Raw genomic sequence first — 72,089 nt, forward strand, 5'->3', positions numbered from 1 at the left:
TGCTCGTCTCATCCCTTATTAATTAAAAAAAAAAAGAGGTAAGATTTACGCTATAGAGAGGCAAGTTCTAGAATGTAGGTGAATGAGCAAGAGTCCCAATGTCTTTCAATGATTTTGTGGAGTGAATGTTCTGTACCTGCTCTATTATGACGTATTCTTTGGTATAGAGAGGGTCTTTGCATTTTATAATCTTAAAATTTGTTCTTATAACTTAAGAAATTAATAAAATCCAACTATTACACTATACAATATATGACAATACAATATTGTATATTTGATTAAAATGACCGCAAAAAAATGCTGAGAGAGTTTCTTGCGCCGCATCTTCACTCTTAGAGCGCCATTTGTTTCCGAAGCGGTAGTAGTGTCTAGTATATTAGAAATGACTTCAAAAATAATTGGAAAGGAATCAATTTTGAGAAAATAAATGCCATTTATGCCTTTTATGACTAGAAACTATTCTCATCGACAAATTCTACGTGAATAAAGTATTGACAGTGGGCGACGCGGACGGTCAGCTTGCGAAATTCGTTAAAACAAAGTTCGTGCTCGCGATTGTAGTTTCTCGTAAGCGTGACGATACGTTTACGATACGAAAGTACTTTAAAATCATTCGTGCTAGCATTTGTACTGTTCTTTTTGCACGATAAAAATGGGGCACTGTCACAAGCCTCATACAATTTGGATTCGAAAACAACAAGTTTTAAAATAAAAAATAATTTATCTGTGATTGAATAAAAATGATATAATGATATTTAATTACACTCTATTTAACTAAATTATGCGGTATAATAATATTTTGTTTGGTTGTATCTAACACCTTATTCATTACAAAATTGTTTTTTCTACAAATGAAAAAATGCACGAGGAATAAATTCAATTAAGGATTTTTGTTTTATTACGCCAAAGAAGAATAGCTTCTTCCGTGGTTACAATGGAAGCAATTCAAGTATTCCCTTTAAAACAAAAAAAAAAAACTACTAAAATCGGTTCAGTATACCTAGAAACGTCAAAAACTACCACTCTTTCTCATATATATATATTCTCTACATAATATTTTTGATTTGGCTTATCTACAATCTGCTTGATTTCGAAGCATGGTTTTTTTACAGATTTAAGGGATTGGAAACACAAGATAGAACTCCACACCATCCTGTGAAAAAGTTCAGTTGATTTGATTGAGAGATACACGGAGATATGAGTTAGTTAACAATCATAAAAAAATTTCGTGGGAGGCTCCTTTGCACAGGAAGCCCGCTAGAGTATGGATACCACAACGGCGCCTATTTCTGCCATGAAGCAGTAATGTGTAAACATTACTGTGTTTCGGTTTGAAGGGCGCCGTAGCTAGTGAAATTACTTGGCATCTTATGTCTTAAGGTGACGAGCGCAATTGTAGTGACGCTCAGAATTATTGGGTTTTTAAAGAATCCTGAGTGGCACTGCATTGTAATGGGTAGGGCGGGCGTATCAATTACCATCAGCTGAACGTCCTGCTCGTCTCGTCCCTTATTTTCATAAAATCTTATTGGATATCTTCCCTGTTTTTAAGCCAGTTGAATGTAAAATAATTTACCTATGAAGGATTACAACAACAATTATTATGGGCTTGCATTAATATAAATGTTTTGTATATAACAATTTTTATCGACATTAATTAGCGATGTTGTCTATTCAGCTTCAGACGAAATATAGCTGTTTAAGATCTTTAAGTGATTCTTACTGGTGTCGAAATGAGGAAGAAAGTCAAATTGCTCTACAGCCAAGGTTCAAGCCCAAAGCCAGTTTTAGGTCGCAGCTGTGCGAATTGGTTGTTCACATACAACCTTTAAATTTATTTGCAGCTGTGTATACGTTTTCTGGCGATATTTTGCTTCTTTTTTATATATAACTTCTTTATCTTAAACACGTATTAACAGAATTTGGGCCAGTATCTTTCAGTAAGCAATAATTGCCCATATTAGAGGATACTGCTTTTCCTTCATTATAATTCTTAAGCAAGTTTAGATTCAGATAGTTCTTATAATATGTATGTGTTTGTGTTGTTGTTTGTTGTATCAGGAGTAGGCTCAGCTTATCCTGCTTGGAATAATATTTCGTGCAGCGTAGCTTTTAGACATCCCCATCTCCCGGAGGTGGCAAAGTAAGGAGAGAGCAAATTAATAAATAGTAACGATTACTAAAAGTGAAACTGGAGTTTTTATGGAAAAGGCGAACAAACGTGCGTAAGGGTCACCTGGTGTTAAGTGATCACCGCCACCTTCAATCTCTTGCAACACCAGAGGAATTGCAAAAGCGTTGCCGGCCTTAAAGGCAAGTGTAAGCGCTTTTTTTGAAGATACCCATGTCGTATCGTCCCGGAACCACCGCACAAGGAAGATCATTCCACAGCTTTGTGGTAATGATGAAAGTTTCTTGAAAACCGCACTGTAGAGGAACACAACACATTCAAGTGGAATTCGGCGGCAGGAATCAGGTGAAACAGCTCTTCGGAAAACTCCCGGTGATAGATGCGATAGAAGTCAAAATGAAGCAACTTCTCTACGAAACGGCAAGTGTTCACAGAGCACTAAGTCCCGACAATTCGAGCTGCTCTGCATTGCACATGGTCAAATGGGTCGTGCTGATACTGGGGTGCGCCAGACCAGAGATGACAGCAATACTTCATAATCTGGCTGGCCCTGCGCCTTGTAGAGCACTAGAATGTAGGCCGGCTTGAAGTATTGGCGTGCTCCATTTATGACGCGCAGCTTCTTCCAAGCCAATTTGGCTTTGCCCTCGAGATAACCGCGGAAATGGCAATCACTCGAGAATTCGAAATTCAGTATTTTCCGATACTAGGCGAGTCTTATAGGGAGTTGTAGACGAAGAGCAGTGATACGACAAATGGGGTATTTTAGTGGTAAACCCGCAAACTTCAAGCGCAAACGGTCAACGGCGCAAGCAGTCTTCTGGGGGTTAAATTGAACAAGGTTCACAATACCAGCGCTAGGGTTTCCAGTATAGCGCAGTGCTTCAGCTCTAGTGTAATTTATTATTATTATTTATGCTTTTATAGTTGTCCTACAGTGATTTCATAATATAAGTGAGTGAATAATCCCGGGCGGCAATTCCCATTCGATGAAGATCTGCCTGTATCATCATCAAATCATAAGAAACAAAACATAGTGACTTATAAGTATTCTCAAACGACTCGTTTCAGAATTCGGTGAGTCAGAATCTCCTGAAGATTTTTGACGTTTAGAGGCGAAACACATGTCCAATTGGTGAAAGTTATAACTTGGCAGATTGAACATTCCGAAAAATAAGGCCCAATTCAATAAACTTTCAGTTCTTATACAATTATAATACAACTATGTATTAATAACACTATTTATTTTTGGTATAATATCAGGTATTCCTGGGGTTTCATTAATTTTAATTCATATCTCAAATAGTCGTACGCAGATACACAATTTTTTAATTTTTACTAAGATTTCTGTTATCTTATGTTCCTAACTCAGTAAGTTTTGATCAAGATTAAATTCATTTAAACGACACAATTACGACTCCACAAATTTCTTGTATAAAAATACAAAGTGTACAAAAATCTTAGTGCACTCAATAACTAAATGAAATCGTAAGAGAAAATAGATTAAGCCGAAAAAATTGTGGAGAAAGCAGCGGGCGGCAACACGCTGACATCTGGGTCACTTTCATTTTCGTTCGTTTCTTATAGGATGCACCTACTGTCACACTTAGCTCGTTGTTTTGCAATACTGCTAAGTAGTTTAAATCTCTTCGAGCTCATACATAATCAGGTTACTTAAAATATGGGTAGTAAATAAAAATACATTATCATTACTTTCAAAATTATTTATGAAACTTTGAGATTGCGTTAAAATAGCTGTTTATATTCATTTTTTGTTAGTTATACAATTAGGCTAAGTTCATATGGCCGCGCGGTACCGCGCGGAACTACGAACCGCGCGGCACAAGATCAATATAAACGATAATTATCGTCTACATTACCGCGCGGTACCGCACGCCAACGCGCGGCGCGCTCTGACCCGCGCGCAAGATCTAGAACCGCGCGCTGCCGCGCGGCCCAAGTATTTCAAACCTGTATCGACCTGTTCAGTTGATCCGCGCGCCTTGAGACGGAAAGACACATAGATCGATGCAATGAGTACCGAAGATGACATTGTGCCTATCGATTTGCTTATCGACGAAATCGAAAAAAGAGATGCGATTTGGAATCTTAACTCTAAGGATTATTCAAATAAAATATTAAAAAGAAGGTCTTGGGAAGAACTAGTTTTAATTTTTTGCAAAAATGATGATTCCGAAGAAAAAAAGAAAAATTTGGGTAAGTTGTTTTTTAATTAGTTTTATTTATTTAAAATAAGTTTTATAAAATCATCACCTATTACACCATTTTATCTTGCCAATCTAATTTACCTTCAGTAACAAAATAATTTGTGAATTTAGTTCGAATATTATCTACTTCATGGATTGCTCGTCCACTGTTAGTTGGATTCACATTAGGTAATGGCGCTGGATTGATCATATCATCCTGATTTATACCATCTCTCATCCTTACCAAGTTATGTAAAACACAAATAGCTTTGACGATATCAACAGCAAAATCTATCTTCACGTCTATTGGCCGGTGTAAGATACGCCACTTGTTACACATTATGCCAAATGTACATTCGACATACCTTCGTGCTAAAGAAAGGCGGTAGTTAAATATTTTTTTTTCTTTTGACAACATTTTACCACCATAGGGTCTCATCAAATTTTTAGTCATAGCGAAAGCCTCGTCAGCTACAATTACGTATGGTAGTTTAAATGCATCGCTCTCATTATTTGTGATAGATCTAGGCTCTGGTAAGTTCAACGAATTTTCTGAGAGTTTTTTGAATAATGACGTTTCCTTGAAAACACCCGAATCACTGTCTTTTCCGTAAGCTCCAACGTCTATCCATATGAAGCAATAGTTAGCATCACATAAAGCCATTAAAACTAATGAGAAAAAGTGTTTATAATTGTAATACATTGATCCTGATTCTGGTGGCTGTATTAAACGAACGTGTTTGCCGTCCAACGCTCCAACACAATTTGGAAAATATGCTTTATTTTCAAATTGTATAGATATTTGTGTCCAGATTTCTTTTGTTGGTGGACTCATGACCAAAGTTTTTAAATTTCTCCAAAAAACTTGGCACACTTGCTTAATTATACCCGATATCGTAGACTTGCCAATTTTATAACCATATTGTAACTCTGCAAATGAAGAACCAGTTGCTAGGTACCTGTAACATAATAGTTATTTAAGATACACGTGCATAAAGTAGATCTTTACCGAATAAGTGCTACAGTGAAAACACAAGCATAGCGAGTGTTTACAGTGTGGCACGCGAGCATAAAGTGCATATGCTCACGTGCCACGATAAATATTCCATTTCTATTCCTACTCCTATTCCTCGTCAAATTCCTATTCCCATACCTATTCCTACCCCTACTTACTCCTATTCCTACTCCTATTCCTATTCCTAATTCTATGTCTATGTCTATTTCTTTTAAGGAAATCTTTACTGAATAAGTGCTACAAAGAAAACACATTCATAGCGAGTGTTTACAGTGTGGCACGTGAGCCTAAAGTGCACAAAGTACAATTTGCATAAAGTACGAGTAGGTCATAAGGACTCTTTATGCACCCGTATCGTACAACATTTTTCAATAGTTTTGCAATGAAAACTAATAATTAATTATTTACTTTCTAGGATCGATTTTGCAAAAAAAATGGAAAAATTTACGAGATGCCTATGTAAAAGAACTTAAGAAAACAAAACATTTGAAGTCTGGTTCCTCAGCATCAACACCATCTTCATTTTCGTATTTCCAAAGATTGTCATTTCTTAAACAAGTTGTCCAGAAACGAAAAACTGACAACAGCCTTGATGTTGCGGAAGTTACAGAGAATCCTGATTTGGATAGTGCAGTTAACAGCAGCGGCGTTCAAGCTTCAACAGAAAAAGTGCCCCGGAAAAAATTCAAACTTCACCCTGCCGATGAACATTTTGCAAATCTTTTACAACAAAGCATAAATACTCGAAATAATAATGCAGCAGAAAAGAAAGATGACGATGAAGATAAATTATTTTGTCTTTCATTGGTTAGGGAAATAAAAAAAGTTCCTGAAAACCGGCGTTTAAAACTGAAAATTGAAATTTATAATTTATTAGAACGATACCAAGCTACACGAGCACAGCCACTTGAAGATTTTAACTACCCGTCTACTTCATATAGCTCACAACGACCACCCAGAAACTATCATGCTTCATTTCAAAGTTCTCAATATAGCAACCCAATGCAGTACTCTGATAGAGAATCAACACAATATGGCTATACAACTAGTTCATACACTTCACCTCCCACAAGTTCATCGCAAGCAACATCACCCCCGGGTGATGTTACTTGTGACCCGTCATACGAAGATTCTCAAGAATTAGATCTGTTCAATTAAACTAAAAGTTAATTTGCCAAGAAGCCTCGCTCATAATTTCTTATTTTTTATAATTTTTACTGTGATTATGATTAATAAACAGTTAACTTACCGCAATGTTACAATGAGTTTTTCTTTTGGTGATATGCAATATCTTACAGCATTTTCACTGGATTTTAAATCATTTTCAATGAAATCGTATAAAAAATCAAAGGTTGCAACTGACATACGGAAATAATTAAAAAAAATTTCTTCATGTAACCTCAACTTAGGGTATAAGGTGACAAACAGGCTTGAAGAAAGTCTGTCACTTAATATTGGATGCACCCAGTATCGCCTTTGTCGTCTTCTGCGACGTCTCAGTCTTCTATATAAAATCCACAAGCAAATTGCCTCCTCCACGTCCATTGTATATCAATGTTAATGCCAGACTGGCGCTCGTATATACCCTGTCATGTGAACTCTCACATCGCGCGTCGGCGCGCGGTGCCGCGCGGCCATATGAACTTAGCTTTAAAGGGAATTAAATTGCGTACGGGGATGATGAAAAATGAGCCATATTTATTAAGGGACGAGATGAGCAGGACATTCAGCTAGTGGTAATTGATACGCCCTGCCCATTACAATGCAGTGCCGCTTAGGATTCTTGAAAAACACAAAAATTCTGAGCGGCACTACAATTGCGCTCGTCAACGTGAGAAATAAGATGTTAAGTATCATTTGCCTAGTAATTTAGCTAGCTACGGCGCCCTACAAAATTTTGCTTACACATTACTACTTCACGGCAGAAATAAGCGCCGTTGTGGTGCCCATAATCAAGCCGGTATCCTGTGCAAATGAGCCTCCTACTGGTAAAATGAAGTAAAAAAACTATCGTTGAGGGGTTCCAACAGGATTTCTATTAGTTAGACCCTACAGTCTTATATAACTATAACAACAAATAAAACATATAATTCCAAAATAGCTACAATTCGAATTATAATTTAATAAATATATTTCTTTTTGCGACTTTCTTGGACCTTAGAATGTAGATGCATAGGTCGCTGGGTCTGATCCGGTTCGAAGGACCAGCTATAGTAGTCAGGACTTCAAACAAACCAATGAATTACTCAAATGTTTTGCACTTTATGCTGTATATTCAATTATGGTAGGTATGTGTACGCACAACGCGTGAACGCGCCCTTCGCAGCTGCGGTTGCTTTAGGACCATTAGTACTGACCAACTTGCAATATTAACTTTATTAAGTATAACAAAACTACAACAGACACACACAGAAATAAAATATTTTATGCGTTGTTTACATGCATAGTATTAATTTTGTACTTTGGTACAGAACGATTCACACTGTTTTCTATTTCTTTATTTATTAATTAAGAAAAAAAAACAGTATTTAAAATACAGAAAATGATTAGGATGCAATGAGTACACATTATTATAAAACAATTTCCGCTACCAGAAATAGCAAACGTAAATAAAATAAACAATAAAAAAACTTAACGATTTAAGAAAGAACGAAACAGAATTTTGAAAAATACATTTGCTTTACCTTGGTATTCCCTAATTATGATCTATCATAATTAACTATTTAAATTGGAAAACAAACTTTATGCATAAAAAACCATTACTTAACAAAATTATAAAAAAAATATATTTTGGATGAATGACTTGCAAATAATTTACAACATCTTAAATTAACGCAGTCGATGTAGAAATTTAAAACAGTACAGAGCCGTACCTGCCAAAAACATATATAAAATACATTTTGAATACAATATGATAATACAATAATTGTAACAAAGCGTATGCGCTCTCGAACAACGAAAGTTTTAACTTTCTAGGCCACTCTACAGCGGAACGCTAATCACGCACTTTTCAAATGCATAAATTTCTAATCGCATTATATCCATTTCAACCTTTTTCTGATTAACATCTAAAAATTCCTATTGTAAAATAAAGTGATTATAAAATCTGATTTTTTTTAGGTCTGTAATTTACTATATTTCTAGATATATTTGTAGGTTATATCTATCTTATGACACTAGCTAGATTCAGTCCATCAAATTTTTTCAAGACAATCACCATAACTGAAGATGATATAAGTACATTTTAGAAGGTAGATTTTTTTGTATTTTTTATGGCTATGTTTTTTCCGTTTGTACTTTTCCCCCTTTTGTGTTGTATTACGATGCATTATAACTTTAAATCAACCAGCAACACGGTGTTAGGGTCAGAGGTCTCATTTTCTCCATTAGGAACGTACTTCAACGAGTTTCATATTATATTCACTTTCTTCGCATATAATGCTTGTTAGAATAAACATATGTAAACGAAGCAAAAACGTTAAAAATATTAATTGTTCGGAAAGAGAAGCTCTAGGAAGCATGAAATTATTAATTCCCACTAAATATTGTGAACTTTAATAAAATGAACAGTAATTATCATTAAAAATGAAGGCACACAAATGAAACATAACAAAATAAATGTAATTAATTAATATTAACGCCAAGCGTGGGCGTAAGTAAGACAATAGAATGATAAATCACTTTCTACTGATAGAAAGAGCGCTAGCGATCTATCTCCACATAATAGAGTGGAAAAGGTGAAATTACACGGAGCGAGAAATTGGCGGGATGCAATGTTTATTGTAACGAGTCCACGAGCGAGCGCGGGCCTCGCAAGAGAAACTGAAAGTAATGACTTTGTATACAACCTACTTTCACTAATAATATTGCAGCGCTTGTGGCGCCAAATACACCGCCAGGCGCAACACGATACCCAACTTTTTATTTATATAAAACAAAGGTGCTAAGGATACATATAGGTAATTACATCTATAGGCAGTTACAGCATGAAAATTAAGAAAAGTCGTGGAAAGGAAATTAAAATTTTATTTTAATTGTAAAAAACGAAGGTTAAATTTATATAAGTAATATAAAGTCTAAGAAATAAAAAAAGTCAAAACAAAAGTCTTCGTATGTCACCTACACTTATGCCACAAACCCTAACATGTATGTGACATCTACTGCTACACAATCAGGTGCTATATTTAATGTTTCTTTTAATTTTGTTAGAAAAATTAAATTTATACAATGAAAGGTCTAGGAAATAATAATCTACAATCTTAACATGTATGTGAGATCTACCGCTGCAGAATCAGGTGCCTTAATTAATTTATCTTTTATTTTTATTAGATTGTCGCCGAACAGATCGATAGACTTCTCTATTACACCGTAAAGTGGGAAAGGTAACAATGAAAAATTAAAATTAATATAGTTAAATACAAATTATTTTAAAAGTTTCTAAACGAAAACTTTGGAATGAACTTTCGAATTCTGAGACCATAGAGAACTTGCCTTTGTTGTGGTTCAAATAATCTAGTTTCTAGCTTACGTTGTAGTAAAAGATATGAATTGGGGTCACGAACATCGAATGAAGTATGTGTAGACAGATTTATTATTTTTACAATGTGTAACTTGGATTCTAATTCCACAGAATTCAGCCCGATTGATATATGTAGATACAATTGTGTATTATTAATAACAGCTGGATGATATGGAACAAATATGTTAAAATGTGTAAAAATAAATAAAGCAGTGGTGATATTTGAGCAAGGGTAATTAATAGGTAAAATATTATTAAATCTAATTCTGCTGCTTAAGAGATTTTATTTCAGTACAAACTGTAGAAAATGTATCAAAGATAGCCAATGAGCTTCGCGAACAAAATAAAACTATACTAAACGATACAATGAATCATGCCCGTCTACAAAGGGGCAGGTTAGTTATATCTATAAGAACCTCCATTTTATCTGGCTTCTTTTCATTACTTTCTCAAATTGTTCGTGGTATACATTACCTAAGTCGACTTTTTTCCAACACGTCCCACTACATATAACGTTCTTCTTTACACGGATAAACCATCTCATAATTTACCTTTCAGTCAGTAAATCTTCTCCAACTCCAAATCAATCACTAATTGCACTTTCTTATCTGTCCTTCAAACATACATTATTACGGAAAGCTATATTAAATTAAAATTCCGGTCTCAATCGTCATATTCACTGCACGCTACCGGGTCCCCTTTGTAGATAACGAAACAGATACGGCGCTGGTGATCGACTAGTTGCGGTATAATCACACAGTAGTGCAGAAGACATCACGAAACCACTGCAACTATCTTTCCCAGGAGAACTATCATGCAAGTTATCACACAGGCACAATAATTCATCACAACCACGACCGTTCTGTCAAGGGCGTATCGACCGAGAAGAATATAAATATAATTTATTCGATCGAGAACTTCCTGTTTTGCACATTTTCGCATGTGGTACCTAAATGCTTTCAATCAATTTGATGGTTGTTTCTAAAATACTATGGTCTGAACTGCATCAACTTATAGAACATATAGGTAAATAAGGAACTTTTTCATTGATTGATTGTTCATTAATGTTGATTGACGTTAATTAAAGTAAAAATTGTCACAAACCTCCTCAATAAAGTATAGGATGATTCTCAATAAATCTTTTACTAGGACAACAATATTTTGAAGCATTATAATTTACATTTCCTTTTATTTGAGTGTGCGTTTGTATGTGAATGTGTGTTAATGTGTATTTGTGTCAGCGACCGGTAGAATAATTTAAAGTGATTCGATTCTGTCAGAATCTGCTTAATTGAAATCTATTGGTCTGTGCATTTGAAATATCAAATTTTGCATCTGGTAACCAACCATTCCCTTGCGAGAGAAACAATTGAAGTGGCCTAGTTTGCACAACTTTTATTTTTGCTAGCAGATGTCATGTTACTCACCTCAGTATAATAGATGTCATTTTTTAGATCTGTTAAATGGTTTTGAATGGTTGTAAAATTGGTTTTGACGATTTTTTGGCTAGTTTCCGATGTTAGATTATTTATATTATAGGCGACTAATTTTTATGTATTAGCAGGAGTGATCACCTAATATTAAAAAGCACAACGCTCGTTAGGCCAATGTTCTATAAGACACTTATTTTGATAATATATTGAATATACAAATTTAATGTGAACCAAAATTTGTAGCCGGGGCGTAAAGAGAAATTCTCGCATCTTGTTTAAACACACCTCCAAAGCTCAAAGCCCAACAGATGTTACAATACTCAGCGGCACAATTAACCTTATTGATTTTTTACGATTATGGTTAAAAAAAATTGTGGCCTTACTTGTGAATGTTATTTTATAACGTAGGTATATTGAAGTAAAATGAGAGATAATATTGTTTTTAATTTTTACGTTTATTTATAAAAAAGTCTGAAAAACACTTTGACCGTAAATTAACAAATGTGATGAAATGGCTTAAAAATAAAAAATCTGCTGAATAAATGAATTCTAATAGTACGTATTTCCACCTCTAGCCCTCATGACTTCCGTCAAACGGTTTGGTATGCTGTCAATGACATCTTTGATCTGTTGTTGAGGAATGTTCTGCCACTCCTCAATCACGGATTGTTTTAATTCATCTATGGTGGTTGGAGCTAGTATGCGGCTTCGAACACGTCTTTTTAAATTGTCCCATATGTGTTCAATAGGATTTAAATCTGGGCTCTGGGATGGCCATGTTATTTTTCGAATGCCGACGGTATCCAGGTACGCGGTAACAACTCATATATATATATATATATATATTGATTTTATGGGAATTTAGGTATGTAGGGATGCCTAACATTTAATCAATCAAAACGGATTAAAACATTTTATATTTTAACCAACATGTCGAGTTTGATTTGCTGGATTTGCTAAATTAATGTAAGTGGGAATACTAAAAATTATATTAAGTATGTGTTTCTTTCTGCTTCTATTGCTAGAAGGTCTAATATTTTCTCTCTCACTTTTATTTTATCACTTGTATAATTATTTACATATTCGATTATTGGTCATTATAGATTATTATTCGTCTTGACTTAAAGGTCTTCGTTACCAGATCATAAAATCCAAAAAAAAAAAGTTTTTATTCGTCACTCGTTGAAATATTGCAACTTATTTTAGTTACAAAACATACATATTTCTATAATAATATGAATTCATACTTTTCAAATATTACCTGAACAAAACATTCATTTTCTTCTTTCGGATGAGTAGAACATTCAATGACATTCGCTTATGGTACTATCTTATTAAAAATAAGGTAATGATAACAAAAGTATTATTTTGTGCATTGGTGGTTCTTCATTATATATTTTGTCATCGAATGCTAATGTACAGATGTATAAATCCACGCGTGTTCAAATGGGTACTGGCGGCCATTTTAGTGACGTCAGGTTCAGTTAGACTTCTGTCTAATATTAAGGTTGTTGCTTACAGATTTATGGTAATTAAAGTTCAGTCTAAGGGTAACTTGGTAGAATTAAACAAGCCGGTTTAAAACGGCCTAGCCATTTGTCAGATTACAGTTTCATTATTGTACATTTACCGAATATTGGTCTAATTGCTAGCACAACACAACATTTGCTAGGTAGACTTATTTCGACTCTCGCGGAGTTAACCGGTTAGTAAGGGTTATAAAACTCAGATAACATATGAACCGGCAATTACTGTTTAGTTTTAAGCCTTGGGAAAACACTTCAAAAATAGCCAATTAAATGTACCGTTTGCATACTGACGTCACGTATACGATTATATCTCTATTTGAACGCGTGGGGGGTTAAAAACAATGTAACTGAGTTAAGAAGGATTTCAATTATCAAAATTAAATAAAGATAGATGTAGATATGTGATATTTCTAGCTACATTGTTTTATTATTTTTAGCTACATAGGCTGTCTGTCATTTTTACATAAAGTACCGATAATACATATATATAATAGGTATTTTTTCCATTTGTACCTACTTATATTAAACTAAGTACTTCGGCTTACATATTTTATACGTAAACTTCATCAATATCAGCCAAATCGAAGTTACCTAACAACACACATCACTACATACTCAAAACTTAACTTATCAAAAGAATTCCAAAGATTGACCTGTTTCTCTCGTCCACTCATGTAGTCAATGACCTTTGTTTTAAACAAAGTTATTTGGTTATTAATATGAATTCAATTGTCAACAGATTATACAACGGATGCATTGTGAAAATAAAACATTTGCAGTTTTTGCATTGCAAATATACAGATTTCTTCGTCCTGTTTCATAATTATGTAGCCTTTTGTATATTTCAATCATGTGTTTAGAAACAGGAACTAGAAATATATTATATCGTACTTACATCTTAATATATATAAATTACGTGACACGTTGTTTGTGCGATGGACTCCCTAAACTAATGAACGGATTTTAATAGGGATTACTTCATGATGTGCAGTTTAGTCCAACTTGAGAGATAGAATAGTTTTTATTTCGATATGGGACCCAACATTATTTTTATTTTCAATATTTGTTTTGTATGGACATATTTTCTATGAGAAAATTTATTGACGCACGGTTTGACAGTTCTGCCGTGAAACGATTTCATTATAACAACAGGGAGCATATTTTACGAAATAATTCTAGATGTTATGAAATATTATTGACAATTCATAAAAAGAAACAGTATTTTATTTAGTATGTACAGAACAACGTCTGTAGAGTCAGCTAGTTAAATATACTTATTTGAATGACATCTAAAACAACATTGTTAGTATATTTTGTTCCTTTCGGTCGGTTATTATCTCTATATATTAATTGGTATGGTAATATTTTGTGGGAACGCCAAAACTTCCATAATTGTTCATCAAGTTTAATGATACAAATATTATTACAAACCATTTTAAAGCTTACATTATCCGCAATGATGAAACAAAACATGAAAAATTAACAGTACAACCTGCTGACAGTATAGTCAACTAATCTGCAGAATTATTAGATAATTATAGTTGTTAGTATATGAAAGTATAAGTCCTAAGTCATTGAACACAACCTTGGAGCCATAGATTTAATTTCATATAACATGAAAGTTGTCCACCATATTTGATTTATGACAGATTGCAGAGCGTTGCCGCCAAAAATCTTTCTAAAATAGTAAATGTAACGGAACAATATTCCTTTCGATATTTAGACAACATTGCCGTACATAGACCGTTGAGTATGCATAATATGAGCACACTGCGATAGCGAGCGAGCGTGTAAAGTGTACAACGAGCATGTGGTGGTTCACGATGCGGTCGTGGTAGCGGTCGACATCGCAGCGGCCGCGATGTCGGTGAACCGCGAGCGAGTCAAGGGCCGGGTCGACGACCGTACTTAGCTCGTGTTGACCGAACAATGTACGCACTGACTCGACATGTTGTTCTCAACATTCTCTTGTTTACAAATAAACTTATTTGCTTACATTGTCTCAAACACTAATCTAGTTAATCTAATTTTAATATAAACTAGCTGTTACACTAATAAATAATGGGGCATTCAATTGGTAACAGTATTTTTTTAAATCGTTTCAGTAGATCCAGAGATAAAATTCATTATCTCAGTTTAGATAAGAGAGCGATATGATTTTACTAGGACACGAGTCTCCTGCACCTTTCTATTTATCTATTCATTACTAATTACTGAATAAAGCTAACTACTGTTTTATCGCACGTTTCATTCAACATTCACATATTATATGGTTATTATGTGTGTAATAGGTAATTTAGTTGGAAATCTTTAATGTCAGAGCGACACAGCTTTATATTGGGCAGGTTTCATTAAAATATTTTAATCTAAAATAGGACTTTAATTGCCACGCGCGTTTTGCAAGAAATTTCTTGCCTGGCACAGCCACTTTGTGCACTCAATTACCGGCTGCTTTTGTTCCGAATTAATACGATTTAGGTACTTTTAAGATAAGAGATACTCTCAACTTAAAGGCCTGAAACCCATCTCTTGACCCCTGGTGCTGCGGATGTCCATGGGCGGTTGCCTCACCACTTTCCATCGTGTGAGCCTCTTACCCGTTTGCCTCCTCTTCGTCATTTCAGCCGGAAGACGTCCACTGCTGGACAAAGGCCTCACCCAAACATCGCGATGATGATTGGTCCTGCGCTGCCCTAATCCAACCTATTCCTATCTTGACCAAATCGTCGTTCCATCTTGTGGGGGCCTACCAACACTACGTATTCCGGTACGTGGTCGATATTCGTGGACTTTACTGCTCCATCTGTCCGTCGAGCTATGTGCCCTGCCCACTGCCACTTCAGTTTCGCAACCAACCAGCCTCCTCTTATATATAAAAAAACCATTCGAAAAGATATACCTGAGACGAACTGGTTCAACTCTGCTGGCTGAAAAAAGCAGAATAGTTATAATAAGCAGCCGGACGCGATATCAGCTAAAAGCACTGCAACAACATAAATTTAAAGTCTACCCAGTACTGGAAGTTAAAAAAACTATGGGTGGCGTTTTATTGATCATTTCATAGGCGTACTCTGCTGTACATGCTCGACTGTTAATGACTGACTTTGAAAAAAAAACTGTTTAAAAAAATTCAAGTTCAAAGAATATATCAAGTCTTTTATTCTGTGCTTAATTGCATATTTTTATGGACGGACTAATGAAAAAAATAAGGACTCCGTGTCACCTTACATAACAGTGTAGCACCAAAACAAGCCGATTATACGTGTAAATACATTGCCCCACGCACACACTTACACTACTACAGGCCGGCCATTATGAGAATTGTCATCGTCTGTGACAGATCAGTTTTCGTCTCAATAAAATATTTTAAAAATGCCGTCGTGCGTTGTGAAACAGTGTAAAAACGATGCTATATAAGTATTTGTGGCCAATGTGATTATTTAAGGGAGAAAAAATTATCAAAAAAAAAAATTAAAATTATAGTATCCCCCGTAACCGCACACACACTAGCATAACGGTTCTTCACTTGCTAATATTACATAATATCTTTTTTTACTCGTCCGTGATTTTTATGTTATGATTTTGACTAATATTTCCTCTTTTTTACCCCTAAACCCTAAATTACTAGAAGTCGAAAAAAATACACAGAAAAAAATTGTGTTTGTAGATACTTTATTTCGTTTAAGGCAGCGATTTCTGCTGACATTTCTTAAAAAAACACAAAAAGATAACATAATTAATAAATAGGTAAGTACTAAGTAATCGTATTGAGTACTTTTGTAAAATATTTATCTTAATCGTAGGTATAAATGAAGTCCATAAATAAAGCTAATAAAGCGAGCGATAACCGTGAAAATGTCTGAGTTTGTCAAAGATACATCAAGGGTTTTATTGTTGTGCTTTGGACTTGCAAAATATTTATTTTCAGGTATTTGTATCAAGAATGGCGTCACCTCGGCAGCCGAGTGACACAAGTATTTATAAAACCAATTCGGGTAACGACCGTTTAGTGTACACCGTGAGGTTAATCGTTGAGTCTATCGTTGGAGTATTAAACCAAACGGAGACGGTATTTCATCCGGTCAGTTTTCACGTAGTTATGTACACACAATATATCTATACCAATACTATTAAGAGGTAAAGTTTATGAGTCTAGTAAAGCGAAAATTCTGTCACCAAATTATTTATGAGTGTCATAAGGCTATTTAATAACCCGAAAAATGAAAATGATTTTTTCATGGTAGTCGGATTTGCAGTTTCTGAAAAAACGGCCGAACGAAGACGGTAAATGCAGACGAAGTCGCGGGTAATAGCTAGTGAAATATAACATGATATTAGAGCAATCACAACATATTATTACCCCTAGTAGAATTAATAGTATCTAAACTAAAATCATCGTATCAAAAATACAAATAAGTAACACAAAAATACTCGATTGAAAAGATATTAAGCATTTCTTGTAACAACAAACAGGAATTCTCATATCTGACAGCATTCCAAAAAAGTCTTTGATTAGCTAAAACGAATATAAGATTACATCTACATCCGAAAACGTCCGGCTTTATATTATATTTTTTTAATCATTGTATTTTACATGTTTTTCATGACAAATTGTTTATTTGTAACAGCAGCAGTCAAGTACAAGTCAGTACAAGCAGTCATATTGCGATTCATTCAATAATAGGTATAATGGAATTGTAACTGGACGTGCGCTATTTATTTCCATCTACAACTCAGAATTAAAAATAAATATTTATATTACGGGTAAAAGCTGTGTTCTCGCAATTTTTTATACACTGACAAAAGCCAGCTACGAGGGGCACACTGAAATGATCGGGAATAGAATATTTTCTGATTGAGTTACAATAAAACCTTTTTTAGAATTTGAATACTGGCCTCTTAGAACCTTAATGACATTTTTACAATTAAAAAAAAAGTTCAAAAACAAAAACTATGTTGGTTTAAAGTTGACACGTCGTTGACAGAAATGGGGCTCACGCGTGAACATTTTCGTGCCATAATTTATCACAATTTTCGTCGCGGCTTATCTCAAGATAAATGTCTCAGTGAAGTTGTTTCGATTTATGATGTTGGAGCACCGAGTCCAACGACAATATACCGCTGGTATGCCGAGTTCCGACGCGGTCGTGTGTCGCTCAGCACTGTTTCTTCTGCAGGTCGACCAAGAACAGCGGTCACGCCTGAAAACATCGCAGCTGTGCGAACTATTGTATTAGTTGACCGTCATGTGACATACGAGCAGATTCAGGCTGTTATCATTATCGTAATGAGTGCAATTTAGTCGATATTACATAATGAACTTTGTGTAAGAAAGCTAGTTTCCCGATGGGTACCCCTCAATTTGTCCGAAGAGCAAAAGGCGGCTCGTGTAGATTGGTGCCGGAATACTCTGCAACGCTTCAACGGAGGGAAGTCAAATGCCGTTTATAATATCGTCTCTAGTGACGAATCATGGATTTATTCATACGAACCTGAAAGAAAACATCAGTCAGAAGTTTAGGTCTTCGAAGACGAGGTCTAACCAACGAAAGTGATTCGCTCCCGCAGCGTGTCAAAGAAAATGGTCGCTACGTTTGTCTCGAAAAAGGGGCATGTTGCTACAATTCCTTTACAGGATCGCAGAACGGTTACCGCTGATTGGTATATCACGGTTTGTTTGCCAGTAATGATAGCCGTACTCCGAAAAAATAACCCGAAACGTCGCATCATCTTAAATCACGAAAATGCGAGCTCCCATACGGCCCGGAATACAAATGATTTTTTGAAGCAGGAAAACGTTGAGCTGATGGGCCATCCTCCGTACAGTTCTGACCTGAGCCCAAACGATTTCTTTAAATTCGCTATAATGAAAGATTTATTACGCGTTCAACGGTTTGAAGACCCCGAAGCAGCTGTGGAAGCGTACAAATCAGCCATTTTGTCAATGTCAACTTGCAAATTGCATTAAGTTGAACGGAGAATACTTCGAAAAACAATAAAATACAATTTAGCTATACCGTGCAGGTGGTTTTTCTTATTCCCGATCATTTCAATGTGTCCCTCCGTATGCCGTCTCCGTTTTGCTTAGTATTCCAAATGTCTAACTGTCTTCAAGCAATAGCTGCGGTTTCATTCTGCGCTGTTTATTCGAGTCGTCGAGTTTGACCATGAAAGTGGTCGATCACCCGCCTTAGTATAAGGACTTTATTATGCGAAGGCGGCATCAACAAGTTTTGTATAAAATTGGAAATATCAATCCGTCCGCACCTATATCGCTAAAAATAGTTGCATTTGGAAAATCTTGAATGAGTTAAATCAAACATCAAGTTTGGTTTCAATTTAGTTAGGTGTCTGTTTTATGTAATGGAATAGGAGGAGAAACGTAAGGGTCACTTGATGGTAAGTGATCACCGTAGTCCATACTACCTTTTCACTTCAGGCTGGAAACACCACTCATCGCCACCATAGGAAGCTCATTTATGTTGTACTTGGAGAAAAGTTTCTTAAGAGCAAACACTGTTTGGATTAAAGAATTCTATTTTGTTAAATGAATATACGGGACGAGAAAAACTGGACGTTCAGCCGATGGTCTTTGATACGCCCTGCCCATTACAATGCAGTACCGCTCAGGATTCTTGAAAAGCCCAAAAGTTCTGAGCGGCACTACAATTGCGCTCGTTACCTTGAGACATAAGATGTTAAGTCTCATTTGCCCAGTAATTTCTACGGCGCCCTTCAGACCGAAACACAATAATGTTTACACATTATTGCTTCGCGGCAGAAATAGCCGCCGTTATGGCACCCATAATTTTGCCGGCATCCTGTGCAAAAGACGCGTCCCACTAAATTAAACACCGTCGCGCTAACGCGAACAAGACAATCATTATATAAATACATCAACTGCAGCTCCGACTAAAAATCGCGAGTAAAAAAAATTTTAACAAAAACACAACCAACAGTTATACTAAGCACTAAAAAATAGAGAAATAATTACGTCTTTTTATACAATCTAATTCTAGTTACAATTATTGTTATTTTTGCAATTCGTCTTCTCCCACCGCGGCCCCACTCGCCTCTCACCTCGTCACGTCGCGCGTGTGACACAAGCACATCTCACTTAGTACTATGTATGTAGTTTAAAAACCTACCTTGACTGACACCGACTCCATTATCACAACACGGGTAACACCAGCTTTCATATAAAAACGAATCATAAAATGTTAAAAGTACTGAGGTAACAAACTAAAAAAATACAGTCGAGAACCTCCTCCATTTGTGAAGTCGGTTGAAAACTCATAAAAACCAATCGGATCAAACCTTTGCAAACTGAATGGGAAGGAATATTCTGTGTTGGAGTGTTTTAAATTTTTCGCTTAGTGTTGTAGAAATTGTATACTAACACAGAACAGATAAAATGTTTTACTACGTAGGCTGGGTTGCACCAACAACTTTAGCAATAACATAGTTAAGTACCGGTTAAGCAAAAAATGTGTTACACCAATTGAGAATTTTTTTAATGATGTCATAACTTTAACTGTTAACCGTAACCGTCCAATTTTCGCTGGTAAAAGCTACTGTTGATGTTTAATAGCTAACTAGCGACCTGTTTCAAATATAATATATTCGATACTGACCTGATATTTGACATTTTTACGAGCTTTTCACGAGCTCAACTTTTTACGAACATATTATGGTAAATTCAGTCATTTAAAAGAAATATTTGTAGCGACGATTAAAAGCGCTTAGTTAAAGCCTAATTGAATCAAATTAATTTGACTTTGATTTACTTTAACTTTAACTATGACAAGGAATACAATGTTGCAAGGAATTCCGCAGTCTATGTTTAAGTCAGCGTTACTGATAACGTTAAATTTGACTAATATGATACAACCCAGCCTTAGCCTGGCCATAAAATTGTGGTAAACCAAGCCTCGATTTGCGGCCTATATGATTATGCCGTTTTCATGCACTTTTGAAATACTAGCATATTAGCACTTACAAATAAGTACAAAAATACAAAAGATGAGAGAGACACCGATAATGATGATAGGTACTGATCTTATTTGAAAATATTTTTTTATGAAGATAAGGGACGAGACCAGCAGGACGTTCAGCTGATCGTAATTGATACGCCCCACCATTACAATGCAGTGCCGCTCAGGATTCTTGAAAACCCAAAAAATTCTGAGCAGCACTAAAATTGCGCTCGTCACCTTGAGACATAAGATGTAAAGCCTCATTTGCCCAGTTATGTCACTAGCTACTGCAACCTTCAGCCGAAACACAGTAATGTTTACACATTACTGCTTTACGGTAGAAATAGGCACCGTTGTGGTTGGTACCTATAATCTAGCCAAAGGAGCCTCTCACTGATAACTTATTATTTTTTTTTAATAATAATAATTTTGAGCTAGGTTTAAAAACCAGGACGTATATGGAAAAATGGCTGCTAATGTTTCCTCTTAAAAACCGCACTCCGCGCATTTAGATTCCAGATGGTGTGCGCCTTGTAAGGATTATTCTCAAATGTTATCAAACAGTGTACAAGAAAGTATAAACAGGTCATTTTGCAGACAACTTACAACAACATTTAGTTACTAAAAGATCGAGATTCCTTTACTCCAGTACCAATCAAAATTCTACTTTCTCATGAATCTACCTATCATGAAGGTATTTCAGGTATACCTTCTTGATAGCACAATAAGTAGTGTTTTTCGAAAAGTAACAATGACACACACCACACACACGCACACATGCTCATACACACACATACTCACATACATACACATACACACACACACACACTCAGACATCCTGTTTGTATAATATTTTTCTTTTGTTAAATTATATTTTTAGACTTAATTTGTGATCCCTAGGGATCACAAATTAAGTCTAACTAGTTTTTGGTACTAATAATTTTAATTGATATGGAAGAGCGTGGCCTTCTGTCTATTAGACAATCAGCATTAACAAATTCTACCATAAAGAAAATTTTCACAGATCAAAGGTCGGATGTATAAACCCGTGACCGGAGTAATGTAGTTTAACAATAACGAAAAGGTCCTGGGCCGAGTGGAAGAGTACTGGTGGGATGGGTGGGGGTGCGAGGGATGTTAGGGGTGGTGGTGAGCACGTATAGCTGAGTGGAATGGTTCCCGTGACCTTGCTGGTGCTGGCGCGAGGTTCGGAGCCTCCCTCCACGGCACCTGCCTCCACGGACGTCAATTCATATATCGCTAGGGTTGAACAAACTGCACTTCTAAGAATAACTCATATTACGAATTTTGTACATTTATGAGTATTCTCAGAAGGTATCGCTATAAATTGTCTTATATTAATAATAAATAATAATGTACAATGAACCGTCACAGTTACTTCACTATGGGCACCAGGCTCCAATATATCTATCTATTATAAAATGCATAAGTACATGAAACCAAACTATATATATATGTGACGTATAGACAACCTACGCCCCTCGTTTACACCAAGAGACAAGTCAAAAACTTGTAGAATACTTGTCAAAACATAATTATTTGTTTGAAGCATGTATTACAATTGTCTGAAACATACTTCCATTCACACTGCCAACAAGTCTTTATACAAGTATAAAACACATTTGCGTTCACATATAGGTCTGAGACATGTTTGATCCAGGCTGATACATTGATAGCGTTCACACCAACATAAAACATACATGTTTCTAACTAGTATTGTTAATCTTACTGAAGTTTACGTATAATACTTATTTAAAACAAGTTTGTTACTCTATCAATGCTTGTTGGATAAAGTTTTATACATTTACCGGACAGACCGCATTCATTCTCATCTCTTATTTATCTACCTACTAAGTTGTAGCCGCCTCTCGTATGATTATGAGATGTGCCCACCCAAAAAGTCGACGCCACTCCTGTTACTGACTCCTCTAGAGTTGCAAAAAATGTGAGAGAAGGTGATTACCATCGCAAGTTTATATTACCTTCCTTCCTGATGTTTTGTTTCCAGTGAACTCCTAAATTAATGAACGGATTTTAATGGTGATTACTTCATGGAGTGCAGTTTAGTCCAGCTTGAGAGAAAGATAGTTTTTATTTCTATTTGGGACATATTTATTTCCAATATTTGTTTTGTATGTTTATATTTTCCATTAGAGAATTTATTGACGCACGGTTTGACAGTTCTACTGTGAAACAATTTTATTATAACAACAGCATTTATATAATATATAACTATGTGACCTGGCAAACGTTGTTTTGCCATATAAAATACATATGTAAGCCTTCCTTGAGCTTTAAAGCTCTAAAGTTCTTAAGACGGCTTATTCATATAGACTGTAAACGGAGGCGTAGTACCTATATTAATCCGTTAACAATAAACGAAAACATCAAAATATTCCGACACAACATTTGCTTCCCATTCTGTTTCCAAAATTCGGTTCGATTAGTAAATTTTTGGAGGAGGACATAGCCGAGAACGTAACCCTGATTTTTGAATTGCTTACTCACGAATTTTAGTCGGAGCTGAAGTTTCACCAGGTCCTTTGCACAGGATGCCGGCTAGATTATGGGTACCACAACGGCGCCTATTTCTGCCGTGAAGCAGTAATGTGTTGCTTACACATTACTGTGTTTCGGTCTGAAGGGCGCCGTAGCTAGTGAAATTACTGGGCAAGTTATTAGACTTAACATCTTACGTCTCAAGGTGACGAGCGCAATTATGGTAGTGCGGCTCAGAATTTTCGTGTTTCTCAAGAAACCTGAGCGGTACTGCATTGTAATGGGCAGGGCGTATCAATTACCATCAGCGAACATCCTGCTCGTCTCGTCCCTTACTAACATAAAAAAAGATGTCATAATATAAGTAATAAGATAATAATAATAATAATAATAATAATAATAATAAAGCCCTTTTTTCAGACTATCATAGTATCTACTTATTTACAAAGTAGTTTTTAGTTCTTAAAACTAAAAACTATGAATCACGATACACAAATATATATTTGTAGCTAATCTTAATATATTCTACTCTAATATTTAATTATTTTTGTTGGTCTGTCTCGAATCGGCAATGGCCCCCTCCATTTCTGCCTATGTTGGGCCACTGTATTCCATGTTACTTCTGCTACTTGTCTGATGTCATCATCCCAACTTTTCTGCGGTCTCCCCTTTTTTTCCCATCTCTTAGGTACCATCATGTCATAATTTTGTAGGTATTGTATTCCAAGGCATTTCAATTACCTTAAAAATAATGCAAAACCCGAATCAGTGGCAGCCCTAGCACGCCAGCCTACCCTCCGATTTAGCCAGTGTCGTTCTAATTTACAATTCAAGGTCGCATTTCAATTACATTAATGCCATCGTTTCATCAACACGCTTCGCAATATAACGGCTTTTTACCTGATTATCTCCATGAGAAGATAGATTAAAGAGACTGAAGATTGTTTATATTTCGCTCTATATATATATATATATTGCATGCCAAACAAGCCGCAGGCTGACAAAAGTGAAATAAGCTTCTTTTAAACAATTTTAAGGCAAATGTTCGCGGCAACAGGAAACATAATATACACTAATCTTTACCATATTTGTAAAAAACGAAATTACGCTTCAAATAAATCAGAGAAGAGAAGAGAGAACTTATAAATAATAATAAATAAAATAATACATAAAGCGAAAAAAATTAAGCGAACCTAACCTGACCCAAAAAGTACTGACTACCTAAACTGACCGTGACTGACCTAAATACCAATTAGGTTTGTAATTTGCCTACTCAGTATCAATTAGGGTTGCCACTCGAATATAAAATAAAGTATGCTACAATTTTAGGAGTCTAACAACTATTATTTTAAAAATATTATAGTTTCCGAAACTACATTTCATCAGCATACAGAGTGCATATTTTTTGTGATGAACACAAAGTGGAAAGATGAGCGCAACAGAGCCAGTGTTGGACTGATAAAAGCAGATTTAATGGTGTTTTTTAACTTAAAGTTAGATTATAATTAAAATTAGGTACGAAGCGTTCCTTAATAAATCTATTAATAAAAGATCAAAAAAATAAAAAATAGGTATTGATTTAAGAAAATATTTACATAATTAAATACTCTTTTTATTATATTTTATGGGTACTGAATCTAAAATTACTATATTTGATCTACCAATAAGTTGTCAACCCTAGTATCAATTAACATTATCCGGACGGATACCTACTTAATTTTTTGACAAAATTTTAATATGTTAAATTACTGATACTCTTACTCTCTTACAGCAAAACGTTTTACTTATTTTCATAGACTGATCATTAATTTTTCAACGTCCCTCCAGTTATATTTTGCTGGCTCGTTTAGTAATATGATGCCGAAATATGTTTAATAAGTTAAGCACGAAAATCAACCCTAACCCTCGCTCCACCATCTTTAAACAATCTAGCGTAATTTTCCCAAGAGCAAACCACATAAGAAGGTTAAGTAGAGTGAGTACGTACAAATATTTAAAGCTACCAATAGCTGTGAGGATGACGACGTTAAGCGGCCTTGGCCGTGATCGCGCGCTCAATATAGCGCCGGTCGAGCCACCAACCTGCCCTCTTCTCCACGCTATTACCTCCTCACCCGGGGGGGAGGGAGAACCCTCCCACTCTTATAACCCATACCATTATTCTAAAATTTTCCATCTTTATTTTTATTAAAAAACATACTCGCATCTCTGCCTTAATCCTTCGCGGAATATTCGAGATTATTTTTCCGTTTTTGCAATTCGATAGGTAGACATTGTGGAATTTTCGATTTGTTAGATGTATCGTTGAATACATTTGAGTACTAATATAGATATGTGACGTGTTTTAAGGCTGGTGACAAATATTTGAAAAAATTATGTTTGTTGGCAGGGTGACAAGCTGAAGAGATTAGAAACTGCAATATCCGTAGGTTTTCTAAGTCGGGATTATTTTCAAAACTCAAAAGTTCTTCATTCGTGTAGGTCAAGAAATGACACTAATTACTAATGTCATAGTTATACGTTTTTCCAAGATCAAATCAATATTCAAATTCAAGGTTACTAATACAATTTACTGGTTAAGTGTTTCCAGTAAGTTGCCTTATGAGACTTGTATTGGGAATGTTTCGCAACTTCCTTAGTGGATACTTAATTAGAAAATAAAGAAATAAAGAAAAAAACAAAACAAATATTTTAAACAAAATTAAAAAAATGCACTATTTAAAACAAGTCTTATCTAGTGGGTTATTTCTCTATTGGAATAATCTTAAGAAACTGATTACAGCTTTATTAAATTAATATTTGCAGCTCATTTTAATAATATTTTAAATACAATATATGCAAATTGGAGCAAGAAAATACCTACCCAATGGTTTCAACTTTCTTAAGAAAGTGAAAAAATAAAATATACTGTAAGTAAATCATAAAAAGGAGTTATTGAGTACAGTGAATGTATCAATTCACACACACTGCAAATAAAAAATCTATACTAATATTATAAAGCTGCAGTGTTTGTTTGTTTGTTTGAACGCGCTAAACTCTGGTACTACTGGTCCGATTTGAATGATTCTTTCAGTGTTGGGTAGTCCATTTATCGAGGAAGGCTATAGGCTATGTTTTTTTCAAAATTAGGGATACGTAATAAAATTGCTATTGTGTAACACAAATCGAAAACCTATTTTTGCGTGCGCTGCAAAAACTATTGACAATAGAACAAAATGATGTACAGGCTATAATATAGGCAATATTTTATTACTTATAAAACTATCGCGTGAATTATACTTTATATAGCAAAACAACGTTTGCCGGGTCAGGTAGTGGTATTATGCGATCATTTGGTCATTTAAAATATTTAAAGAAACTGAATTTTATTTGAAATCGTTTCAAATTTAAAAATAAAAGAAAACAAGTGTTGTGGTCACAGGTAACGTACGTACTCGTGGAGTACCAGGAATACCATCGGAGTTTGCTATAAATAAGACAGAGGTTACATCATCATTGAGTGCTCAGAAGAGTTGTTCGGGTTGATTCAAGCAGCAGAATTCCATCGCCGTACACCACCACCACTTAACGTCACAATGCTAAATACCATCCACATCATGTTGGCGTCTGGAATTCCACAACCGCACGTTTTGCAAGAAATTTCTTGCCTTGCACACCCACTTGTGAAATCAATTACCGGCTGCTGTTTTCCCGAAGCAATACGACTGAGGGACCTTCAAGAAATGAGCGTTCATCTCTTGACGGCTGTTGTTGCGGATGTCCATGAGCGGTTGCCTCACCAAACTCCATCACGTGAACCTCTTGTCCGTTTGCCCCCTTTGATATAAAAAAGTATAACAGGAGACCTGAGAGTTGATATGACATGAGCATCTTCCAAAAAGCGTGTAAACCTCCTTTAAAGACATATAGCTTTCCAGTGAATCTTTCATTGGATTTTAGGTGTTTTCTATTATAATGACTGGATACCCAAAACAAAGCATTTATGTATCAGTAAGAAACTAGAAAGCTCTGCTTTGGAAGAGATATTTATTCACGGTTTGAAACGATATACAATATATTAAATTATATGTTTTCAACCCTTTTGTAACGGTGTGGGTTTTCACTAAATCTTAATTAGAACTGTAAGTTGCTACGAAGAATGTATTGTGAGAAGTGTTCACCATCCCTCATTCTAGGATTATAATAATTCAGCCATAAAGATGTATCTATATGAAATCTTAACGCACCATTAAGTATTCCACGCGTTTCGAGACAATAATGTCTGTCTAGTAGACGAATCAGAATAAACGAACAAGGTCGAGTGATATCACGCGTGTCCCTGAACTGTACCAGCTACGCCCTATAGCACTGACGCACGCCACAAAAATATCTTTGACCATGAACTCCGTATAGCGTATCGCCTAGATATTATAATAGAAAAGTGGAACTGGGGAACAATTACTGACGCATGCAAATATCTAATTTTGTTGAATAGAAGTTTATAACATTCGATCTGGATTTTGATCTGGATTTTGTTTTAGTAAAAAAAAAATACCATGAGGTATCTAACAGTGAAAGTCTCGTTAAGATCAGCCCAGCTGTTTCGGAAATAAGCGGGAGCATACAGAGAGGCAAATTAAAAGTTTAAATTTTCTGGTGGAGTGTAGATACTAGATACCATGTAAAGTGTAAACATTCATTTGGAATTTATAGCTGTATGTATAGATTTAATTTTCAAATTTCATTTTCATTTCAAATGTCTTAACACCATATTATTACTAAATTTATACTCAGTCAAACGATGAAAATTAAGCCAAATAATTTGTAGTTAATCTGCAGATTATACACCCATCTCTTATGATTTGATATATTAATTACGACACGTGTTTTGCTTCTACACGAGGCATCCTCAGGACGTGTTGTCTCGCCAAAATCTGGCACGAGACTCTAAGAGACTATAAGAGACTCAGTCTCCGGCCAGATTTTGGCAAAAACGTGTCGATTTGTTTAATGACAAATATTGGTGGAATTAACACTAAAAAAAACTCAAATCATTTGAATAATTATGGATTCCCGCAAAGTAACGCCTACTTCAAAATTTTTCTAATGGTTTCGATTATCATATCTGCACGTCACAACAATATTCCTGCAATTATGTTTACTTTGACTTTAGAACAATTTTTTGGGTGACAAAAGCAAAATTACCCAAAAATACAATGTCCCTTCGAATCTTAAATGTTATACATATCTACCATCAAAACATAACTATACTTTCTTATCTGTAGTTATTGACACACCACACAAATCATTTTGCCCCAAACTAGGTATAGCCTGTACTATGGGTACAAGACAACGATATATTTAATACGATATACTTACTTAAACATACATAAATACATATAAAAATACATAAATAAATATAAACATACATAAATACATATAAACATATTGGAAATAAACATCCATATTCATCATATTAATTTTTGCACGTACCGGAATTAATATTTTTTATTTAATTCCACATTCGCAACCGAATTCTTAATAGATATCTACTATATTTTAGTTTCCTATACAGGCATCTCACCTATAACGCTGTAGTCTTATAACGTTTTCATATTACACGATTTCAATCTCCTGTATAACGAAGGGATTTCCGACATACATATTTATGTACTGTGAAATTTATAATGATTTGTAATTGTACAGTTCATAATTAACTTCGCGTACCTTTGTACGGTGTCAATTGGGTTATTACAAAATTAAACTATTTTATAAAACTTGTGTATCAAAAACTTTAATAAAATAGTACAAATAGACAAACAATTGGATATACTTGTTACGAATTGTGATAAATTATTATTATTATTACGAATTACGAGGTCCCAAACGCGTCATACGGGAATACAATAACAATAACGCGGAACCACTCTACCGCGTCAGAGAAGCTCGATAAAAAAATTGTTTACACTTTTAAAAACTAATGGGCTATTCTTGAATATTGTGTAAGGAGAGAGCGAATGTTTATGTGAGTTTTGAGCCTTTATTTTGAGCAAATTATCTCCCGGCTATTATGGAACCCAAACGCAACTATTTCCTAAAAGCCGATCAAGCGCCAGTCGAACTTACACACGATTGTTTTCGAAGTACAAGATATAAATTATTACTCTATGTAATTTAAACAATGTTTTTTTCTTTAATTTTCATCAGTTTTTTTGGAAATAAAAATATTTTTATTTGTATTCAAATATAATGTGTAATATATGTGTTATTCTCCATTAATTAAAATCATCACATTAAGCTTTTAAGTATATTTTTTTTATAATACTGACACAATTTCACACAAATTATCGTGACCCATACTAAGCACAGCCTCTAGTTATGAATACCAGACGATATATTTATATATTATACGATAAAAATACATAATAATATAAACATTTATAATAGGACAGGATCACTAACGTCGGTCTTAATTATCTTTTAACTTTTCCAGTAATACCGAGATTATTAATAATGCCAAAAGCGTCTGCCAAATCATTTCCGTACGAATAAACTCGTTAGATTTTTGAATAAGATCCCTTTACGAAGACCGTATTCTAACGATATCTATTCATATGAAATTTTAATGTTCTTCTAAATCCATCTATACATATAGACATATCATTCGCAGTCTGATAGCGGAACGGCAAAAGTGTGCTTAAAGACAATGTAAGCACACTTTTCTCCTTAGTCGTGTGTCAATCACCAAGTCTAAGTATGCTCTAAAAAAGTGCCCAAATAATACGTTCACGACGCAAAAAAATGATGGTGTGACTTATCACCGGTAAGTTATTTTATTCGTATAAGATGGCTTGGCAAAAAGCGTAAATAATTTAGTGAAACTAATAGTATTTCATTAAATATGATACAATTATTGACAAGTATTCACATCCCTTTCTCTCCCGCTTGACGGAATGAGTCAGATTAAAGGACGCGACAAGCACACAGTCAGAAATGAAAACTATAGATTCACTCTTTTTAATATTTATTTTTTAAAGGTCCAGTAAACAATGGTTAGCAATATTGTATTTTGTGCACAGAAAGTCATTGCCAGTGAATATGAAGGGCTTACAAGAACGTGAACAATAACAAGCAAGTGCTATTTACACGGTATCATAGACGTATCGTTACCTAGTGATAATTGATACTTATTTACACCACAAATGTGTAAAAGCTAATCTTTTCAGCTTTCCACGAGATAGTGAAAGAGAATTGGCGCCAGTTGCTAGCAAGAGAGAGATGTGAAGAATTTTACAAACCAAATAAGTCGAGTGGTATTTGTTCGAATCATTTCCTCGAGGTTGATTTATATTTCACCACTAAAAGACTTAAGCGTTTAAAAGTTCATGCTGATGTTTAGTCAAATTGATGCACATACAAAAGTCCAAATTAGCCATATTTATAATTTAAATAACCCTCTTTTAAACTGCTACTCCACTGATGTCACTGTCCAAATCGGGTTCTAAATTAAAAATACGCAGCTTAAACTGAATAAATGTTTACATTGCTGCCTATAGACCAATAATATGCAACTGAAGTAAACGCAGAAATCTATAGACATATCGGTCGAAGCCGTACGATATGTGCCATATTTCGGCTTTGATTTTGTATAGACAATCTATATGTATAGAACGTCATTGTTCCCTAAGGGGATTTTACAATTTATACATACGATTACTCTGCGTTTTGAAAGGCAATAATGACTTGCTTTACTTTTCGAAATTGCGTGACATATACGTAAACATTGTCGCGCAGATGTGAAATATTTACATTTGGCTTGAACAGGAATCGAACCCACATGTTTAGTCAAAATTGTTACTACTTTACAATCTCAACTATTAAAATAGTAAACGAATTGAACTTCTAAGTACGAAAACGACAAATGTATTATATCTATGAATTAGACACAAGAAAAATCAAATTATTGAACAATGCTTTATTCATAATTTATTTACATTGTTACAAGTCTCTTCACCTTTACTTTGCTTTTTTACCTCTCTGTTTAGCCGGCTTACTTTTTGGCTTCATTCCCTTTGCTTTTTTACCGCGTCCTTTTGTCTTCTCCTTAGCTTTTTGCGCTCTCATATCTTTTTTCATTCTCGGGTCAACCACCTTGTATTGTCCTTTAACACCCGACGGTCGTTTCATACGTTTCGCAGTAGTGTGTTTCTTTGCCACGACATATGTCACCTTCTTTTTGCCATCCGATTGGGCCTTTTTATATAGTTGTCTCACCTGCTGCGCCTTTTCTCGCTCGGACATATCTGCGTTGTCCATAACAGCTTCAACCTTCTTCTTTGCGCGCTCCATTTTTTTTATCATGCGTTTCTTCTTCCTAGCTTTGGCTTCGATGACTTTCTTAATTGGCCTCGCATTTATGTCTTGCATCCTGTTTTTGTATTCCTCTTTGAATTTCTGCAATCAATAAAAGCAAAAAATCAAAACGGGAATTTTCGATGCATCGCTGATAACTTCACATAAACTAGTAACTATAATAATTATGCCGACATGTCTGCACACCCAACCCGTCGAATCAAAGGCTTGTTGTCGCCAAATTCATTAAAAAAAACATGTCGGCGCGTACAACTCCGCAATTTAAAGCAACACGCACTTTTCATAAAACTCGATCTAAACGAAAACTATAATTTCCTGTGTCAATGTTTACGAAAACATTAACGCAACGGAAATCGCAATCAAATTAACATTTTGCTTATAATATAATTAAAATATAGATTAGAAATTATAATACCTATTATATATGTACAAAATATATCTTTGCTAGGCGTAGTCAACAACCCTTATGGTAAAAAAAAATGTTTATATGTTCGTTCCCTATGCGTTCCGAAACCTTTGATCAGATTGTGATGATTTCCGACTCTACTTCTCTTTATTTCTTCATACTTAACGTGGAATTCTAACGCATGCAGAATACTGCTAGTATTTATATATATACTTATGTCAAAATTATCATGTAACTGAATATATAGAGCATCTTAACGTTACAAATATAATAAGGCTTTAGAATTATTAATAAAAAATTATATTTTAGCTTGACACAAAAAATAAAAAAAACTAATTTAAACTATTGTCATATCAAAATGTAAATAATTTTAAGCGCTTAAACGTTACGGCATAGAACCGTCTTTACAGTTTTACTGCCGTATGTTCGAAAAAAAAGCTTTAAACTCTTTAGAGCAAAAAGGATTTTAAAGAGTTTTTGAAGGATGGAGAAGTGTATTTTAGAATAATTGTAGCAAATGAAACAAATTAATTTGTTAGGCGCTGCATACAATGAAGGAAAATAATATTCAAGATTAAATTCGCATCAAAATAAATAAAAATATAATATCGGTTAGTGGATACATCAATTCATTGTTTGTGTTAGGATGCTTCGTAAACATGGACGTGGTCATTACTAAAGGTCAAATTAGTAACTATTTATTAATTAAACAGTTTGTTATTTTCAAGGGATATCCCTCACTTTTGGGATTAAATATACAAATTGGATTTACATACTCGCATACATATGCTCGTGTTCCATCCAAGCTCTTACCAACTGAGCTAACCGTCCGAGTGACGCATCGACCGAAATGTATACCGTAAAGTAGATCCTGAAGATGGAGTGTGGCTCCAGACCCGAGAGTTGAATAAGACAAACATTTACGATCGATGCTTCACTCAGACAGTTAGCTCAGTTGGTAAGAGCTTGGATGGAACGCGAGCATATGTATGCGAGTATGTAAATCCACCGGACCGAACTCGAGAAGTGGGGGCGACTCCCGCATCGTTCATGAATATAGGAATTTGACCAGGCATCGTACACACCAGGCATTTGAGGAAAGAAGACTGCCTTTTACCATACGCTAAAAATAACACTCACAAAGAAACCTTAAAGTGATGATGAAGCAATAATCACCCACAGTCAATCGAGCCCCACAGTTAAATGATGTCTAAAATATGAAATGCTTGATATACAATAACATAACGTACCTCTGGAACTTGTACTTCTTTTTTCATGTGTTTCTTTTCATCTTCCTGGAACCAGTCTGGCAGGTTCTTGTCGTTGAATGCGTATCGATTCCAGCCATCATCCACAAGGTCGCGTTTAAATTTTCTGGACGTAGCGATCATTGTGCCTAGCGCTAACGTTTCTGCATCCATTTTCAAAGATTTCTTTAATCTTTTTAACTCTGTAAAAGGTAAATAAATATGTACTCAAATTATTACTACATACTCCTTAGGCGCATGTATTTGTAAAAAAGCACCCTAATTTTCAATCGAAAATTCTGACGTCAAAATATCAGCTTTTTTCAAAAAAAATTGAGGCTTTTTGTTCGTTGAAATATCTACTTTCTGATGGTGTAAAAAAAAATATAAATTACAATTGTAAATGTTCGGAAAATTTAAGTCCAACAAAAGGCATTTCATAAAGAATTCACACCTGTTATTAAGGAGCAGCAAAAATATGGATTAGAAAATCAATAAAATTGAAAAAAAAGGTTTATTTAACACTGAATCATTATCCTTTTTACATTTATAAATAGATTTGATTAATCGTAATCCATATTTTTGCTGCTACGAAACAACATATATGAAATCTGTATGAAATGCCTTTTGTTGGACTTAAATTTTCCGAACATTTACAATTGTAATTTATATTTTTTTTTACACCATCAGAAAGTAGATATTTCAACGAACAAAAAGCCCCCAATTTTTTTGAAAAAAGCTGATATTTTGACGTCAGAATTTTGGATTGAAAATTAGGGTGCTTTTTTGATATTAAGTTAAAATAAGGCGAAACAATAAATATTTTAAATCAAATAAATTACAGTGTATTTGGGACATAATAAGGTAAGTTTTCACCAAATTTCGTAGAAAAAATTTTTTTTTGAAAAAGATATAAATAAAAAACCAAAAACATGGTTTTTTGAATTTTTCACCTAAATTTTGAAGTTATGTAAAAAAAGTGTAATTACAAAAGTTGTAGATCTCTTTATTACCTACAACTTTGCCAATTAACTTTTTGCCACAGGACTTGTAGTTTTGCCGGAAATCGAGATAAACCGTTTTTTACCCTAAAACACCCCCCCTTTTCCACTTCTCGACCTCAAATCGCGTGTAATTTATTTTTCCCTTAATTTTTGTTATATTCTCGTCCTTTACCAATGGGTTTCATCCTACTATTATTTTGTTTCACTTTTTATCATTTTCAAAGGCTTCGGCACTGGTCTATAAATCTTTTACATTTCAATAAAATTTTTGTGATATGGCGTGTGGCTGCACCAGTTGGGCGCAAATTATTTCGCCAATGTCGAGTGGAATAGAAGAGACACGTTATGAATGGAAATTTTGTATAAATTTAATTTGGATAATTTATAAGTGGCAGGTTTTTTGAGTATAGAGATATTTTATATGGTTAGTTTCTAGCCTGGAACAACACAATATTATACAAAATACACTCTACATTACATATTTACAGCTTAATATTATTATATTTCACATATCTACATAAAAAATTACAATATGGAGTAAACACAGACGTTAATAAACATTCAACGTTTACTGGACTGGACGGGGAAATTTCGGTGGAAGAATATAATAAAGGGGATGAAGAAGTTAAGGACAGGAAAATACTATATGAGATACAGTACCGTCGTCCAAGCCACATTCACACAAGGAATGATCTCTAGCTCTGATCTTGTGCAGGTGGACAGGTGTGCTGGAATGACCAAGACCATTGTGGAGGTAACCCATCTTTTTTTTATGGAATAGGAGTACAAACGAGCGTACGGGTCACCTGGTGTTAAGTGATCACCGCTGCCCACATTCTCTTGCAACACCAGAGGAATCACAAGAGCGTTGCCGGCCTTTGAATGAAGGTGTACGCGCTTTTCTTGAAGGTACCCATGTCGTATCGTCCCGGAAACACCGCACAAGGAAGCTCATTCCACACCTTCGTAGTACGAGGAAGAAAGCTCCTTGAAAACCGCACTGTGGAGGACCGCCACACATCCAGATGGTGGGGATGATATCCTAACTTGTGGCGTGTCGTGCGAAAGTGAAATTCGGCGGCAGGAATCAGGTTAAACAGCTCTTCGGAACACTCCCCGTGATAAATGCGGTACAAGACACACAATGAAGCGACGTCTCTACGCAACGCCAAGTGATCCAGCCGTTCACAGAGCGCTAGGTCCCCGACAATTCGAGCTGCTCTGCGTTGCACGCGGTCAAATGGATCGAGCTGATACTGGGGTGCGCCAGACCAGAGATGACAGCAATACTCCATGTGAGGCCGGACCTGCGCTTTGTAGAGCGCTAGAATGTAGGCCGTAGGGCCGGCTTGAAGTATTGCCGTGCTCTATTTATGACGCCCAGTTTCTTCAAAGCCAATTTGGCTTTGCCCTCCAGATGGCCACGGAATTGGCAATCGCTCGAGATTTCGAGACCCAGTATTCCGATACTAGGCGAGGCTTTTAGGGAAATGTTCTCGAAGAGCGGTGATACGGCAATTGGGGTTTTTTTAGTGGTAAACGCGCAAACTTGAGTCTTCTGGGGGTTAAATTGGACAAGGTTCAACTTACTCCATTCCGCGACCTTCTCGAGAGAGGACTCGATAGAAGACACAAGTTTCTCCCGGCATTGATCGACGTTTTCCCAAGAGAGACCTGCATGGCCCGTGTATACGGCATCACCAGTGCTGTCACCTGCATAGCAATGTATGTTGGCGGAGTCCAACATATCATTGATATGCAGAAGAAACAGCGTGGGAGACAGAACACAGCCTTGGGGCACTTCAGCATTCACGGGCTTCGGGTTCGAGCAATATCCGTCGACAACGACCTGTATGCTGCGCCCAGTGAGGAAGCTGGAGGTCCACTTGCATAAGCTCTCGGGAAGCCCAAATGATGGAAGAAGCGAGGAGCGCCTTGTGCCATAAACGATCAAAGGCCTTCGCTATATCCAGGCTAACTGCCAGGCCTTCCCCCTTGCTTTCAATAGCCGCCGCCCATCTATGTGTTAGGTATACCAGAAGATCGCCAGTCGACCGACCATGGCAAAAGCCGTACTGCCGGTCGTTGATCAACTGGTGACCCTCAAGGTATACCAAGAGCTGGCGGTTAATTATGGTCTCCATGATTTTGGAGAGTAGGGAGGTAATAGCGATAGGCCTGTAGTTTGCCGGATCCGAACTGTCTCCTTTTTTTGGGATCGGATAGACAAGGGCTGACTTCCATGAATCAGGGACTACGCCTTTAGAATAAGAGTGCCGGAATAAACGCGTTAGCACCGGCGTCAACTCAGGGGCACACGTTCTCAGCACGATTGGAGAAATGCCATCCGGCCCGCTCGACTTCCTGACGTCCAACGAAAACAGAGCTCGCCGAACAGTTTTCTGTCTGAACTGTACTTCAGGCATGGAGCTCATCGCCGCGGGATGGTCGGCGGTGTTTTTCCGTTGTCGTCAAGAGTCGAGTTGGAGGCAAAACGAGTGCACAGGAGATCGGCTTTCTCTTTTGCCGTATGGGCCAGGGTGTCATTCCTCGTGTGCAACGGCGGCATGGACGGCTGGTTGAAGTTACCAAGAGCAGCTTTCGACAACGACCAGAACTTGCGTGTTCCGGTCGGGTAACTGGAAAGCTGCTCGATTTCGCACGGGCGATTTGCCGCTTAAAAAATCTGGAGGCACGGTTATATTTCCTCTTCAGAACTTTGCAGTTCGGATCCTTTGAGCCCAGCGCCGCAACCCAAGTTCGATGGGATGGGGGCAAGGGATGGCCTCCGGTCCTCGACACTAACCTATGCGAAACATAGCGGCACTAGGCCGCTACTTCACGCCGGTATTCTGTGCGAGTGTGGTAAGTAACCCGGACGAGTCTGGCCCGATTGTGCTGACATCATAAGACGGCAGCGTGACTCTCCCACTTTCAAAAAGCCCGTAGTCGCCTCTTACGACACCCTTGGACCTGGGACTACCCTATTCTTTTTACGCCCCGGGGCAGCACAGGGTAAAATATAATATGTCTGCATGTCTATGAGAAAAAAACCATGGACGCCTTGGTATATCTGGTTGGACCGAGGCATAGAATTTACCTTTAACCAATTTTGAATCATTCCAGTATGTATTCCAGGACTTGTCGAGATAAGTTTTAGAAAGTGCACTCAGATCTTGGGAACTATTTTTAAAATATTCATAAGAACCCATTTGTAATAGCAGATTTAGCACAAGAGTCTGCTGTTTCATTGCCTGCAATGCCAGAATGACCTGGAATCCAGACAAGTGTTAAGTCTATTCCATTTTGATGACAGGAAAATAGAGCCTCCCTAATCTGAAGAATAATTGGATGTCTTGACTTACTCCGGAATGGGTTTTCCTTGATGGATGATAAACAACTAAGGGAGTCAGTAAAAATAACAGTTTGATTCAGGTTATGGGAGCGGGTAAATAGGATTGCTTCTAATAAGGCAACGGCCTCCCTGTAAACACCGAAGACCCAGCAGGCTGCGCCAACACAACTTTGAAGCATCAGGGTAGATAAGAAGGTGATTTGACCAGTTCTGATGAACTAAGCATTGAAATTTCGAATTAGTATCGGGGGCTCTTTTGAACAAACCAAGATCAGAACCAAGAAGAGTAACGACGGAAGGATTTAAAACCAGGGCTCTATATGATGTGGAGAATAGAGGACTCATCGATAAAGATAACAAGAGATGAGGGAGATTGGTAAACTTACGGAAACTATCAAATAGATAAGAAGAGGGATTGCGTGAGCTAAGGACTTGAGATAGCTGGTCCAATTTGGTCCACAATGGGTGGAAGGAAAGCTGTAACATTTTGCTGGCAAACCGGTCACATAGGTATTGCCGTCGGAGATGTAAAGGAGGATCAACACATTCGACTTGTAGAGCGTTAGTGGGGGAAGACACCCCGCTACTGCGCGTAGAACATTGATGCCCTTTTCACATTTATTAATTACATATTCGGTATGAGCCAATCCGTTCAGTCTGTAATCAAGGAAAACTCCAAGGAACTTTGCCTTATCTACCAAGTTGATGAGTTGGTCCTCATAGTAAAAGCTAAAGGTAGGGATAGATCTCTTCCTTGTAAACACAACTGCCTGGCATTTAGTCACTGACAAAGATAGGCCGTGGTCGGAGAGCCATTGCCCTAAATAGTACAAAGCAGAGTTGAGGCATTGGGATATTTCCTTTACAGAGCCTGAGCTATGATAAATGACAATATCATCAGCATACTGCAAGATGTTACAAAAATTATTAACGGACAAATCTAGATCCTGAGTATATATGCTGTATCGCAAAGGACTGAGAACAGAGCCTTGGGGAAGACCTTTCCACACTACTCTGGGTGGGATACTGGAAGACTGGTGTTTTACTATAACTGACCTGCCAGAAAGCAGGTTACATATGTAATGTGTTATCCTCGGCGGTACACTCAGCTGGTGCAGTTTTTACCTGAGCAACGGAAGAAGTACATTTATCATATACAGAGGTTACATCGATAAAAACACCCACAAGGTATTCACCCTTACCAAAGGCAGTTCGAATGTCTGTATTCAGTATACTGAGGCTGTCTGCAGTACTGAGGCCCTTGCGGAAACCGAAATGCGAAGCGGCCAGCAGTCATCTGCCTTCCATAATTCCACTTTAATCGGTTCTTAAGGAGGATCTCCGTAACTTTTGCTAAGGTGGACGATGCTTTTTTCCCAGGCTTGAGAAGAGTGATCACTATTTGAGACTTCCAGGAATCTTGAATTATTCCTTTTTCAGAAAAACCATTAATCAAATTTAGAAAGGAATATTTAGATATGTTCTTTAAATTTACCAAAAAAGAGTAGGGAACGCCATCTTCTCCAGGGGATGAATCTTTTAGACCTCCAAGAGCAATCTGAAGCTCTGAAAAAGAAAAGGGAGCATCCATTTCGCACATTATGGGTGCTGGCGTAGAAATAGCGGGGAACATATGGTGGAGCAAGTTTGTCAGCAAAAGTACTAAGCCACTCAGATGGATTGTTGGAGTTTGGATCGGAGTAGTTAAGGGTTCTGCGCAATCTTCTTATGTTTAGCCAAACAATAGAAGAAGGCGATCTGGGGTTAAGTGATTCACAGAACTTAGTCCCTGCCAAGCTTTTTCTTTTTTGATACCATCCTTTTAGTTTTAGCACCAATACGTTTATATTTTATGAAGTTCTCTTCTGTCATTTGGGCTGCGTACTCTTTCTCTGCTGCCACTCTCTCATTGAACAAGTCTTTGCACTCCCCATCCCACCAGGGACGGGAAGGCAAGTTATATGAGACAGAAAGATTTTTACGGGGATTATTGGAATCGGCCGAAGAAATAAGAGATTTGACAAACTGTTCATAGTAAGTCAAGAGATTACCATCACACTGAAGGTCAGGAAGGGAGTTCAACAAATCATCCACGGTTTGAAGCATAGCGAGACCAATCTGCGTTCCGCAATTTATATTTTAGTAAGGGGTTGGGGATTGGGGAGAGGAATTGACTTATTATTTAGAGTAAGCATAATAGGGAAGTGGTCGCTACCATAGGTAGTAGGAAGAGTTTGCCAGGATAGCTGAGATGCAAGGGAAGTTGAAGAAATGGATAGATCTTCTGCCAATTTTTGGTTCTGATTGGGGTAAACTCTGCGGGTCGGAGAGCCATTATTCAGGATACAAAGATTCATATCCTCAAAGATGTCAACCAACAACGGAGCAAACCCGTCACAGTTGTAACTCCCCCACAAAGTGTGGTGGGCGTTAAAATCACCCATAATCACAGTGGGACTGGGGAGAGAAGTTAGAATAGTTTCAATTTCTGGAATAAGGGAGGGGGGCATGGATGTGGAATATACAAAGAGAGGAAGGAAATATTTACAGCTCTCACAGCAACAGCATTAATCTGATTACTGTGAGGGGGGATAGGAATAGAAGAAAAAGAAATGTTTTGCCGAATGAAAATTGCACTACCCGCATAGCCGTCATCTCTGTCATCCCGCAAACAGAAGAAACCAGGGACTCGAAATCGGGCTCCAGGTCTCAGCCATGTCTCCGAGATGGCAATTATAACAGGGCTATGAAGGTTAATTAATGATATAAGATCTTGTTTCTTAGAACGGATACTTTTACAGTTCCATTGCAGAAGAACTGTTGGGGCCATTGTTCAAGATCTTAAAAAGACGGGTTAGATTTTGGGCAACGTTGGGCGGTAATGGAAGTTCGCTGCATGGAGCAACGATGCTGAGGAACAATGACGAAAGGTCTTCTAACATTTTTCCTTGGGATTGAAGGAAGTCGGTTTGGCTGTTGCCAAGAGCACAGCCATTGGGAAGAGCGTCATGGGCCTGCTTATTGTAACCCTTTGCTAAGGGAGTACGGAGTCGAGGAGAACGAATAATTGTCTCCCGATAGGATCTTTTAGGGTTGGAGCTGGGTTGGTAGGTTGGGAAGAGTTAACGGGCAGAGGGGAGAATGTACGAGAGGAGAAGAACTCCCTTGTCATCTCCGCATATGACCTGCGGACTGGGGGGAAACGAGCCGATGCATCTTAATACGATATATTATCCTGAGACATAATACGCTTTATGTTTTCTTGGCGTAAAAACTCTGGACAGTTCTTATCCGACGCAAAATGACTGCCTGAGCAATGCAAGCAGGAAGCTTTTTCTTTTGGAACATCGCAGGACTCGCCTGTGTGGAGCTGGGCACATCTGTAACACCTGGGCTTAGACCTACACTATGCTTTATCGTGGCCAAAACAACAGCAATTCAGGCACTGAGGGACGTATAAAATGAAAAAAAATTTGAGGGAAGCATCTGGCCTCTAAAAGTCAAAACAACCGATTGAGTGGGCACCCACTCTACAATACATTCAATGATGTTCTTGCGGTTTAAGCGGCGGGCTTTCAAAACCTCGCCACAGCCAATCGGCAGTTCCAGGGATTCAACAAAGTCCTCCATAGACCAGTCTACAGGGACACCTCGGACTAGGCCCATCCGAGTAATGTTATAAGTCGGAATTACTGCTTTATATTTTGTCAAAGTCAGAATTTGGTTACTTAGAAAGTCATTAGCTGCTTGAGCGTTTGAAAATTCGACACTTACTCTGTTGCGGCCAACACTTTTAACACCGTCCTTAACAATGTGCGTGAATTTATTTTGGTGTAGGAATAGTCCAAACTTCAATGCACGGATAGATGTGCCTGCAGATGGGTCCGAGACCTCCCTGGAAACGTGAACTATAAACGGACCTTTGTCATCCTTACTGTAACCTTTAGGGCCTTCAGCGAACGACGGATGCGTGTACATAGTTTGTACGGACGCTTGGGGGGGATTTAAACCTGATTTTTTCCCGCTTTCTGTAGCGGGCTCATCGGATTCGACATGTCGCTTCCGAGAGGAGACAGCCTGTCGAGACGTATTTCTAGACCCATCGGGATCTAGTGGAACCGGAGGGGGTTCCACCTCCATTCCCGACACACTAAATTACACCACCACCAATAAACAATAGGTAAAACACAAAAACCGGCCACTTTTCAACAAAAAAAAACACTCCGAAAAACACCACACGTGTGTCAACCAAAGCCAACACGACACGATCGAATCCATCTTTTACATTTTCAAAATTATATTTATTTTCATTTGTCACATACAAAATCAACGTCGTTGTCACGACTGTGACAATAGATGGCGTCACTGTCACACTTTACCGACTAATTTATTCTCTATTATTTAGGACATATCGAACTAATTTGGCTTACAGCGGGCCTACCATGAACTCTTATTCCGATTCAATTGATAACCTAAAATGAACTGCTTTTCTATTTCGTACCACGACGTGATTAGAGCTACCTAATTTAGGATGCCGTCAAATCAACTGATAAAATCGCAATGATGTCAATTGAATGTCAAAAATTATGTCAATTGAATCGCAAACTGAGGTGTTATTTCAACATAAACTGGATAGCTTATTTGTCAAAATGCGCGATTTGAAAAAAGTTGGTACTTCCTTAGAGGACAGTGAATCGTGTTGTTAATAACTTTTAAAAAATAGTGAAAACGTACAGAAGAGGAAAATTTTATTGATGAGAATACTTTATTGGACTTTTTTGTAAAACTAAATACTTAAAATAAATACCAAAAATGAAAATTCTAAAGACGAGGCAGTAAGGGCCCGTCTATAGCCTGTACGCAAGAACGAATTAAAAAAAATGTACTCTGTGGTAGGACCACAGAGTACATTTTTTTAATCAAACATCAATGGAGGTGCGTTCATAACTCGTTATTTTAACGACCACCTAAGCAAACATTTAATTTGTAATTCAAAGAACTATATTACTATTATTTAATAAGTACAAAAAAGGGCTTAATGGTTTATAATTTGACAATATAAAGCGCAATTTTAAAATGTATTTTTAGTACTTTATTAGTATAAAAACCGCTAAAATGATATCATTTTAGGTTTCGAAACGCAATTTTATTTCGTCCATTCTTCATAAGCGATCCAAACGCCATTCAGTAAAAGGCACTTCATGGTACGAATTTTAGTGATTCAGTTAAGGTACCTAAACTGAACTGCATCGGATACGCATCGCTTATTAAAAGTTGATGGTAGTTCCTCAGGTCACAATAACTCCCAAACACCGTAAAAGGTGGAACTCAAGTAAACAAAAAAGAATTAAAAAGCCATATATGTATTGTCCAAATTACAGTTGGAGAGGGAGAGAATAATTGCACTGCTATTTATAATTGAGTTGCTTACATAGTTACATTTAAGACCTAAAAATAGGAACTGTGTTCCATGGCTGCTGTTAGCTTGTCACCCACTGAAAATCCACTGTTAGTGTTGGAATTAGAGTTATCCTAATACAAATTTCAAATATCATGTTGAGTGGGTGTCCTTTTTGTGATATCATATTTTTATTTTGTTCTTTTGTTAATTTTATTATTTATATAGGTATGTTATGTATGAATAAATACTTAAGCCCTTTACTTTACTTTTATCTTACTTTATTTAGAAATGAAAACTTAGTATTTTAAAAATGTTGTTCTTGTGAAAATAATGAATTTAAAACTGGTAATTAAATTTAATAAATGTTTGAAGTAAATCCATCGAACAGCTTTATATTACAAATATTGCTTAGTAGATAATATTAATTACTTTTAACCATGTGTTGCCTTTAGTAAGGCAGTAGGTACGCGAGTAACCATTGATCGGTCCGGTCCTAGTTACCATTAACCATTTGTCTAGAATCATTACAGGACTGGTCCGAGTAACCATTTTAACCAATTAATAGTAGAAATCCGCGTACTCACAAATAGAACCATTAATTATAGTTATTAACCAAGTGTCATAGATTAATTTAGTATCTTAATTAAATAAATACTTTTACCTTAAAACCAATATAGATATCTACCCCTAAGTGCACCCCGTTTCAATATACAACCATTTTTTGATAATTCAATGTTAAGATGTACGGATTTTTCCTTGTATGAAATCGATCTGATTTTATTCTATGTATTAAAACTGCTTTCTTGCTTTTTAAATTGACATTTAAAACTAAAGGCAATAGAAAGTTACGACCGTATAAAAGAAAGATGCCTATGCGAGAGATTTAATCTTCGAATCATAAATAGCCTCTGATGTTTAACAACTGATTTGAAAAATATTTTTTTTTATGGAAACCTGATTCTTATCTACATTATTACTAATATTTGCAAGCTTTGTGAGTTTTATCTTACCTGGATCTTGAGAAACAACTTCAAAGCCATCTTTTTTACTCTTTTTAGCACCAACTTTCCCATCAGTAGGTGCAATGTTATCCTCCACATCATAGTCACTATCTGATGATTCTTCATCTGAGCTTTCTGGCGCAGCATCTATTTTTCTTTTAGTTCCTTTTTGCTGTGCAGTAGGAATGCCTTCAGCAACTTTTTTCCCTGTTCAGTATTAACAATTAATGGTTCAGTGTAAACACATCTTTATTTTATATTTTAATATCTATCTGTATACAAAATTATAAAGTTGTAACAAATTATTTATATAACAAAGCAAGTACTGTCAATTCATAATAGTATCAATTGTTGGGGTTGAGCAGGTTCCCAACTGTAAATTACATCCTGAAGATGGCATCACACCTCGAGATTTGATCAAACATACCAAGATTTACAGATCATGTAGCATTCAGACATTTAGCTTAGCAGTTAACTGTTAACGTGTTACAAGTGTCTCTAAATCTGCTGCTTTAAATAACACATTCTCAGTCTTAACTTTTAAGCAAAAATAAGATTTGTATATTGAACCCTAGAAGTGAAGCAGGTCACTTAAAATAAAAATAAATTGTTTTTACCTATCAGACAGATATGTGTAATTATTTATTAGTATTTCTCATGCGTGTTTTTATTTAAAATAGTACAGTATAGGCTATCTAACACTAGGCGATACTCAGCTAGTCTTAAATATCGATTTATGTAAATTCGGGGAGTGGGGCTCTGGAACTGCTTTATCCATGTGTGCTGGGGTAATGATCAGTGAAATGTAAACACAATGTTCTACAAAACAGTTGATCTTTACTGCATTTAAAAACAAGCCACGAATACCCATTATGCTTATATCTTATACACAAGAGACAATATGTATTTTATGACAATAAATTCCGAAGGCCGTTTCACCTGATTCCTGCCGACGAATTCCACCTTAGCACGACACAACACAAATTAGGATATCATCCCCACCATTCGGATGTGTGGCGATCCTCCACAGTGCGGTTTTTAAGGGGCTTCCTTCCACGTACTACAAAGCTATAGAATGAACTTCCATGTATGATGTTTCCCGGATGATACGACGTGGGTACTTTAAAAAAAAACGCGTACACCTTCCTTAAAGGCCGGCAACGCTCCTGTGATTCTTCTGGTGTTGCAAGAGAATGTGGGCGGCGGTGATTATTTAACACCAGGTGACCTGTACACTCCATAAAAAAGAAAGACATAATTTTATGCAGCTGAAACTGCTGGACCAATCTATTATATAAAACACTACAATACCTTTATTTCTGTATGTTGCAGCCAATTTATCCAAGTCCACTCCTTCATCTTCCTCATCAGAAATATCATTAAAGCTATCCTTTTGGAACCAGAGTTCAGCTTTCATAGATCGCTTAGACACAGGGTCTGTATCATCCAAGTCCGTAAGCAAAGGATTGTTCTTTGTGTTAACTGGTTTTTTCACAATATTGCTGTTCCGTAATGTGTTTAATTTTGTTATTTTATCAATTTTTTTAGATTCATTTTCTGAATCCGAAAAGGCTGAAACAAATTATTTCTTATGATTTAGACTTTCATACATAACTATACAATGAAATGAAATGTTTTTTCCCTTTAAATCCATGGAGCTTGTTAGCAAGGACTGCGGGCCTACCATGAACTCTTATTGTGATTCACTTGACAACCTAAAATGAACTGCTTTCGTACCACGACGTGATTAGTGCTATCTAATTCTATCTAAACCGAAATGATATCAGTTGAATCGCAAACTGATTTAATTCGTTCATTCATTCATACCATGAGGTAATGTTTCAACCTAAACTGGATAGCTTATTTGTCAAAATGAGCGATTTGAAAAAAGTTGGTACTTCCTTAGAGGAAAGTGAATAGTGTTGTTAATAACTTTTAAAAAATAGTGAAAACATACAGAAAAGGAATATTTTATTGATGAAAGATGAGATGAGAATACTTTATTGGACTTTTTTGTAAAACAAAATACTGAAAATAAATACCGAAAATGAAAATACTAAAGACGAGGCAGTAAGGGCCCGGGCCATAGCCTGTTCGCAAGAACGAATTAAAAAAAAATGAACTCTCCTGTCAAATCAAAGATCAATGGAGGTGCGTTCATAACTCGTTATTTTTACGAAAACATCTAAGCATACATTTCATTTGTAATTCAAAGAATTATAGTTATTTTTATTACTATTATTTAATAAGTACAAAAAGGCCTTAATGGTTTATAATTTGACGCTATAAAGCTCAATTTTAAAATGTATTTTTAGTATTTTCTACGCAAAAAAACCGCTAAAATCATATCATTTCGAGTAAGAGAGACAAACTTATGCAACGACTGTAGAGCGTCTACTCTTTCTCACACCGCGGACCAGACAAATTTATTTAGTTCATTCTTCATAAGCTATCCAAACGCCATTCAGTAATAGGCACTTCGTGGTACGAATTTTAGTGATTCAGTTTAGGTACCTAAACTGAACTGTATCAGAATAGCATCGCTTATTAAAAGTTGATGGTAGGCGTGGGCCTAATTAAAGCGCCAGACTATTAAATAATCAGAATGCCTTTTTTATTAACTAACATAACTACTAAATAACACTAATTACAAAAACATAACACATTAATTAACAAATTTAAAAAAATTATGGTGGTTAGTTGTTTCATTTGTTGTTGTTTGTAAATAATTATTAAAAGTACATTAAAATTAAATTTTATGATGATCGTAAATCACACTGTAGAATGCAAAGCACTCCACAAACGTTTTTGTTCAAGACGTTTCTTGTAAGTATGTTATATAATTTACTTCTAAATAAATATAAATTAAATGGCTCACAGAATACAAATTTTGGTTTCATGTGATTATTTTATCACCATTCATCATAACTTCTTCAAGTAATATATCTACATAATATGGTGACGGAACCTATACATAGTTATATAAGGTATGTATTCAAATTCAATTTTTTATTACCAAGCGACTCCTTTTCATGGTCACTTTCTGAATCTGACTCCATTTCCAATTCACTGTCAGAGTCTTTGTAGTAAAGCCCCGAAGAGTCTAACTTCGATGATTCTACATCATACTTTGTATATTTCTGTTTAACTCTCAACTCATCATCAGAGTCATCTTGCTCTGCCACTATGTCTGGTGGTTGGTCTATCACCATATTCAATTGCTGAAATTAATACCAATGGTTACAAAGAGAAAAAAAAAATATACCAATGGTTATAAAGAGAAAAGGATAAACAAATTTTTAATAAAATTTGTTACGGTGTGTGATGGCATTATGGCAAATTAAATTAGTCAAAAAGTATCAAAAGTACAAAAGAGTGGGTCTAAATAGCGATGAGTAAGGACTGGGAAACCTCTTATATGGTATTTGGTGAGTATTGCATGATATTTAGACTAGGATTATTTTATTCTTGTTTGCTGAGTTCTTGTAACAGGTTTCGTCATGCTCGCTTAAATGTCACTGCTTGTGGAGGCGACATGGGACGGGTCGTCCCCTTCCCTAAAATATGGTTGAGGGAGGAGATGGCTGGCTCATGCGTCATACTTGTGAACGGGCGCTGCTTGTGGTGGCAGGATGATCCTGTTGCCGGGGACTCGGTTTCAGATTCTTAAAAGTTATTGTGTTGTTTTATATAAGTATGGATATATATCTATTTATTTATTTATAATCGCTTATAAAATACTCACAGAATACCTTTATTTATTTATTAATGGTGTATGTGGATGATGCAGCTACTGTACTCAATAACTTTTGTATTAATTTACATTTACTTTTTTGACTTACTTGTGTAAGACATTGACTATTTGACGTTTGAGTGTGTCTGTTGCATCATTTTACATATTATATTATAATTTGAAATGATTTGTACATTGATGTACTTAAATGTAAATCTTGATATAAAAGAGTAGCAATTAGTTTCTTGCTACTTCTTCTCATTAGCTCAACCCTTTACAAAGTAGCGGTAGATTCAATAAGAAAAATTTTCATTCAAAAGTTCACTTAAGAAACATTTTTATATTTGCTTTGCAATCTTTGTCTAGTATATTATAAGGAGTATTTTGTACTATTGTATAACAGAGAAGTGGAACAAAAACAAGCAATTTAGCATGTATTGATGCCTTAGTATGAACCAAATCTAAGTTCTTTTTATACCTTTGCATTCTTAATATCAGACAAACTGAACATGTCGTTACATTCCAAGATTGGCCCATCATCACCTTTCAAAACCATTTTAAGATTCATCTTCTCTGCTAACTTTTGTCTTTGTTTATTTAGCTGCTTCCGTTTTCTTTTTAAACTGCGCTTCTCTTCTTCCTAATGACAAAACAAATTATACAAAAAATCTATTATATATTAAAATGAATAGAAGATGTCAATATAAGACTGATTGTCTTATATGTATGGTGGATGCCGTCAACACATTATTAATAAGTACATTCATATCAAAACTATATTTTATACATTAATATCTACTATTGTTAGTTGTTCGTTGAAAAACTGAAGTTTTGGAATATTAAAAAAACCTGTAATTCAGCAACTTCAGCATCAACTCCATCATCTTCATCTTTTTCATCACTATCTGCCTCCACTTCCTCCTCTTTTTCATCCTCTTTTTTTTCCTGAAGAATAATTTATTACATATGAAACTTAGCTTATAAGTATAAAGTTGTGTATAATGCAATTACATACACATACACAGGCAAAACAATGTGAATATAATAAAAACATGATAAACTTTAAACATAGACCTCAAAAATGATTTCTAGATCTTCTAAATAAATTGGGCATGTTGAAAAATCTTACCTCAGCACCCAGGGAATTTTTCCAATCTTTAATGTGTTTTAACCAGTTAAGAATTGATTTCACATCTTTTCGACCCAAAACTTTGATATCTTTACAGCATTCTTTGATTTCAATTGTAGTCAGTGGATGATTCTCTATTTCTTTGTCATCAAATACAATCTGCAAATATACCATATGTAATATTTTATCACACTAGTACTAATTTTGATGGAAGAATCGAATGTAAACAAAATATTTTGCACTGTATTGTTTACCCTGAAATTCTGCACAACAAAAGTCGAGTTTAAGATGGATTTATTAGTTTTAATTGAGTTGTTAAGGACTCTTCCATTGATTATTGCTACAGTTCAACAATTCCTAATTATATACAACACTCATATACTATTATACTCCTTAAAGGGGTCTGAAACTTATAGCTCAGTACTTGGTTTCATGTTTTCTCAATTTTTATGGGAATAATCAGTTAGAAATTATCTTTGCTGCAAATAGAATGCTAGCAAAGTTTAGATCACACCAATAATAATTATATCTAAAGGTTGTCTCATTACATGTGTAAGAGAGCTTCTTAAATTGAGAACAATACATGAAATTCCAAGTAGCCATTAGCAATTGTTTTATCTGTTAAACTCTCTAAAAACCAATAACATTGTAATTTCAGTTTATTAAAAAGGAAAATATGATAGATTACCTGAGAACATTCTTGAAGTAGATCTATTGGATCATCATTACCTAAAAATTCCGTCACCATAACCTTGTGGTGTGTAGTATAATCATTCTCTTTGTACCCTTCTGCTTTTGCTTTCTTTTGTTTCTCAGGGTGTAATATACTATTCTTGCTTTTCTTTACAATTTCCAAATCTTCAAATACATATTTAGGGTCCAACAATTTAGGATCAATACTGTCAGGAGCCACATAGCCTTGGCAGACAACAAAAATCTCAGATGATTCATTACGGGATGCCTGTGGCTTTGTGGCATGAACTTTCTTAAAAAATTGTTTCAATACCCATAATAATGCATGGTAATCCTTGGATCTGAAAACTTTGGTCACAAACCACCCCCCCTGCCTTAAGAAATTGGTTGCTAATTTAAGGGCACTCAAGGTGAGACTTGCTTGTTGATAGGCATCATGGATCCAATTAAGACCAACATTGGGAGCACCATCATGCAAAACAACATCAGCTTTCCACGTTTTAATCTCCTTTTTAATTGCTGATTTACATTTTTCAGTTGTAATGTCCTCAGTCAAACTGATACAGCCAGGTACTTGCTTTATGGGAAACAAATCTACACCTATGACTACACTTGAAACCGGCATATTTTGGTGGGCCACCTGCATCCACCCACCAGGAGCAGCACATAAATCGATACATACTCGTGATTTTTGTAGAAATCCGAATTTTCTATTGAGTTGTATTAGCTTGAAGGCTGCTCTTGAACGAAACCCTGGAATATTTCAAATGAAGCCGTATTAACTAATTATTAAACAATGAACCTTTTTTCACATAATATCAAAAATAATAGAAAACAGAATAATAAAAAATACCTGTTTCTTTAGCTAACTGATAATATTTATCTTTTCTTTGTTTTCCTACTTTAGTTTTCTTTCCCATTTTTATTTTGTTAAATTTTAAACATCATACCACTAAAATATACTTAATATTTGACTACGAGCCTATGGATATTTTATATAATAGGAAATTAAGTAAAACATTTAAACAATTAAGGTTATGTTTTTAATGTCATGTCACAATTATTAGTAGTGCACTCGCATGGTATTTCATTTTGACATTTATGTCAATTTTACCAAAATAATTGTTTTTTTTTCTTACGGAACCTGAACCAATATATTTGGTTAAAGTAGTAGGTAGTCGTAATTTATTACTTCTTAAACAAAATTTATCCATAGGTGCTGAATCGATGTCACCACAAGCCAGCGGCACATCAGTTAAACACTCTGTTCTATTATACCTGCAACAAATATACATGCAATTAGACTATAAAGGACAATACACAAATATATTAGATTCAGGAGGTATAAAGTTCTTCATCTAGCCAAACTCCACTTGATTAATTATAAAGAGACGAAGTTTTAAAGCAATATATTAATATACCTAATCTAGCCATAAATACTGAAACAAATAAAAAAATATATAAAACAATGTTCAAAGTGTGTTACTTTAATACATAAATATAAACAATTTAAAATATAAAAGGCTTATGTATTATTTATGAACAGAAGTACGCACTCTTTCCATGGGAAAATTCTTCACTGCCAATCATATGGATTGTTTTAGGGACTCCAAATAATCCTGGCGTGTAGAGTAAGCCGGACTCGCCAAAACTGGCCCCAAATCATAATCCAGCGGATTAAGATCGAGACTAGACGACGACCAGTCTTCAGTTCTGATGAAGTCCGAAACGTTCGTTTCAAAAATCAAACCAAGACTGCGTAGACCGAGCTCTATGACCCGGCGTCGAGTCTTGCTGGAGGGATCATACTTGGTTATTGAACATGGTGTTGGGGTTCACTACCTTCTCAATTATAGTATCTTGTTACACTTGTGCCGATGTTTTGATACCTTTTTCACAAAAGTATGGCTCAGTCACTCCACCAAACCATCACTGAAGTCGGATAGTGTCCACGTTGCACTCTGTCAACTAATTGGAAAACTTCCTTAGAGCTTTGAGCATAAATACGGTCATTTTGTTAGTTAAAGTGTGTTCAGTAGTTATTTCGATTTTACCACCCTATACTTTTTTAAATTATCAGTTAAGAAATGACCAGTACGTCACTTATAGGCTGCAAGTTCTAAGTCATCTTTTAAGATACGCGAAATAGTTCTAGGTGCTCTCTTCATCTCCCGAGATAAAATCTTTTGCTTTCGGACAGGGTTTTTTCGAATTTTTCCCCTTACTGCCTTGACCATCTTTTTCGTGCGAACACTGCGTGGATGGCCAAATCATTTTCTGTCACAAACAGAGGAGGTCTCATTCATTTTACTAATACTAAGCGTATGGAGAGTTTTAAAAATTAAATTTGGCTTCATACCTACTTTGTGTAATGCAATCACAGCGCTTCTCTTTATCACCCCACTCCATTGGCACTAAAATGAGAAAACTCAATAAACAATCATTTTTTAATGGAATAGGAGGAAAAACGAGCGTACGGGTCACCTGTTGTTAAGTGATCACCGCCTCCTACAATCTCTTGCAACACCAGAGGAATCACAGGAGCGTTGCCGGTCTTTAAGGAAGGTTTACGCGCTTTTATTTTTAAATATCCAAGTCGTATCGTCCCGGAAACACCGCAAAAGGAAGTTCATTCCACAGCTTTGCAGTACGTGGAAGAAAGCTCCTTGAAAACCGCACTGTGGAGGACCGCCACACATCCAGATGGTGGGGATGATATCCTAACTTGTGGCGTGTCGTGCGAAGGTGGAATTCGGCGGCAGGAATCAGGTTACACAGCTCTTCGGAACACTCCCCGTGATAAATGCGGTAGAAGACACACAATGAAGCGACGTCTCTACGCAACGCCAAGTGATCCAGCCGTTCACAGAGCACTGGGTCCCCGACAATTCGAGCTGCTCTGCGTTGCACGCAGTCAAATGGATCGAGCTGATACTGGGGTGCGCGAGACCAGTTATGACAGCAATACTCCATGTGTGGCCGGACTTGCGCTTTGTACAGCGCTAGAATGTGGGCCAGCTTGAAGTATTGCCGTGCTCTATTAATGACGCCCAGTTTCTTTGAAGCCAATTTGGCTTTGCCCTCCAGATGGCCACGAAATTGGCAATCGCTCGAGATATCGAGACCCAGTATTCCGATACTAGGCGAGGCTTTAAGGGAAATGTTGTCGAAGAGCGGTGATACGACAAATGGGTTTTTTTTAGTGGTAAACGCGCAAACTTGAGTCTTCTGGGGGCTAAATTGGACAATGTTCGATTTACCACATTACGCATGTAAAAATAATACATATACTTATACTCTAGAAAATTATAATATATATTTTGTTTTATTAAGACAGAGTTAGAGCATGTTCATTCCCAAGCATTTTTATCATCTAAGTAATCCGTTATTTTATAGTAAGCTTTTTTATAAAGTTTCCCTTTAATTGAATTTTTAAATTTGTTTATTGTCAGATTAAGCATATCACTTGGGAGTTTGTTATAAAAGCGTATACATTGCCCTTTAAATGATTTATCAACTTTATGGAGCCTAGTAGTGGTAACAGCAAGCTTATCTTTATTCCTAGTATTAAACTTTTGACTATCGCTATTTTTCTTAAACAAGTTAATATTTCTGTGCACATACATCAGATTTTCATAAACATATTGACAAGTGACGGTCATTATACTTATCTCTTTAAATTTTTCACGAAGTGATTCTTTGGGACCCATATTGTAAATTGCACGTACAGCCCTCTTCTGCAGCACAAAGATGATGTTAATATCTGCAGCACTTCCCCACAGCAGTATACCATAAGACATAATGCTGTGAAAGTAGCTGAAATAGACTAGTCTAGCTGTGGCTACATCTGTATAGAGACGGATCTTTTTGACTGCGTATGCTGCAGAACTGAGCTTCTTCGACAATGTTTTAATATGAGGGCCCCACTGAAGCTTATTATCGAGGGTTATACCTAGAAATACAGTGGTGTCCACGAGAGCTTATTCTTCGTTTTTAATAATAATATTAGCTTTTACTTGTTTCACATTTGGTAGTATAAATCTAATACACTTTGTTTTATTCTCATTAAGTAGAAGATTATTAATATAAAACCCCTTTATTACCTTCGAGATTGCATTGTTTACATCGTCGAAAACGTTTTGTTGTCGATTACGTTTAAATAAAAGTGACGTGTCATCTGCAAACAACACAACCTCATGATCGTCCCTCACAAAATGGGGTAGATCATTTATGTATACTAAGAATAAAAATGGTCCAAGTATTGAGCCTTGTGGCACACCTAAATTAGCTGCTGATCCTGGGGAACGCTTTCCATTCACGTCGACTCTTTGGACTCTTTCACTCAAATAGGAAGAGAGAAAATCTAAAGCAACATCCCTAATACCATAGTGGTGTAGTTTCCTGATCAATGTGTCATGTACACAGTCAAATGCCCTGGACAAATCACAGAAAACGCCTAGTGCATCGTGCGATTCTTCCCAAGCATCAAAAATGTGTGATATCAACTCGACACCAGCGTCAATGGTTGAACTACCCCTAGTAAAACCGAACTGTTTACAATGCAATAAATTATGCGAATTAAAGTGCCTTAACAATTGATTTAAAATTATTTTTTCAAAAATTTTACTAAATGTTGGTAAGACAGAGATAGGTCTAAAATTACCAGGGTCAGAACAACTACCTGATTTGAAAAGTGGAGTAATTTTACTGTGTTTCATTAAATCAGGGAACACACCACAGTCGATACATTCATTGAAAATTAATGCAAGTTCGGGTGCAATCATATCAATTATTGGTTTAACAACGGTAATAGAAATGCCAGAGGTCTGTTGATTTCTTTACATTAATAAGTTTAAAAGCACTAATGATATCATCACTATTAATATAGTTATATTTGAATTGCGATTTGCACTCCGACACGTTTTGTTTTAATAGAGATTCTGCTATTAGGGGAGAGGAGTTTAAAGATGATGTAGTAGAGATTGGAATGTCTGTCGGAGACCATAATAGACCTGGCTGTAAAAATGGAATTGAATGCATTACTAAATTTATTAAAAAATATTTCGTACATCTGATTTGGATTATTGGTGTCATATTGAAATGGTAGTATAGATGACAAATTCAATTTCAGTTTTTCAAGTCTATCCATGGTCATAGGTACATAGGTAATTTTTCGCTTAACAGGGATTTTTTGTTTTAATTTTTAGTTTTATAAATTGGCCGAGATGGTCAGACGGAAGGTTACAAATTAATTTCTTATTTATAATATTAGCATTTGCATAAATATTATCTATACATTTGGCCGAAGTGGCAGTTATCCGAGTAGGCTCCATAAATTGAGGCATCAAGCCAAAAGATTGAAATAAATTAATTATTTTGGTAGTATCTGAATTATTTTCTAATATATTTACATTAAAGTCACCACATGTTATAATATTTTTATTTGAATTTGATATTTTATGTAAAATTTCTTCCATAATTTTTTGAAAAATGTCAAATGAAGCAGAAGGCGGGCTATATACGCATATAACTATGAACTGCTTCAACTCTACACAGGCTATTTCAATGTGTCTTTCTACAGAGAGATTAACAATATCCAAGCGTTCCTTAGAGTGTATTTGTTTATTAATTAATATTAATGAACCACCACATTCGGCCCCCACTCTGCAGAAAGAACTACCAACTTGATGATTACTAAGATTAAACATGATCTTTTTAGAAAATGTTCAGTAATGCACATAATGTCTATGTTATTTGAGTTCAAAAATAGTTCCAGTTCTAGTATTTTGCTTTTAATTCCTTGAATATTTTGATGTACCAAGTTAATATATTTAACATTTTTACTATTAATTGACAGTTTATTCTTTGGCTTCGCAATGTTAGAGACTTCCTCTATTGTCCTGGCATGTAATTTAAATGACATGGAATAATATCTAACGTCTCGTTTTTGGCCACAGGAGAGTGCTCAATAAAAGCAGTTTGGTTAGCCAAGTTTTTGGCTGTAATACTAATATAATTGGATAGCGAAATGGCTATGTGTCGTTTGTAAAAACTAGGAAGGTAGTATGTACCATCAGTCAAATAATAATTTTTACTAACAACATAATATTAATTAAATATATTGACGTCTAATAATTAAATTTTTTCCTCATAGCATGTCAATGTATGTAATTTCATATTAAGTTTATATCTACATATATTTTCTGTCTCGGGTAACAAATTGCTGTAGGGAAATGTACATATGATAATTTTTTTTACATGTAATTTAGTCAAACTATTAAAATATTTAATTAATGTCTGCATATTAGCATTTCCTCTTCTCCCAATAAAAATTATTAACTTAGTGTTGGGACTGTAACTACTATTGACTATTTTTTCCATTATTTGAGTAAAATTCGCACCAGACAAACAATAATTTGTAACCTGTTCACCACAAGTTTGTAGTAAAATTCGGCCCATATTTTTACCTATTTCATCACTATACATTATGGACTTACTACTGTCTTTGAGATCATTGTTAAATTTCACTGTCTGGGTCTGTATAGTTGCTTTAGAGGTATCAGATCGTGGAAGGTTTACTGCCATCCGATTATTATCACATTCATTGTAATAATTCATGAGAGATAATAATTTTTGTTCATTTTCTTTTAAATCAGTCAATAAACCATCCATTACCGCACTACATTCATCTATCTGTCGTCGGGAGTCTTCATATTTTTCTGTCATTGACAGTAAACAGTCTTTTAACGACTGGACTTCCACTTGTAGATCACGAATAATGGATTCACTCTGCATTTTATTATGATCTCTTAAATTACACAAGCTACATAAATTAGCGGAAGGAAGATTCCTTCCATCAGATGATGGATGGATATATTATTATGTTCGCTTAAGGTCGAGATGGTAGAAAGAGTTACAAGATCAGGAGAGCTACCTCTAAGTTCCTCAAATAGTGACTGTGAAAGTACAGACCTAGAGGCCTGACTCTCGCGCTCTAACTGATCTATTGTATTATATGCTTCTTTTAGCTTATTTTTCAGTTCAACATTGTGTTTGAGAATTGTCTCAAACTCAACGCTGCACTGGTCAAAGCTAGACACTACTGATTTTAGTTTATTACGCTCATTGGTCATATTTTCCAATTCTAAGCTAATTTCTGCCATCTCCGATTTTAGAAGTGATTTTTTTTTAATGTGGGATAGTACCTCCAATTCATTATCTACTTGTTCTTTCTTTAACTGTTCACTCAATGTTTTATATTCTTTTAATTCTTTTAAAGTTAATAATAATTTAGAATTCAAGTCTCTATATCGTATCTCTGTGGTTTTTTGGTCTTTTAGTATTGCTAAGTATCTATCATTTATCTCCTCATAACGTGCCTCTGCAGTGGCCCGTCGTGTCATCATTTTCTTACAATATATTATTATAAAATACAATAATCAAAATTTTATAAAATTAGAACACGCAAAAAATAGAATTATACAAAAAAAATATTAAAAGGAAAATCACTAAATCATAACAGCTCTGAACTGCAGTCGTCAATGTAATAGTCTGTTGTTAGACCAATAATATATAAGTATAATATCTTATTTGTGTATCTCCTAGAAAATAAGTTTCTAAAAACAGCCAATAAGAAAATATACACTTGAGTTTTAATTAATAACAAAATAAAATGAACAATAAAATAAAGTTTCTAAAATTTTTCTCTTTGGATTTGAACCAGGGTCGCCGCAGAGTTCAGCCAATATTTTACCGCACGGCTAAACTCTACTTATAATCTTGTTGAAATATGTGAAGGTATGGCTGTATTAGTTCTTACTTAAGATTAAACGTGAGTGATTGTTTAGTTGTCCAATTTAAAATTACCTTCACAAATTAATTGCATAAATTTTTCATCACAAAATTTTAACACACATTTTAGTTGGATTATAGCCAATGAGCAATGGTTACGCATTATGGTCACATGAGTTAATAAAATAATATAGTGATTAGTTGTTTGTGAATGGTGATGATTCGTGCACTTAATACACACACACACGAATTTGTTCACTTGTTGTTTCTATTCACCTCACTCTTCAGCGGAATCTTCTCCACTTCTATTTCTACAAATGATCACTACTGTGCTTCGATTTTTTTTTTTAATTTAAAGTTCAGACTTCGAAACAATAAAAGAAAACATCTATTCCAAGGAGCTTTGGTGAGTACCAAGTTTTGTAAATTATTTTTCACTTTTGCTTTCTTGTTTGTTAATTATTTTTCACTTTGCACTATATTGCCACTTTATATTTCGCCTTTAATTATTGTAACTATATACTATGCCTTTAATTATTGTTACTTTATACTTTCAAGACTATCTGGCAATGTAATAAGTTTAAATAAATTTAAATTTCACGGAGCAATCTGTGTTAAATTACAAGACAGCCGCCATTTTGAGGAATCTGGAGGTCCACTTGCACAAGCTAAATGAGCCCAAATGATGGAAGTTTTGAGAGGAGCGCCTTGTGCCATACACGATCAAAGGCCTTCGCGTAATCATATAAAAATGACAGATTTATGGCCAGACTAAGTATTAAAAATATAAAGTAAAGTAAAGTGATGTGATTCGTCTATAATACCTGTCTGTCAATAACATAACTGAATCAATTGAAAACAATTTGGAAAGCTTGCAAAAGAGATCTTAACTGATGATGACGCTTTATCCATCCAGGTAGATATCGATAGAATTGCTGACTTGTGCAATTTAATATGGCATGGATCCGGCAAAATGTTCTCTTATTAGCTTCACTTGCCGTGTGCAAGTGAAGCTCTCCAATTGATGGCAAATATACAATTAACTATTGCCTACTGTAGAAACTTGAAACAATACGCGATCTGGGAATAACACTAGACACAAAACTACGATTTCATATCATACGATGTTCATATCGAAAACACTTGCAGATCGGCTCGCAAAATGCTAGTTATGTTCAGCGACAATACAACAAAATAGATAAATTAATTAGCGCCCCGACATATGGGCTCCGTTTTGGTGCCTAATACTTATTTTATTTTATCGTATCACATTCTGTTGGTACTTCATTAATAAATAAAAGCTTTTAGGGCTGAAAGTACAGAGGAGGTTTTTAGATCGTAGGGGATGTTTACACCCGAGTCCTACATGTGGGCCCCGTTTCAGGGTCTTCTATACGTTAATGTATTTTCCTGCTCTCCAAACAAAAAAAAGCTGTGAGAAGCAAAAGTTGACAGTGTCACTAAATAAAAAAATGGCATGCGTACAAAGTACACATGTCAGAAGTGAAACTTCTTTAAAAAACTCTTTTTTAAATGTCGTTTATATCAATTATCCTAATCTGTACACGGCCACGCGCTACACCTGTACGATACAACGCTAGTAGGGAAGATGTTCAAAATGTTTGCATCCACGCGCTAAACCTGCACGATACAAAGCTAGTGGGGAAGATGTTCTACGTTTTCGCGGCCGCGCGCTGAAACTGTACGATATAACTCTAGTAGGGAAGTTGTTCTACATATTAGCGGTGCCGTGTGCTTAATGCTACGTTCGCCCTTTCTCAATATGAGATATATTAGAATCTCCCTCTCCGTCCTTGAATAAAAACGTCCACATTATTGTGACACTTTATGGGCATATATAGACACTGGATTTAATAAATGATCCCAAATTCGTTCTCAGCACCCTGGAGAACCTCGGATACTATATCCATATTGTTGATCATAATTTTGCACGGTGGCCATCTTGGATTTCAAAAATGATCCCAAATTCGTTCTCTGCACCCTCGAGAACCCCGGATACGCTATCCATTATTGTTGAAATCATAATTTTGCGTGGTGGTCATCTTGGATTTCAAAAATGATCCCAAATTCGTTGTCTGCACCTTCGAGAACCTCGGATACGATATCCATATTGTTGTAATCATAGATTTTCGCGGCGGCCATCTTGGATTTTAAAAAATGTTCCCAAATTCGTTCTCTGCACCCTCGAGAACCTCGGAATCCAAGGGCTCGGATACGATATCAATATTGTTGAAATCATAATTTTGTGCGGTAGCCATCTTGGATTTTTAAATAAACCTGCACGATACAAAGCTAGTAGGTAAGATGTTCTACTTACTAACAGCCGCGCGCTAAACCTACACGGTGCAAGGCTAGTAGGAAAGATGTTCTAATTACTAGCGGCCGCGCGCTAAGCCTGCATGGTACAAGGCTAGAAGGCTAGTAGGTAGTCGCCGGTGAGTAAGAAATACTCTTCCTCAATCGGTGTCAATCGCTCTCTCCCTTGAACAAAAACCTCCTCCTCTTCAAAACGTCTCAAATTTCCGTGACGCTTCCGTTTCCGTTTCATTTGTAAAATTTTACCATCATACGCCTAAAGATGTTACACTTAACAAAAATACGAATTCTGTAATCAAAACCAAAGAGAATTTAAGTTTGAACCACAGAACACTTTTACTCTAAGCTTGAACTTCCAGTTTCCACTTTCCACCACGTTCAACTTTAAATTTCAACAAAGAGTAATTTCAATCAAAACCCAAACCGGTAGAATTGGAAATGTAAAGTATGGATATTTAGTTAAAAATATTTCTGTAAATAGATTATTGCATCACTTGGAAGGATGGAGTTTAGTAAAAAACTCTCTGAGTGGGATAATGGCAAAGGTTTACGTGAACCAGTTAAAGCTTTAGAGGTTAGTAAACAAAGTAAATTAAATATTCTAAGCATTCTGAATAGGTATAATTTGAAATGCATGGGGTACTCCATAAAAATTATATTAGTCTTATCTTTTTATGTACTATTCTAAAGAATTTTATTAAGTCTTACTGTTCACAAAATCACAAATGCTTAATCACAACAATTGTTTTTATATTTAATACATCAAAGAAAACAACAAAATTCATAAATAATTGTATGTTACAATATTAAAGTTCTGTTAATTCATACCACACCTTAGTAACGAAAATTTTAAGAAAAGTGTATAGATACTCCCAGTCTTACCCAGATATTGAAGTTCAATGAGTGATTTATAATCCTATTAAGAATAGAAAATATATGATTTTGTTATTAATTTATTATTATTACAGACTAGGTACATAGTTGTTAAATAAAGAATAGGTGGTGTTTCTTTGGATGAATTGTGTTAGGAACATCCTCCTCGGTCCTCCTGGGTCCAGTGGTAGACCAGTGAAATTGTTTCCCATTTATATAGGTGGAGGGAGAGTCCTCATGTATTTAATATTGTTTAGTAGTTTGCACTCATTGCCTTTCTTAGGATGAGTTTAACTGGACTGTTGGATTAAAATTTGAGTGCAAGACTGGATACTCCAGATCTGCCTGTATCTGCTTGCTCAAGTGCATAGTCCATCCATCTCCTAAAGGAGGTAATCTATTTTTTTAAAGTGAGGGGGCTAAGGGACAAGAGGCTAACATGATGGGGAGTGGTGAGGCAACCACCCATCTGCAAAACCAGGAGTAAAGAGATCTGTTGCAGGGCTTTAAGGTGGAAGTATGGTCTCTATATTCTTGAAGGTCCAGAAGTCATATTCATCTGGGAAAACAGCAGGCAGTTAGAGAAGTACTCTCAAATTAAGGGGATTTGACAAAGAGTGACTTTACCGGTGAACACCCATTTGTGTCTTCTTAGGATTAAATTAGACAAAATTTTGTCAGCCCCATTCTGAGACTTTGCAAAGCATAGTCTCAAATTCAGACAAGTTTGTTTTGGTTCTCATCTCCACCATCAGAGGATATGTTGGCACTGCCACTGTACGAAGCATACCATGTGCTGTTATCTGCATAGCAATGATTATTGCTGATTTGCAGCATATTATCATTGATATGCAGAGTTTCACTAAAGTAATAAACCTTGCCTGTTTTCATGGGTGGTAATGGGCTCTCTAAATTTTTTTTATTGGAAATTACTTTCAGGACAAATGGAAGCTGGTGCCATCATTTCTAGAAGTTAAAGGTTTAGTTAAACAACACATTGACTCTTTCAATTATTTCATTAATGTTGAGATTAAGAAAATAGTTCAAGCAAATGAGAAATTATTCTGTGAGTCAGATCCTCTATTCTACCTCAAATATCTCAACGCCTATGTGGGAACACCTGATTTAGAAGAGGGATTTAATATTACAAAGCCAACAACACCACATGAATGCCGTCTTCGGGACCTGACATATTCAGCACCAATCACTGTTGACATTGAGTATATAAGAGGCAACCAAAGAGTTATTAAAAATAAACAGCTTATTGGGAGGTATTTAATAATTTTGTCATGCTTTTTAAGGAGGTTATTAGTTAAGTAATTCAATTCAGACCATATAATTCCATTGACATCACATACTCTAAACGGTTATACAAAATCATACAATTAACGCAAAAATCTCAGAACACTTATCAAATCAACTGTGCTACTAATAAATCCAAGGCAACATGGAACATTGTGAAATCTAATTATGATAAAATAAACGCTCCCAAGGAAGAGATAAATCGAATAATTATTGGTAGTAAGATAATTGAAGATCCGTTAGAAATAGCAAATTCTTTTAATGATTTCTTTACTAAGCAATATCCTAATAATGACATCCAAAATGACAATACTTCAATTACCAAAGTGATTAAAAGTAATAATTACAATTCTTTATTTTTAAAACCTACTAACCCAGGTGTGTTTCCCGATAAACTGAAGACTGTAATAGTAAAACCACTCTTCAAGAAACATAATCTAACATTCAATGAATGTTAGACCCATAGCACTTGTCCCCATTCTTTCTAAAGTATTTGAAAAGGTTATCTATGAGTCTTTGAATAGTTATTTTGAAAAAAATAAATTGTTTGCAGAGGAACAATTTGGCTTTCGAAAGAATAAAAATATAAACATGGCAGTCTACAAATTTCTTACATGCGTAATTTAAATGATAGGGTTCCAGTCTGTGCTTTATTTATGGATTTAACCAAGACCTTTGATTTTGTTGACCATGAAATATTATTAAAGAAACTTTATGCCTACGGTGTAAGAGGTCTGTATTAGACCTTCTTAATTCATACTTAACACATAGAAAACAAATAACACAGATTACTAAGGTCAACCTAAAATATAAAAAGCTTGTTAATTACCATTCACAGTCGAAAGTAATTCAACGCAGCGTTCCTCAAGGAAGTATCTTAGGGCCACTATTATTTATTATATATATCAATGATCTACCAAAATATGTAACTCACCATGACATAGTCTTGTTTGCTGATGATAGTACAGTTATATTTGCAAACAAAACCTTAAATGACATTATTAATGTTAAGAATACACTAGATATAATAATGAACTGGCTTAATCTTAATAAACTCATAATCAACTTAGATAAAACGAACTTAATGATTTTTAAGCTCAGAGAAAAAACATTGTAAAACTATCAACGAAGTAAATGTAACAAAATTCTTAGGTCTGAATATTAATTCTACTTTAAATTGGAAGGAACGTTTAGATCATATTTGTACTAAGTTAAGGCAATTCTCCTTTGCACTTTATGTGTTGGGTAAAACTGTAAATGTGTCGGTGCTACTGACGGTTTACCATGGATATGTGGCATCGCTATTAAGATATTGTATTATATTCTGGGGTAATTCTAGTGAAAAAGAAGCTGTGTTTAAGGCACAAAAGAGATGTTTAAGGGCCATTTTTAAATTAAAAATGACAGATAGCTGCAAGCCGTATTTTAATGAATATAAAATTCTCACAATGCCATGTCTGTATATTTATGAAATTATTGTATTTGTAAAAAGTAATTTAAATTTATTTCATAACCGCAAGAGCAAAAGACATGCCATTGAGCTCCAACAGCCACCCAGTTGTGCCCATTTTCCAAAAAGCCTCTTCTGCGCTGGGCCCTGTTTATATAATCATATAATCACTTACCCAGGGTTATTATAGAAACGGAGGAGATCCCGAATTTAAAAAAAAGTTAAAAATGTTCCTAATAGATAAGACATATTATACAATCAGTGATTACCTTTCGGACAATTTTTAACTATTATAAATACTGTTTTTGACATCTATTTAGTTATAATATGAAGAACATTATATAAGAGTATAGTAATATGTCTTTTTTTTTTTTTTTTTTTTTTTTTTTTTTGGGGTAGCTATCACGCGTGAGTCGAGTTTTAGTTACCACTTTTTTTAAAAAGGCTTTACCTACTGCAGCCTATTGTAAAATTGATTGCAGCAGTTTTCTTTTCTGTTATTATACATTTATTTTGGTGAGTGGTCTTAACATTTTAATATAGATATTAGTTCATAATACATCTAACCTAACTAACAGCAACTAACTTCTACACTATGGAGATCTCTCCTCCGGAACCTCCGGATCCACCGGATATTCCTGCTCTAACCGGCTCGAAACGACGGCTAGAAGATAGTTCTTCAGGAAACGCAGCGCCTAAAAAAACAATTATCGATACGGCCATGGCTTCTGCCTCTATCCAAAATGTATATAGTGATCCATCGTTAATAATTGGTATCAAACAGTATACAACATTTGATAAAGGACCTTTTTTGATCCACGTCTCCCGCACGGAAGAAGACCCTGCCTCAGGTCTCACTATAAAGCCAATTAAATTCGGCCAGCTTCTCCACAGGCACAAAATTGCTAATATTTGCCCTGACGGAATAAAAAAAGTAGGTAGAAATAAAATTTCAGTAGTATTTAAAACAGCCAAAGATGCCAACAGTTTTCTGGATAACCCACTTTTAGCTGCTAATAAATATACCGCAACAATTCCCAACTATAACATCACTAAGATGGGTATAGTTCGTCAAGTCCCAGTGGACCTGTCTATGAATGAGTTTGTGGAGTCGGTTGATCTTCCCACTGGTTGTGGAAAGATTTTAAAGGCTCGCAGACTCAATAGGAAAGTAATTGAGGAGGGTAGAGTGACTTGGGTACCAACCCAAACCATTGTATTAACATTTCAAGGCCAATTGCTTCCGGGAAAAATCTTCCTCTTCCACAATTCCCTCCCCATAGAAACATACCTGTTCCCTACTATCCAATGCCAGAACTGTTGCCGCTTTGGCCATATAAAAACAGTATGTAGATCTAAGCCAAGGTGCTTCAAATGTGCCCAATCCCATGCTGGTGATACGTGTGAGGTTACTGATAAAGATGTTTCTTGTATAAATTGCTCAGGTCAACATTTTGCCACCAACAAAGCTTGTCCTGAACATGGTAGACAAAAATCCATTAAAGCAATCATGTCTCAGGAAAACTTATCTTATGAGGAGGCAGCAAACCGTTGCCCGAAATCAGTAAAGCCTTACTCTGAAATTCTCCTTAATCCCTCATTACCCCATAATGAATTACCCCCCTCTTCCTCTCAACCAGCTCATACCACTCAGCCATCCATTTCTCCTACTGTCAGTTACAGGAAAACTGTAACACTCCCTTCACGCTCCAGACCCATTTTAAGTAAGTCCTATGATCGTGCTGCTCATCAGGCCATCATTGCCGATGTTCCTTCATCCTTCCCGAATGGTTCTGCACTATCCCATCAATCCAATTTTTCATCATCAGCGCAGGATGATAACCTCTTGGAGGCTCTCCTGTCCATCATTCTATCCCTTATAACTAAAAACAGTCTAAGCTTACCGTCCAACGTTGCCCATCAACTTTCACAAATTCTGTCCTTAGTCAATAACCATGGCCCCAGTGTCCATTCTGCAATGGAACACCAGAAGCCTACGTCCTAAAAAACCCAGTCTTACACATCTCATAAATAAATACCTTCCTTCTGCCATCGCCATCTCTGAGACATGGCTGGTCCCTGGTTCACACTTCAGGGTCCCCGGCTATGTATGCCTTAGAGATGATCGAGCAGAAAGTGTTGGTGCGGGTTGCGCCTTATTAATAAGACGCACTCTTCCCTTCTCCTCGATTACCCTTCCTAGTCCTCATCCAGGTATAAATATTGTTGCAGCAAAGGTTATGAACATCTCTCTTGTCTCAATCTATGTACCTCAACCTCAGTCAACCATGATTGCTGATATCCTCTTTTTAATTTCATCTATTCCCCCTCCTATTATAATTATGGGAGACTTTAATGCTCATCACACTTCATGGGGCTCAAGCCACAGTGATTATTTTGCCCTCTCTCTGTTAGACATATTTGATGAGTGTGATCTGTGTATTATCAATGATGGCTCTCCTACCCGCAGGGTTTCACCTTCTCAAAATCCCAAAAGTGCAGTTGACCTCACCTTGTGTTCTCCATGTCTGGCTCCTCTCCTTTCTTGGAACATTTTACAAAATTCCTATGGCAGTGACCATTTCCCTATAACCATATCTATCCCTGACAAAGTAATCCCCCCCGAAAACCCTTCCTCATCCTTTAAATATAAATTAATAGATGCAAATTGGCCTTATTACTCTTCTTGCCTAGATAAAAAAATTGCAGAGTTGCCAGTCACTAACCATCTCAATGTAGTAGATAACTATATGAAATTCACAACCGCTATGATTACTTGTGCTGACAATAACTTCCCTTTGAAGAAACCTATTTTAAATAAAATTTCAACTCCTTGGTGGGATGCTGAGTGCACTGCTGCTGCCAAAGAAAGGAAGTTAGCGGAAAAAAATTATAACAGAAACATGTCACTTTCTAACTTTATTCACTATAAAAAAGTTGCAGCTAAAGCTACATATTTATTTAAAAAAAATAAAAAGCAAGGATGGATTAACTTTTGCCAAAATTTGTCTCCAAGCACTTCATCCTCAATGGTTTGGAAACAAATTAAAAAATTTTGAGGTTCATTTTGTGCTCAAGAGCATGATTTAAGTGTGGATTCATCTTTGTGGCTTGAATACTTTTCAGATAGAATGTCCCCCCCTTCAGCTCCAAACATGGACTATTTTCCATCCCCTCCAGGCCCTCTTGCCTCTACTCATAGTTTAGAGTCTCCTTTCTCTTTTTCTGAACTCCTTCTCGCTTTAGACGGTCTAGCTGATTCTGCTCCTGGAGCAGATGGAATCCCCTATTCTTTCATCAAAAACTCATCAACTACATCCAAGAAATATTACCTAGATATTATAAATAACCTTTTTGATTTTGGGGTCATCCCTCCACCCTGGAAAAATCAGGTAATAATACCAATTCTTAATCCTGGTCAGAATCCATCTGAAGCCACAAGTTATAGACCAATTGCCCTCTCTTCTACTCTTGCAAAAGTTTCTAAAATCATGATAAAACACAGACTTGAGTGGTTTGTTGAAAACAATAATCTCCTTTCCAACTCTCAATATGGTTTCAGAAAGGGCAAGAGTTGCCTAGATAGCTTAGGCATCCTTAGAACTGACATAAGAATAGCACTCCTCAGTAAAGAACACCTTTTGGGAGTTTTCCTTGACATAGAATCTGCATATGATAACGTATCACTTCCTCTACTCAGGAGTAAACTCAACCAGCTGAGTATCCCCGTGAAGCTATCTCGTTTCATATGTAATATGTTAATGGAAAGAACAATCACTATCAAAGGTCCATCCTCTTACCTCCCTCCTAAGTCAGTTTGGAAAGGCTTACCTCAAGGCTCAGTCCTTAGTCCCCTTCTCTACAATCTGTATACATATGACCTCAATAGCTCTGTATCCCCCTTCTGCCAAATACTGCAATATGCAGATGATATTGTTCTGTATACTTCCAACAAGTCCATACAGGATTCATCCAATCAGTTAAATTGTACACTTGAATATCTTGCTGATTATTTAATGCAACATGGGTTGTCACTATCAACTGCTAAAAGCAAAGTAGTTTTATTTTACAAATAAAAGACTTTTTCCTCATATTAAAATTAAAATTTATAATGTTGAGTTACCTGTTGTTACCAATGTTAAATTTCTAGGGATTTGGTTAGATCAAAAATTATCAGGCATAAAGCACTTTGATTATGTCTCACAGAAATGTGAGAAAAACATTAATATCCTGCGCTCTGTATCTGGTGTCTGGTGGGGAGCTCACCCCTTCACCCAAAAATTATTGTACAATGCAATCATTCGCAGCCACATGGATTACGGCACTATGTTTTTGATCCCAGGAAATAAAACAGGTCTGAATAAACTGGACAAAATTCAGGCTAAATGCTTGCGCATAATATTAGGAGCCATGAAATCTAGCCCGATTAATGCCATGCAAGTAGAGTGTCTGGAACCCCCCCTTTCACTTCGCCGTCAATTTCTTGCCAATAAATTTTTTCTCAAATTAGCTGAATGTTGTGGACATCCCTTGCTTCCAAAATTAGACCAACTATTTGCTTTATACAATAATAATAATATTCCCGAAGACAAAAGACCCTGCATTCTCCACAGTTACTTATTATTCTCTCACCTCTCTTACCCCCTCTTCCAATATTCTAAATTGCCTCTATTTACTATGCCTTTTAGTGCACTCACTTTCCAACCATCTGTAATTTTAAACTTAGGTATAGATAAGTTTTCCATAGAAGCCAATAAAACTTTTTCTCAGATAATGTACTCTGATTTTCAAAATTGGCATAAAATCTACACTGATGCTTCAAAAACAGACATGAGCCCTGTTGGTGCTGCAGCATGGATTCCTTCAACAAGAATTATACTCAGTTACAGCTGCCCATCTATCACTTCTGTTTTCACTGGGGAATCAATTGCCATTCTTGAAGCAATTTTATTTGTTAAGGCTCATGGCATGAACAACTCTATTATTCTTTCAGACTCCAAAAGTTGCCTTCAATCAATACTGTCAAATCCATTTAGGTCTAAAAGTCATTTTCCAATTATATTTAAAATAAGGGAATCTTTGAAAGAATGCTATGACCTCAATATTAACATCGTTTTAGCATGGATTCCAGGTCACTCAGGCATTCTTGGTAACGAAAATGCAGATGCCTGTGCGAAGACAGCTATTGCAACAGGTTCCCTCCAATACTCAAAAATTTTCTCCCATGACTTGCGCACCATCCTGAAACCCACATTGCATGAGAATTGGTCCAGCATTTGGCAAGTTTCCAAAAACTCTAAAGGCAAATTTTATGGAGATCTACAACCCGTAATTCCTCAGAAACCTTGGTTCTCGAAATTTAAAATTCCCAACAAGTCAGTAATTTCAACTATTTGTCGTCTACGTTTTAATCATGCTTGTACCCCAGTATTTTTGGCTAAAATAAGAATTAGGGACAATTCCTTGTGTGAATGTGGTCTAGATGAGGGAAACGTGGATCATTTATTCTTCAATTGCCCTTTAACACAACCTTCTTTATACAATTTTATACCTCCTGAAATTCCCCGCCCAACTTCCTTTAAATGTCTCCTCTCCCTAGTTTTCACTCCTTTTGTATATATTTTGTGTAAATATATTAAAATAAATAAGATTAAGTTGTAAATAGCACTAAGTACTTATATCAAATAATTTAAGTAATTATATTTGTGTGTGTCTATAGTCCTAACAGCATGTATATTTGTTTCAGGTATAAGAAAATAAAACTTGTTTCAATCTTAAGCACCGATCAATACCATTAAAATTAGTAAAAGAATACTCTAAGCTTGGTGGTCTACCTTAACGTGACATTGGCAAACTTGTGGTATACCTTCCACAGGAGCCATAGTAGGAAGAATAGAATAGAATAGAATATGTCTTTTTAAAAGTTGCATGCTGTAATTAAGCAGAGTTTGGCTGCTCATGTATTTTTGTTTATATTCAACACCTGTATATCACCCAAATTCGCAAATAAAGAAAATTGAATTGAATTGAATACTCTATCAGTATTATATTAGTTTTGTCCTACTCTTCTACATTTAAATGTTATTTGTGTTGAGACAATGCCAAGGAAAGATTTTTCAAACAATTTTTTTTAATGTGCAATCAGATGCAATGAGAATTTGTCTTTTTAAACATCCCAAATCGGCAGTGCCCCAGGGCACTAGATGTTTCAGATACACCAAAACCGAGTGTGTGGTATGGCATCCTATTACCTCACCCAGTTCTGACCCTTATTTAGTGTTTAAGATGGTTTATTTTGCATGGTTTTATATTTTTTCAATAGCTTTCAGATACCTTCACTCAAGTCATCATAATTATTAGCAATCTATTGCTACTCATTAAATAATAATTAATTCACTTAGGTTAAAGAGCATCAGGCCAGAGCATCGCTGTTCATTCAAAGTATTTGGTTTCTTATAAATCTCTTCACCACATTATTACTGTCAAGCAAAAACCCGGGCAAGTGGATTGGGATGGTGGTTAAGTACTCAATTGTTCTTCTACCCATCATGCATTTATGCAGGCATTGACATAATTTTTATGTGATTATTTCATGTTTTTTTTTTATGTAATACAAGGAATTCGGTGGCAGGAATCAGGTTAAACAGCTCTTCGGAACACTCCCCTTGATAAATTCGGTAGAAGACACACAATGAAGCGGCATCTCTACGCAACACCAAGTGATCCAGCCGTTCACAGAGCACTGGGTCCCCGACAGTTCGATTTGCTCTACGTTGCACGCGGTCAAATGGATCCAGCTGATATTGGGGTGCGCCAGACCAGAGATGACAGCAATACTACATGTGTGGCCGGACTTGCGCTTTGTAGAGCGCGAGAATGTGAGCCGGCTATTGCCATGCTCTATTAATGACGCCCAGCTTCTTCGAAGCCAATTTGGCTTTGCCCTCCAGATGGCCACCGAATTGGCAATCGCACGAGATTTCGAAACCCAGTATTCCGATACTAGGCGAGACTTTAAGGGGAGTGTTGTCGGAGGGCAGTGATACTACAAATGGGGTTTTTGTAGTGGTAACCGCGCAAACTTTAGTCTTCTCAAGGTTAAATTATACAAGGTTCAATTGGTTTTATAGGTTTATTCCATGTAAATTGTATACCTTGGAATTCCAGATGTTTTACACTGTCTGTTAATCAAAGCAGGGGACATTTTTATTGACTGTGAGTACAAGTTATGGGGTAATTTTTCTGTGTTCTGGCTTGAATGCAACTTTTTCGTAGTCAGTGTGGCGTCGAGAATTTGTTGCATTTCTTTACTGACCTGATCACCATCCACTGCCAAACAAGCTAAAGCAACTGCATCCGCGGCACCTTAATCAAGGACTGATTGACGGCGTTATTCCTACTAGCCCAATTCTACCAGGTCACCCAGCAGACCCTTGACATTGCCGATGACTTCTGGTAGCATAAACCTCATCTTTCTTAAGTTGTTCATTCTTATTGTTAACTTTCAGAATGCCCCTTATGCTGAGATCTTCAAATTGTGTTCTGACAAACAAATCAGATTTTGAATTGTCTCAGCTTGATGAATGCCCACATGATCCAGGAGGCTATTTTATAATAAGAGGTAATTATTTGCTTTTATTAGTAATTAATAAGTTAAAAAAAAATTGTGTGAAAATGATATTAACAGGAATTTTATTTTCTCAACCCTAAAAGTTGGTCTCATGGGCCTGTACCTATATCAATCACTAAGCTTAAACATCTGTCTTTCATTATTTTTATTAGTATTATTACTTTACTTTCATTATTATTATTATATAACCATAAATTCTATCTATTTGAATAGCTGTAAAATGTTAGGTACAGATCAAATTTTTTAAATGTACTCTGCAAATAAGATATAAAGCAAATATATATTCATATAAAAACAAGAAATATTAATCTATGGTAACTGGGTCTGCTTATCAAGCAAAAGTTACCATGACATGTTTACGTATACAAACAGCACTTGAATGAGAATGAGTTATTGAATATTTTGGCCTCACTTTGTGAACCTTTTTAGCTTTTAAACATAATTGGTAGACATTAATGATATAATTAATGGGCCTGGCCCAATCCCTTATTATCAAGTGAGCTATTTCATACTTACTATTTTTGTAGGTCAAGAAAAAGTAATATTAATACAAGAGCAGTTGTCGAAGAACAGAATGATTGTTGATGAGTTTAAGGGAGCTGTACAGTGCCAAGTGACCAGTTCAACACATGAAAAGAAAACAAGAACTAATGTAATTCTGAAGAATGGAAAATATGTGTTGAGACATAATGCTTTATCGGATGTAATTACTTAAATTTTATTTTGATTTACTTGAAATGGGAACAAACTTGTTCTGTAAATTATTACTAATACTAATTTATGTTTTTTAGGATATCCCAATAGCAGTTGCTTTTAAAGCTATGGGTATATGCAGTGATCAAGAAATAATGCAGTTGATTGGGACTGATGATAAAACAATAAAAAAAATGGCACCATGCATAATGGATTGTCACAATTTGAAAATTTATACTCAGACTCAAGCACTTGCTTACATTGGTCATAAACTAAAACTAAAAAGGTAAGTTTGAATGAATTTATCCAGAGTGAATCAAAATTATGACTTTAAAACTTAAATTCAGTTATTTTTATTAACT

The 72,089-nt window shown here is 35.8% G+C and overlaps 3 protein-coding genes across 5 annotated transcripts in view; 1 reads left to right on the forward strand and 2 right to left on the reverse strand.

The window, feature by feature from the left end:
* Positions 1-4,353: 4,353 nt before the first annotated feature.
* Positions 4,354-7,009, reverse strand: LOC126966936 (uncharacterized). The gene is made up of 2 exons (XM_050811248.1): positions 6,603-7,009; positions 4,354-5,297 (listed from the first exon to the last, which is right to left on the reverse strand). The coding sequence occupies exons 1-2, from the start codon at positions 6,896-6,898 to the stop codon at positions 4,409-4,411; spliced, it is 1,185 nt and encodes a 394-aa protein (XP_050667205.1). The 5' UTR covers positions 6,899-7,009; the 3' UTR covers positions 4,354-4,408.
* A 24,260-nt stretch (positions 7,010-31,269) lies between these two features.
* On the reverse strand, positions 31,270-50,715 carry LOC126966918 (pre-rRNA 2'-O-ribose RNA methyltransferase FTSJ3). The gene is made up of 10 exons (XM_050811206.1): positions 50,505-50,715; positions 49,647-50,404; positions 48,959-49,117; positions 48,679-48,774; positions 48,308-48,469; positions 47,113-47,317; positions 45,408-45,668; positions 44,106-44,303; positions 33,339-33,538; positions 31,270-31,763 (listed from the first exon to the last, which is right to left on the reverse strand). Exons 1-10 carry the CDS (start codon positions 50,569-50,571, stop codon positions 31,326-31,328), a joined length of 2,544 nt encoding a protein of 847 aa, XP_050667163.1. The 5' UTR covers positions 50,572-50,715; the 3' UTR covers positions 31,270-31,325.
* Positions 50,716-59,981: 9,266 nt separating this feature from the next.
* Positions 59,982-72,089, forward strand: part of LOC126966916 (DNA-directed RNA polymerase III subunit RPC2) — a 26,508-nt gene continuing 14,400 nt past the window's right edge. The window contains exons 1-5 of one of the 3 annotated variants that reach the window (XM_050811203.1): positions 59,982-60,353; positions 61,592-61,923; positions 70,913-71,025; positions 71,562-71,737; positions 71,826-72,013. In XM_050811203.1, the coding sequence (XP_050667160.1) occupies positions 60,282-60,353; positions 61,592-61,923; positions 70,913-71,025; positions 71,562-71,737; positions 71,826-72,013 (881 nt within the window). In that variant the 5' untranslated portion in view covers positions 59,982-60,281. The remainder of the gene's footprint in view (positions 60,354-61,591; positions 61,924-70,912; positions 71,026-71,561; positions 71,738-71,825; positions 72,014-72,089) is intronic. The other 2 variants (XM_050811201.1, XM_050811198.1) reach the window with 2 other exon arrangements.

The sequence above is a fragment of the Leptidea sinapis genome, chromosome 11 (genome assembly GCF_905404315.1).
Source record: "Leptidea sinapis chromosome 11, ilLepSina1.1, whole genome shotgun sequence".
Taxonomy (NCBI): Eukaryota; Metazoa; Arthropoda; class Insecta; order Lepidoptera; family Pieridae; genus Leptidea; species Leptidea sinapis.

Coding starts and splice junctions, on each gene's coding strand:
- LOC126966918 (XM_050811206.1), bottom strand. CDS start 50,571: ATGGGAAAGAAAACTAAAGTAGGAAAACAAAGAAAAGATAAATATTAT. Junction 48,775..48,958: donor AAAATTCCCTGGGTGCTGAG/GTAAGATTTTTC, acceptor ATTATTCTTCAG/GAAAAAAAAGAGGATGAAAA. Junction 33,539..44,105: donor AGTTGTTTCTCAAGATCCAG/GTAAGATAAAAC, acceptor TACCTTTTACAG/AGTTAAAAAGATTAAAGAAA.
- LOC126966936 (XM_050811248.1), bottom strand. CDS start 6,898: ATGGACGTGGAGGAGGCAATTTGCTTGTGGATTTTATATAGAAGACTG. Junction 5,298..6,602: donor AAACTCATTGTAACATTGCG/GTAAGTTAACTG, acceptor ATTATGTTACAG/GTACCTAGCAACTGGTTCTT.